This window comes from Theropithecus gelada, chromosome 13 (assembly GCF_003255815.1).
Source record: "Theropithecus gelada isolate Dixy chromosome 13, Tgel_1.0, whole genome shotgun sequence".
NCBI lineage: Eukaryota > Metazoa > Chordata > Mammalia > Primates > Cercopithecidae > Theropithecus > Theropithecus gelada.
This window is the reverse complement of record NC_037681.1, coordinates 6,075,493-6,147,581: the sequence shown is the minus strand read 5'-3', so window position 1 is coordinate 6,147,581 and position 72,089 is coordinate 6,075,493. Positions and strand designations below refer to the sequence as shown.

Sequence of the window (72,089 nt, the reverse complement as noted above, 5' to 3'; positions counted from 1 at the left end):
TGCTCTGTCGCCCAGGCTGGAGTGCAGTGGCCGGATCTCAGCTCACTGCAAGCTCCGCCTCCCGGGTTGACGCCATTCTTCTGCCTCAGCCTCCCGAGTAGCTGGGACTACAGGTGCCCGCCACCTCGTCCGGCTAGTTTTTTGTATTTTTTAGTAGAGACGGGGTTTCACCGTGCTAGCCACGATGGTCTCGATCTCCTGACCTTGTGATCCGCCCTTCTCGGCCTCCCAATCTAATTATGTTTTCTTTATTCCAGTTTTTAAATATATAAAAATGTCACTAGAATGCTTTTTTCTCTGGACCTCTTTGCTTCACATTGGGCTCTTCTGGTAAGTCCAGTAGTTCATTCAAGTCCTAGATGATGGTTTCTTTGTGTTCTCCATGCCAGCAGCCCTGACGGAGAGTGCAGAGGCTCCGAGAATCCACTCTTGCGTAAAACGTTGTCCTCTCCCGCCCCACGCTTGACTTGCTGCCTGGCAGCCCTTTCTCAGCTGGGCCATGTCCCAGTGGAGGGACGGGGCAGAAGAGGCCAGACAGCAGGCTGTGCCCTCGCTCCCTGCTAGCAGACGCGGCCTTGGCCTACTCTGAGCTCAGCAGTTCTGTTTCTCCTGGTTGCTGGACGCGGGCCATGGCATTTGCTGTGCACTCTGTTATCTGGAACTCTCGGCTCCCTTGGCTCACCCGTCTCCCGCCCTGCAGCATTCTACATGGCCTGCATTTGCCAGGCCCACCCCCTCATTGCCTGGGGAAACTGCCCACATGGCATTCAATACTCATAATACTCTTGGTGCGGGGAATGGAGGACAGGGGAGGGTACATAGTGACACAGAGCAGACATTACGAAGGAAACTTTGATATATAAGTAAGTGGACAAGGGAGTGTGCAAATATGATCATACACATGTGAGCCATATTTATGTAATCCCATATGCACATACATAAGCACGTATGCACACTCACAAGGTGGATGGATTACTCTGATTACTCTGTTTTGGGAAAACCTCTCAAATCATGTTTTTCCTCTGCTCTCACACCGCAACAGCAATCATCAACAGAAGAAGACTTCTGTGACCAAATGTGTGGGGTTTTCCCCACACATCAAACAATGGACACCAGCTGGGTGTCCTCCGATTCCGTTCTGTCACTGCCTACCAGGAGATAGCATCAGATCTCACGACTTAAGAACTCAGTCCCACAAGACTGCCCCCCACTTTCCACCAGTCTCAAGTCCAGGTTTTTGGAACTTCTGACTGACCCACTTCAAGTTGGGGTTCCCAAGACTCCCTCATTGGGTTCCATTTGCTAGAGTGGCTCACAGAACTTGGGAAAACTCTTAACATTTACAGGTTTGTTAGGAAAGATATTTTAAAGGAGATAAATAAACAGCCAGATGAAGAGATACACAGGGCAAGGTCTGGAAGAGTCCCGTCCCCATGGAGCTGGAGCAGCCACCTACTCGGCACATGGATGACTTCAACTTCCTGTCAGTCTCCACGTGCTCAGCTCTCTGAACACTGTCCTCTTGGGTTTTCTCTCTTTCCTTCCCTTCCTTCCTTCCTTCCTTCCTTCCTTCCTTCCTTCCTTCCTTCCTTCCTNNNTCCCCTTCCTTCCTTCCTTCCTTCCTTCCTTCCTTCCTTCCTTCCTTCCTTCCTTCCTCTTTCCTTCTTTTCCCTTCCTTTCCTTTCCTTTTTTCTTTTCCTGTCTTTTTCTTTCTTTATTTTTCTTTCCTTCCTTCCCTTCTTCCTCCTTTCCTTTCCTGTCCTATCCTTTCTTTCTTTTTCTTTTCTTTTCCTTTTCTTTCTCTTTCTCTTTGTCTTTCTCTTTCTCTCCCTTCCTTCCTTCTTTCCTTCCTTCCTTCTTTCATTCCTTCCTTCCTTCCTTCCTTCCTCTTTCCTTTTTCTTTCCTTCTTTTCCCTTCCTTTCCTTTTCTTTTTTCTTTTCTTGTCTCTTTCTTTCTTTATTTTTCTTTCCTTCCTTCCCATCTTTCTCCTTTCCTTTCCTGTCCTATCCTTTCTTTCTTTTTCTTTTCTTTTCCTTTTCTTTCTCTTTCTCTTTGTCTTTCTCTTTCTCTCTCTCTCTCTCTTTCTTTCTTTCTTTCTTCCTTCCTTTTTCTTGCTCTGTCACTCAGGCTGGAGTGCAGTGGCACGATCTCAGCTCACTGCAACCCCCACCTCTCAGGCTCAAGCGATCCTCCTGAGCAGCTGGGACCACAGGCACAAGCCATCATGCCCAGCTAATTTTTGTATTTCTTTTGGTAGAGATGGGGTTTTGCCATGTTGCCCAGGTTGGTCTTGAACTCCTGGGCTCAAGTGATCCACCCACCTTGGCCTCCCGAAGTGTCGGGATTACTGGTGTGAGCCAACACACCTGGCCCCTTTTGGGCTTTTATGGAGGTTTCATTACATGGCATGACTGACAACCATGTAGAAATGTGATTGGAAAAAAAGAAAATAATCTAAACCCAGCAAGACCTGTCTGTTCAGACTTTTCCTAGCCTCTCTGTGCAGTATTTCTTCCTTTAGGGCATGGGACAGAACCTACTCTGAAAGGAGGGTCTTTTGGTCCACAATCAGATTAGAGTCCTGCCTTGGGCAGGAGAAAGGAGAACAGGAAAAAGTCAGAGACAGGGATGTTGTCTCCTGAGGCCTAACGCTCCCAACATTATAACAAGGACTATGGGAGTGATGAGCCAGGAACCACGAATGAAAACCTATGCATATGTATCATAACACCACAGGCACATAAGCAGAGAGGAAAATGTCTAGAAAGATATTGAAAATATATCCAACAAGGTATAAATGTAAATAGCCGTGGTTAGATTATGAGTGACTTCAATTTTCCCTTCCAATTTAGCTGTATTTTCTAGTTTTTCTGAAATGAATATGTATCATGCAATAAAAAATAATACAAAAAGAAAAAAGTTATTTTCTACAGTATCTCGTAGAAATCAGAGCACTGCTCTCGTGAGCATAATTTTATCAGTGAACCCAAGGGGGTGGCATGAGAGTGTGAAGTGGGGTCTGCAGCAGGCAGCATGACCACTTGCTGGCCGGTCTCCACCAGGCCCTCATCTCTCCTGGCAGCTGGTCTGGAGTCTAACCTAGGCCCTGCATCAAACTCTCTGGCCCTCAGTCTCCTCAATGTAAAAGGAGAGGATTCAGCTAACATCCCAGGGATGGCAAATTGGAGATGGTATGTGAGCTGAAACTTCTCACTGATTCCTTGGGAAAGATCCAGGTTCCTCACGAAAGACGGCCGTAATTGATTATGATATCTGCTATGGCAAACCAGGGCAAGGGGTGCCACCAACCCTCCCAGCTCAGCAGGCAGCAGCAGCTCCGCCCTCCTGGGCTCCCCGACCTTCCTGCAGTGCCTCAATTATAGCTGTCATTGTGTTTAGCAATTATACAGTGGGAGCTCTGTTGTGTTTATTTTTAAGTTGCCAATACCAGAGTCTGGCTGGCATAGGAATAAATGAATGATGATGGATTACTCAGAAAACAATTACTAAACGTGAATGCAATTGCTAAACAAAGGTGTGCAGTTTTCCAAGGTACTGGAGGTCTTTGTTTGGATGCATAAATTCTGCTTTATTACTCTACCATCTAAAGCGTGCCAGGTTGTAAAAGTAACATTCACTGGAGATAAGAGACTATCAAACGCCGGTATCGTGTGTGGGTTTTAGCTAATAGAGGAGGAGGGTGGGGATGGTGCTGTCATGGAGACAGCACTGGTTGCCAGTCTGCCATCCATCTTTACCATGTTTGGACTCTCCTTTCATGGTGTAGTGGATAGAGCACCATCAAGTGTGTGGATCCAGGCTGTGTCCCCTTTTGGCTGGGTTATTTTGAGCACATCACTTTAACTTCCTCAGGCCTCAGGCTTTCGTGTTTATCAAGGTCCCTTCTGGCTTCAGAAACTCCATGCCCTTGAGTTGGCTCTCAGCCTCTGCAGAACTCAGACTGGGGCTATTTTGATGGGAGGTCATTTGCACCTGAAAATTTGAGCAGACTTTGGAGACCCTCACGTCCTTCTCTTCCTCCCACATCTTGCCCTCCTCCTTTCTGAGGAGACTTGTGCCATGCCAGATCTGGAGGTGTCCTCCTCCCTTCTCCTCCCCTCCCTTCCCTCTCACTCTCCCCAGTATCTGCCCTTTTCTCCTCTTTCCTTTTATCTATGGCCCTATTCCACCCTGCCAAGGGCCCCCATGTGCCTTCCTCTCCTCCAGTCCCAATGGGGAGTTATTCTTGTCCTTCTACCTGTTCCAGCGGGGTCCTCCAGAATCCTATCCCCATACCACCTCATCTCCTCAGGCCCCCCCAACAAAGGTGCTCTGAGCTGGCTCCTTATCATGGTAGCCGGTGGTGGCACCTCTCCTTCTGCCTAGGGACAGGCACCTGGATACTGTCTGGTTGAGAAAAAACAGCTCTGTCCAGCAGCTCCAACTACTATCTTCCAGTGTCTGACGCACGATGGTGGGAACTGAGCCATGTGCAGCGGCCAAGGGCTTCTCATATTCACAGGCTGTACCCAAGCCATCCACCCAGGACTGCAGAGGCCTCCTCAGAGGCTGCCACCCGGCCCCCACCCCAGCTTAGCTGGCCTCATGTTTGTCAGAGGTATTTCTGCATGACAGCGGCATTCTTTCTTTTTTAAGATTTTCTTTTTTTCTGAGATGGAGTCTCGCTCTATTGCCCAGGCTGGAGTGCAATGGCGCCATCTCGGCCCATGCTCACTGCAGCCTCTGCCTCCTGGGTTCAAGCAATTCTCCTGCCTCAACCTCTTGAGTAGCTGGGATTATAGGCACGCGCCAACATGCCTGGCTAGTTTCATATTTTTAGTAGAGACGGGGTTTCACCATGTTGGCCAGGCTGATCTCGAACTCCTGATCTCAGGTGATCCACCAGTCTTGGCCTCCCATATTTCTGGGATTATAGGTGCCCAGCCTAAAATAGATTTTCAAGGCCCTCAAGGATGCTGGAGCAGGTTCAACAGCTGGGCGACCGATATCCTTTCTAGGATCCTCCTGGGAAGTGGCTAAGCCTCCAGCCTGCAGGGTGGTATTAGTAAATGGGAGCTGGCAGGTGGGCACAGGGCTCCCAATCCCCCTAAATCCTGAGCAGGAGGGGATCCCAGAGACAGAGGGAACACAACGAGCACCCACCTGGCCTGGGACACAGAAGCTTCTAGAAGAGCAGAAAACATGGGCCAGCACATGGCATTGTTTGAAGGCAATGAGAAAGCCCTGTCATGTGCCCACCTCCACCTACTGTCTTGGGCCTTCCTGAGACATGGAGACTGGAAAGGCTTGTGGGCACGGTATGGATTTTTAAGTGGCTTGAGTGGGCAGGAGGCCCAGGGTTGTGGGGGAGGCCTCTTCCCCATTGGCGTTGGGCCCTTCCTCAGCGATTCTGCTCCCCAGCAGAAAGTGACCAGGGGCTCCCTCCCCACACTGGTGGCATGTGTGGCTGTGCTGCAGACAAGTTGAAGGAGCCACCCCCTGCATCCCTGCCGCAGGTCCTCCCAGCCTTGCTCTGAACTTGTTCAACACTCAAACCTGCATTACTCGTAGGCTGTGCCATCCCCTCTGCCTGGGACAGGAAGCAGAGCCTCCCTGCCATCGTCAGCTGATTGCCAAGCTCCAGACCTGAGCCTGACCCATGTGTTGCCATGACACTGGGGCTGTGGTTGTGCCCTTGTCGCAGAGGGAGAAGATGAGGCCTTGAGAGGCAGGTGATGGGTCCAAGGCCACACCAGTGGTGGGTTGCAGGGCGAGGCTGGAACCCAGGTATGGCTGATTCAGATCAGAAGTTAACGCCTACACTGACCAGAGTCAAACACAGAGCTGGTGTGTCTCATAGAAAAGGCACAGATTCCTTGTCATTACAAACACTCTGGTTAATGCTCAGATTTTTGATATATCCTGCATGAACCATTTCAGCTCAAGGCACCGTGAGTCCAGTGTTAAAAATTATGCAGGAATAAGAGTGACAGATTCTAGACTGAAGACCTGGATTTTAGTTGACTGATTTGCCTTTAGGTGTGGGCCAATGGGGGTGTCTCATGTTGGGACTAGAAACACGGGCTTTGGAGTCTGCCCAGACTCTCCTAGGCTTCTGTCTTCTTCTGGGAGAGAGGAAAAAGTAGCATCAGTGCTCTCACGGGGTGAGGAGTAAATGAGCGAATGTTTGTGAGATGCTCAGGCCTGCCCAGGGTGAACTATGGCTGTTAATATTATTAGTAGTATTAAATGCAATGGCCTGAGGCCAATCACTTAACCTCTGTAAGCTTCCATTTCCTCATCTGCAAAATAGGGAAAGAAAAATTGCCGCTGCACGTGATTGCTGCGAGGTTCAAAAGGAAAACCTCTGTATGCTGTAAATAATTACACCTGCCCTTGCAACCAATTAAAATGTTCTCCCTGCTTTAAATGGCTTGATGAGACACTCACTGTTTTCCAAGGCTGAGCATTACTGGGCATTGGCATGTAGTTTTTAAAGGAAGTGTCTGGACAATTGTGTCTGAGAATGCAGTCTCCTCTTGCTCTCAGCTCCCCTGAGTTGGTCTTATTCTCATGGGCTGCATAGCGCATTGTGACCAATGGAGAAGACACACCTTCGGAAGAATTTGCGGGCAGGGCCATTTTCAGCCTGTATGATGTCTTTGTGCAAATACAGAAGGGACCTCCTTCCCTGGGACATACAGAGAAAACGGGCATGCATGCAAGCTGAATTTCAGCACCCTCCTCCCCAACTGACCATCTCCCTCCTGTGAATGGCAGCCCTGTGTGCACATAATCTGCATCTAGGTTGCAAACTTCAGTGTCCTTGGGGCCAGGCAGAGGGTGTCAGTGGATGTGAGTGGAGCGGCCTGGGTGTGAGGCAGTAGGAAGCGTGGGGACCACAGCCAACTGAAGCGCCCAGTCCAGGAGTTGCGGGAGCAGCTGCGACCAGCTCCAGGTGGCACTGCCAGGCGCAGGTCCAGGAAGGTCAGGGCTTTCCACTTATCTAGAGAAATCTGGATATCTATATAAAGTTTTCCTGCTTTTGAAAATTACTGTGCACGTCAGAAAAACACATCTTCAGGCGAAATATCATGTGCGGGTTGCACCTGCTCTATGCAAAGCCCAGTCACAATCAGAACCCTGACACCAGTGAGAAGGGAGGTGTCTCCCTCTTCCCTTCCTTTCTCCTTGTCTTCTCTCCTTCCTTTCCCTCCTTGACCACCTCTCCTGACCCAACCCCAGGGCCTGACACATGGGCTTCCCTCTCCCTGCCTCAGTTCTCTCTGCTCATGGCCTCCCCTCGGACAATCACACCACCCACTGAAAAACTCCTCATTGCCCACATCCTCCCTCTTTCCCCCAGATGCTGTCAACTCCCACCCAGCATCTGATCGCTCCCTCCTGACTGCCAGCTTCTTGAAGCCAAGAGACCTCACCTGACATGGAATCTGTTCGTTTAAGATATTTCTCTATGAGCAAATCCAAACTCCTCAGCCTGCTGTCTGTGACCCACCTCCCACTGTCTCCCAGGACCCTGGCTCGCCCGCTCATTTCTCTCATTTTAGTTATTCTCTGAGCAAAGCCTGACCGTCCTGCTCCTGTGCCTTCGTTTTAGTTGTGCTCATTACCTATGATTCCCTTCTTCTCTTGTCGACCAGCCCTGCAAAACTTAAAATTTAATTGCCTTAATTCTTCCATTGAATTTCCATGAACAACCTAGATTCCCTTTCCCAGAATCTTGCTGTTGAGAGAAGAATTCAGGATTGGACCCCAGGAATTTCTTGCAGTGGCAGTTATTACCTCTCCAGGGACATAGCCTTTCACCAACTGGAAGTTGTTGGGCGCAGCAGACGGATTTGCATTCTTTGTAGTACTTTCTAGTCATATTTGTACTGCATACAGCCAGTGGTCACCAAGAACTTAATTCTCAGCTACTGCTTTCCATCATTTTTTCTTTCAAGTATCTGGAGGGCCCGAAGTAGCAGCTGTGTTCCCCAAATTCAGGAAGCAGCCCTCCTCTCTGTTGTCTCCTATCCCATATCCTCCGGTACTCTGTTTCCACAGGATCTTTCCTGGGTGTGCAGGAGGAGCTACGGACCTACCCTCGGGGGTGAGTGTGGCCTTGTGTTTTGCTGTTGTTTTTGAGGATGCAAGTTCCTGTTCAAGAAAAGACCTTTCCAAAACAACCAAGTGTGCCAAGACCATGCTGGACACACCAGCTGGCTTGCACACCCATCAGGCCAGTGCTGCAGCTACTGCCCTGGGGATACCTGGGCAACCAATACTGACTGCCCAAAAGAGGCCAGCAGGCAAGTGGATCCCCCACTCCCCAGTATGTCCATAGCCAGGGCCATGTTTTGGGACCCCAGAGAGAGTCTATTCCCTGGTCTTACCCTTCATGTCTCCACTCTAGGTTTTCATCTTTCATAATCAACTGAGGGAGCGACGAAATTGGCTCCCAGTCCCTCATCTTTCTGCACAAGACAGGCCTCTTCCCAAGTGGCTGTTCTGCAGAAAATTCACATCTTAAGATTGTAAAAAGCGTTACTGGAATAAAAGGATTCTGCGATCAAATAAGTTTCGAAAGCAGTAACTTAAACAAAAACTCATCAGGTTTCTTTACTGCAGGACTTCTCAGAGCTTTAATGCACTGTGGTTCCCCAAGGGGGTGCCAGGTCACAGAGCATTTTTCAGCCCTTTGCGACTGTGAAATTCATTTGTTCGAGGGGCATCTGGAGTGGATGGTGATGAATGCACTCTGGGAGGTGTGGCTGTGCAGGACACACAGCCAGCACCCAGACCTGGGCCTGCTCACGGCGCTGGTTCCTCATGTGGCCGGGCCCTCTGCCCCTCACCAAGCCTTGCCGGCTTTGCTGTAATTGTATTCCCATATGTGTCCCGTCTGGCTTGATACAACTGTGGCCACTGACTTCCGGAATATTCCAAGGCCTAGCCCAGGCCTGTGTGTCCTGAGATTACCTCTCGTTGCTGGCAGCCATCTCTATGAATTCAGGAATGAAAATCACAAAGCCAGTGGCAGAGCTGGCAGGGCCAGCAAGTCGGTAGGGACCATGCTTCACCCTTTGTCTCCCCATGCGCCTGGCTTGGCCAGGAGGCTTCAGGGATCTAGGAATCCAGTCTCTCTGGGTTCACACACACCAGAACAAAACATAGTTTCACAATGACTTTGAGAAGTCTGACATGGGTGGACCTTAAATTGCCACCCCTTGATTTTAACTACTATTTTCTTTGATTCTAAGATGTCATCAATTGTACGACACACCATTGTTTTAAGAACAGTTCGTAGGGGGTGAACAAAAATGAAAGAAAAAAGTCAGTACACATATAGTGTACCGACTAATTGTAAGACACATCCTGATTTCACAATAATTAAAATTTGAACAATTGTGTGCCTTGGAATTGAGGAAATACACTATTTCTACAGGTCGGGGTTGGCTTCCTTTTTCATTGCTGCTGAGGAAGCTGAGATGCAGGCTCCAAGCAAGAAGGCAGGAGACTGGGGTGCTGGGCAGGTGTTTGATCTCAAAAAGAAGTCATTGAAGTAGCATGTGGTCAAGCCTGTGCCAGGTTAGGAGGTGCTGGGGTGAAGCTTGCCCTGCCTTTACCCTCTAGTGTGTGGCTGTTTATCCTGTCGAGAGGTAACGTGTCTCCTACAGCTTCCCAGAAGGCAAGATGGTGCGTGCACCTGTGTTTTGTAGCTGTCAGAAATAGCTGGACCATTCAAGTGTGTGTGAAACCAGTTCTGAAAGCTGTGAAACGGAGCATCATTCTTTTTTTTTTCCTGCAATGGCGTAAACATCACCACTAATTCATAAAGATACAATCAAAACAGAAATGTATTAGGAGTATTTTGGAATGACTCTGAGCTGACAACCACCATTCACTGGCTCACATCACAGGGGGACTCACCTCTTCATCCAAAGAATCTCACCTCCTGCTTCCTTGCCCAAACAGGGCACGGAAACAACAAATAGATGTTGTCACACTATACGGATGATAGACAGGTCCTTGAGTGCATCCCAGGGGCCCAGGGCAGTGAGGATTACAATGGAGGAATGTTCCCAGGGTGTGAGAAGGACTGGGTGGAGTTTCCTGGGTGAACCCCAGGAGGAGGGACTCTCCATAGAGGTGGCGATGGTTGAGCTGGTTCTTAGAAAACAGGGACAATGATGGGGCAGGAGGGTATTCAGCAGAGGAACTGGGGCTGGAGAGAAATTGAGGAGCAGTGAGAAGTTTGCTGTGAGGGACATGAACTGGGAGGCGGGGGGTGAAGCCCGAGGAGGACTGGAGTTAGGCTGGTGGTCTATATCACCTTCTCACTGAGCAATTTTTACATCTTGTTTCCAACCAATCAGCAAAGACACTTTAAATGCTGTCATGAGCTGGCTGCAAGCGTTCAAGCGGTGCCACCAACGCTCTTGGTTGTGCCTGGATCGCGTGTTCCAGAGCAGAGCTCCTGTGCCGCCTGTTGCCATGCCCCATGTCCCCCACCTCAGGAGGCTGGGCTCGCTGTTCCTCCTGCTGGCACTGCTTTCCCCAGGCACAAGCATGGCTCATTTCACTCAGGTCTGGGCCGGCTTCCTTCCCAAACCTCTTACTATTAAACATGCTCTCCTGATTCTGTCTCCCCTACTGTGCTTGTTACCCCATGTGACACTTGTCACTCATTTGTTTCATTTTTCCAATGTGAACTCTGTGGTGGCTTCGCTCACTCCTGTCTCTGCTGTGCTCAGAATGTGGCCTGACACTTAGCAGAGGCTCCGTGTTGATTGTTGTTATGGAACGACACTGTTTCCTGAGTTCTTCCACATTTATTACTTTGTTCGATTCTCATTCCTTTTCTGATTTGTGGATGTAAAAATTATCTAAAAGAGGATAAGTTACTGCACCAGGAGGGAGAGGGGCCTGCCACCCCACACTCTCCCCGCTACAGCGTTAACCTTCAGGATGACGCCACCCTCAACACTCACTTCACGATGGCCTGCACGTCTGACCTTGTGCGGGAGCCCGCAGCATGGGATTGAGCAGCCTCCTGCTCCAGCCAGCCGACTGCCCCTCAGAGGGGACTGAGGTGACACAACAGGACCCCACCATTTGGTAAACAGGACTCAAGCATGAAGTCTGAGGGGTCGGGGGAAGTGGAGGGTGGGTAGCAAATGGCTGTGAAAAGCAAGAGACTTTCCATGGATGAAGTTACGTGTAGATGAACCCAGATTAGCGACTTTTCCTTAAAAGGTTTTTCCAGCCAGGAGCAAGGGACTGGGTGAATCGTTCCTGAGATGGGTGACAGGAGGCAGGAATAAAGCATGAATAAGCATCAGGAAGGGACTAGGATTTGAAACTGGCGCTTGAATGCTTCTACACTGCTGGTGAGAATGTAAGTTAGTTCAGCCACTGTGGAAAGCTGTCTGGAGAATTCTCAAATAACTTAAACTAGAACTACCATTTGACCTAGCAATCCCATATACTGGGTATATGCCCAAAAGAATACAAAATGTGATACCGTAAAGACACACACATGCATATATTCATCACAGCACTGTTCACAATAGCTAAGACATGGAGTCAACCTAGATGCCCGTCAATGGTGGACTGGATAAAGACAACGTGGTACATACACACCATGGAATACTGTGCGGCCATAGAAAGGAATGAAACCATGTCCATTACAGCAACATGGATAGAGCTGGAGATCATTATCCTAAAAAAATTGATGCAGGAACAGAAAACCAAATACTGCATGTTCTCACTTATAAGTGGGAGCTCAACATTGAGCAGACATGGACATAAAGATGGGAGCAGAGGACACTGGGGACTGCTGCTGAGGGAAAGATGGGAGGAGGGTGAGGACTGAAAAACTACCTATTGGGTATTATTCTGATTACCTAGGTGACGAAATTATTTATATACCAAAACCCTGTGATATGCAATGTACCCACGTAACAAACCTGCACACATACCCCTTGAACCTAAAATAAAAGTTGGAAAGAAAAAAAAAATTGGCCCCTCTATTTAGGCTCCTTTCCCTTCTTAGGTCCTAGGAGAGTTGGCCAATGAGGCCCTGAATCCAGACATGCCCCACTTTGGCCCAGTATCCACCTGCACCTGCACCTGCTCACTTTCCCACATGCCACCGTTCCTTGATACAGCTCACTCTCTAGACCAGTGGTTCCCAGCCACTGGGGTGCATGACAGTCTCCTGAGGAGCCGGGGTACATGTGTGCTCAAGTCAGCATCCAGACCCACTGGGTCTGTCTCCAGGCTGGCCCAGTTTGAGAGGTGGGTTTAGAGGGTTTCTCTGCAATAGCACTGGGAATACCCACTGCTGATGGAGCACCTAGATGGATGTTCAGACTCAGAGGTGACTCAGAGGGCTTCACAGACACAATCATAAAGATCCTTTGAACATTGAGGCTCATGACGGCCAAGTCACTCTCCCAAAGTCACTCAGCTGAGAATAGCACTAGGATGAGAACCCCTTACTTTATTATTTTATTGTGTTTTATTTTTTGAGACGGAATCTCACTCTGTCATCCAGGCTGGAGTGCAGTGGCACGATCGGCTCACTGCAACCTCCACCTCCTGAGTTCAAGCAATTCTTCTGTCTCAGCCCCCCGAGTAGCTGGGATTACAGGCATGTGCCAGCATGCCCAGCTACTTTTTGTATTTTTAGTAGAGACGGGGCTTCGCCATGTTGGCCAGGCTGGTCTCGAACTCCTGACCTCATGATCCACCCATCTTGGCCTCCCAAAGTGCTGGAATTACAGGTGTGTGCCACCATGCCTGGCTACTTTTTTGTATTTTTAGTAGCGACAGGGTTTCACCATGTTGGCCAGGCTGGTCTCGAACTCCTGACCTCATGATCCTCTGACCTCAGCCTCCCAAAGTGCAAGGATTACAGGCATGAGCCACCATGCCAGGCGAGAACCCCTTATTGACCTCTTCGACCTTCTCTCAACCATCACACCAGCTTGCCATAGAGCCCAGGCCCAATTTACCTTGGTATCCCAGTGCCCCCAAGCCCAGAGAAGCATGGGGCTTGGTCTATGTTGGGTGTTTGCTATAGACCAAATGTTTGTGATCCCCGTCAAGTTCATATGTTGAAGCCTAATCCCCAGTGTACCTGGAGGTGGGACCTTTGGGAGGTGCTTGGGTCATGACAGTGGCGCCCTCACACATAAGATTAGTACCATCGTAAAAGAGACACTAAAGAGCTGCCTTGCCCCTTCCTTCAGGTGAGGACACAGCGAGGAGCGGCTGTCTGTGAACCAGGAAGTGGGCCCTCACCAGACGCAGAATCTGCCGGCACCTCAAGTTGGACTTCCCAGACTCCAGAACTGCAAGAAATTGATTTATATTGCTCACAAGCCACCCAGTCTATGGCATTCTGTTACGGCAGCTGGAGCAAACTGAGACAGTACTTGACAGTGTTTTTCGTGAAGGTTCTCCCTGCTCATTTTTAAGCCCACTGGTTCAGACAGAAGCCTCTGGGAGAGCCCTCCAGGGTCCACCCTGAAGGCTTCATTCCCTCTACCCAGAGCACCTCTGTGGAGAGGAAGGAAAAGCATCAGCCAAATGAGGTGCCCCAGAGGTTCTGGGGAGCAATTCCTCTCTTCACATGACCATTTGGGAAACCCCCAGTGAGATGGAGTGCACTTTTTAAGCCATGAAAAGCACGCACATCAGCCCTACCACGGAGGTAAGCAGAAATGTAGAATATGGTGTCTCTCTCTCTTCCTTTTACTTTCAGAGAAATAATTACGGATTCTGTGGAAAGCAGCCTTTAAGATGGGCCCCGATGACCCCCCACCCTCCCTGTATCCTCACCCTCATGTCATCCTTTCCCTGTGAGTGTGGACCAGTCTTAGTAACTTGCTTCTGTGACTAGAATAGGGCAGAAGTATTGAGATGTTACATCTTCACAGGTTATAAAAAGCACTGTGGCTTCCATTTTGGGTGCTCTGTCTTACTCTCTCTAGAGTCACAAGACCCCGGGGTAACCAGCCACATGTCAGAAGGCAGGCTGTGGAGATGCCCAGGTGGGGAAGGACAGAACCACATGAGTGAGCTTTGAAACAGACGCCCCCATGCCAGTAAACCTTCAGATAGGACCAAAGCCCCAGGCGACAGCTTGACTGCAGCCTCATGAGCAGTCTTGAGTTACAAGCACTCAGCTAAGCCGTGTCCGTATTCCTGACTCACAGAAAGTGTGAGATAACACACATCTGTTGTTTTAAGCTGCCATGTTTTAGGATGACATGTTACACAGCAATAGATAACTAATATAGCTTCTTAGCCTGGCAAGAAGCAGGAAGAGTTAAGGAGTTAAGACAAGGTGATTCTGGTGAAGATGAGAAAGGTGCAGATATCATGGGTGAGGATGTAACACCTGAGAAATTCAGAAAAGGATTTCTAGGACAATCCAGAGTTACAGCAGAGAAACTGAAGGCCAGGCCAGGCATGGTGTCTCATGCCTGTATTCCCATGCTTTAGGAGGCTGAGGCAGGAGGATCATTTTAGGCCAGGAGTTCGAGGTTACAGTGAGCTATGATCACACCACTGTACTTTAGTCTGGACAGCAGAGCGGAACTGTCTCAAAGGAAATTTTAAAAAAACAAGAAAGAAACTGGGCCGGGTGCGGTGGCTGACGCCTATAATCCCATCACTTTGGGAGGTTGAGGCAGACGGATCCCTTGAGTTCAGGAGTTCAAGACCAGCCTGGACAACATGGCAAAACCCCGCCTCTACAAAAAATACAAAAATTAACTGGGCATAGTAATGGGTACCGATAGTCCCAGCTACTCAGAAGGCTGAGGTGGGCGGTTCACTTGAGCCCAGGAGTTCAAGACCAGCCTGGGAAACATGGCAAAACCCCATCTCTACTAAAAATACAAAAATTAGCTGGGCATCGTGGCATGCACTGGTAGTCCTTGGGAGGTAGAGGCTGCAGTGAGCCATGATCATGCCACTGCACTTCAGCCTGGGGGACAGAATAAGACCCTGTCTCAAATAGGAAAGAAGGGAAAAAGGGAGGGAGAGCCAAATGGAGTTATATGTTTGGAGCAGGGGCATGGGGCTACCCCAGTGCTGAGCCACTCAGCTTGCTCTAGCCTCCCGGTCCAGCTTTAGTTAGCAACGGGCTCCACCCAGCAGCACCATAGCATCACCCAGGAAACTTCCAAATCTATTGCTGTCCACCCGAATAAGATCAGAATCTCAGGCAGTGGTATTTGGGCATTTGTGGATTATTTTATTTGTTTGTTTTTCTTGTCCAAATACTATTATTATTATTATTATTATTATTATATTTTTAAGTATCCTGGAGGGCCACCAGAGGGGAAGGGAATGAGCACAGCTGTAATGGTTGTGAGCTGGCTGGCAGGCCCTTGTGCAGCAGTATGTGGCCACAGTGCATGGGGCCTCAGAAACCCCAGGAACCCTTCTGCACAGGTATTACTGTTGCCATTTGCAGAGGAGGAAACAGAGGCTTAGGGAGGTTAGTAACAACCTCAGAGTTTCTAAGTACGAAGTGATGAAACCATGATTTGAATCAGTTCTTTCTGGCTTTAAAACCATAGATTTTCTTGAATAACCTTACAGTTTTGATTGTGTGCATTTCTTCCACACCTTTCTGTAGTCTTTCATTCCTCTTGACCAAAACCAGGGAAAGGGCAGGAGACACCACAGCCTCTGTTATTGTCCTACTGAAGTATCAAAGAATTCAGCGGTGTCTATGCATTCACACAGCCAAAATCTAGTGACACAGAAAGGACGCGAGACTAGGGCTGGGGGTGAGCCATTTTTGATGTCTCAAGATGTTGAAGAACAATGAGCTGAATAACCCTCAGATGACATGAAAATAACTTGTAAATAAGTTCCCAAAGTAGAAAGCAGATTGAGGATTCTCTGAGCACAGCCTAATAAAGCTTGGATCAGTTAGAGAGAGGAAGGCCAAATAAATCAAAACAAAATGTGACATGGTTCCTGGCCAAACGAAGAGTACTTGCAAAGCTGTCGGGCCTTGGTGACTAGAGGACAAATTTAGAGTCTCAGGTGAAAGAGAGGGGCCACTCCCTGAACTCTGTTCCCTTAAAACTCTTATCAGAGCCAAGACAGGGACCTCTTTGCCCCTCTACTGGGGACTGTACCAAATATCCACTTGCTCATTTTCCTAAGTTATTTTTCTAGTGATGCATTTTCAAGGCGTATAAAAGTGTAGGAAACACAATTTCTATTTTCATGCAAATGCATGATTCAGTTTAAATACTTAGATGTAACCTCAGTATTTTCACACTCAAAGTGGATATTCCCTTCTATTGCTATACAGTACAGTACAGTACAGTACAGTACAGTACAGCTTTGGATAAAATTTGGCTTTGCTCTTACTTTGCTGTGTGATTTGGATTAAAAGTTGCCACCTGTCTGAGCCTCAGTTTCCTCATCTGTAAAAATGGTGGTAAATTACCTAGGTAAGAGGCCATTCCATGAGATAACATATGCCGGAGCCCATAGCCCCATGCCTGGCCCAAGACAGACTTTTGATGCAGAGCAGATGTGGTTGTTACAGAGGTCTTCTGATTAAAATATGTTTGATATCTCATTCTAAAACAATTTCAATCTACAGATTGAACTAATGGCACATGGAGGTATTACCGTTGAAAGTCCCAGATCCCCCTGACTTCTAGGGACTGGTAGCCTCTAGATATTGGTGAAATTGAGGCCAGGACCAAAGCAAGAGGGAACGTAGGTGGGGAGAGAGAAGCTCCCTCTGTCTACTCCCACTTCGGTGGAAGGCTCTGGAACCTGAGGGGAAGCGCTGGGGAATTCCCATCTGGGTTTCTGCTGGGGCATTTGAGGAGGCTATGGAGTGGCTTCTCCAAATGTGAACCGAGCTCTGGCATGCATCCTGGGTGCTTCACACATTTTTCTTACTTAGGTTCAGCATACCTCTGGACCCATGGCACATGGCAAATGTCTCATTAGCTGGCTTTCTATCACTTCTCTGGCTCACCCCGTCTGTTGGGAAAGACCTGGAGACTCTCACTTGTCCTTAACTACCAGCCAAAAGGCCACTTTCTTTGTTTCCAGACTCAAAGCAATTTATTAATACCAACTGCTTTGTCCTCTGACATTCCTGTGATTCCTGCTGAGTCACACCTCTGCATTCATGGTGTTTCAGAAATTCCCCAGAACTGACACTGGTAGAGGTGAGGGCAGAGTGAGGGCCTCATTGCTCTGGACATTGGCGGGGCTGTCCCACTCGGGTTTATCTGATGTCCACCCTTTAATCAATAATGACTAGGCTATGACAGGGACAAGGCTCAGGTCTAACGTCTGGGCTTATTGGAAGGCTCCTGTTCCTTTTGTTGTCTCTTCCTCCCTCATTCCCAGAGCTGCTCTGAACGCAGTGGGGCTCCCGCCTTACCCAGAATTGCTGCTCACAAAATGGACAGAATTCACTGCTCTTACTGTGCTTTACAATGAAAATGTTGATAAGTTGCTGTTGGGAACCCTTAAATTCACTTTGGGTGAGCAGCGGTTTCCCCGGCCCATCCCAGACTGAATGGAAATCATCCCTGCAGAGAGTAAAGCTCAGCCTCAGGGGTCAATCTGGATTTCTGCAGGGGCAGCTGAGGAGGCTGTCAGGGTCCCCAAACGTGAACTGAGTCCTGGTTCACATCTTGGGTGCTTCACATGGTCCCCTTCCCACCGGAACGGGAAAGACAGCTGGCTGTGGCTGGCTTCATGTCCTAATTCAACAAAAACAACGCACCTAAGAAAATGCATCTAAATACTTCAAAACATTTCCTCTTCCTTCAACAGAGGTTGGAGATGAGCGTAGACATTACTGATTTTCGACCCTATCAAGTGACCCTGCTTGAAGCCCCCTGCAGTACCTGCCAGTGCCTTCAGACCTGCAGCCCCCATGGAAAATTTCTGTCTTATTTCCTGCTACCACCACGATCCTTTTCTTACTTCTTAAACCATCTAATAATGATGTTGATAATATTTTGTACCATCAAATACTTTTCGTAAAAAAGCACTTTTTATAAACAAAGCACAGCTAAACTCAGGGTAAGAGATGGCAGAACTCATCACCTGATAGTCCTTCTTTTCCACCTCCTGCCTCTTCTTGCCTCTACCACGTTGCCTTTTCCATCTCTGTGGCTCATGACCACACAGGATGCCAGGCGAGGTCAAAGACAAGGTTGCTAGGAAAAATCAGACAAAGACAATTAAGCAGTGGCCAATTCTTGCCAGAAAACACTGTGATACTCCTTTGGGTTTTCATTGCTGGGGTCTTGAGGGCCACCCACACAGGTAACTCAAATCTTTCACTCTCTATTGGTCTTTTGGGAGGGAATGTAGATCCACTGGAGTGGATGTAGGCCAACCCTCTTCTAGAGAAAGGTACAGCCACACTGGATGGTCATTATCACGGTCCCCAAAGCCTTCACAGCTGGTCTCCCTGCACCCATCATGTGCTTTACACCCATCCTCCACCACCCAATGTACCACATAGGGGGGTCATTGCATCCGTCACCCCCTGTGTTTTCTCCTTCCTTGTCATCCTGGGGCTCCTGCGGTGCTGGTTGGTGCAGAATGTCACTAGCAAGCAAGAAGGGCCCCCCCACTCTCCTTCTGTCCTGGGGTCACAGCCTGGCTGGCATTTAGGACACTTAACTCTTCCAAAGAATCATTCTCCACTCCTGCACATAACTTCCTGGAATGTCTCAGGAGACAGGCTGAACTCTCAGTACACTGCTTTTGGAGAATTATTTAAACACGTGACTAAGGATAGAGAGAAATATAACAAATGTCATACGTCCACGTGGCTTTATCAGATCTTAATATTTTGCCATATTTGTTTCAAGCCTTCAGAAAAAATACATAAACATTACAGACACAGCTGAAGGCCTCCTTGATCTCATTCCCTTTCCCTACTCCTCAGAAATGCCACAACCTTAAATTTACTGTGTATTAATCTCAAGCCTGTGTTTTAGATTTTCCTACAGTATTCATTCCTAAGTAATATAAAGTATTGGTTTGTAAGTTTTCAATTTTATGGAAATCTGCCCTGTTGTATCTATCTTCCGGAAACTCATGATTGTTTTTAGATTTATCCATGCAGATACCTGTTGCTCTAACTCCTTTAACCGCTGTATAATACTCTGTCATATGAACCTTATCAGAATTAATTTGTCTATTTTCTACTGATTGTTTTTCAGTTCCTTTTCAATTTTTCACTACAGACAATGATGCAGTGAATATTTGTGCACATGTGTGATAGGTTCTCCAGTCTGGATTCATGCTCTACATCCTCACCAGCCCAGTATGAGTTTCTTATGCTTGCCTTTTGTGTCAACACTTGGTAGTGGCAGACAAACATTTTGGCCAGTCTGATGTGTTGGAGGTTCTGTAGATGATTTCTAGTGTCAGCTTGGCCGGGATGTTTCTGTGAGGGTGTTTCTGATGAAGATTTACATTGATATTGGTGGTCTTTCAGTAAAGCAGATTGCCCTCCAGAGCCTAGGTGGGCTTCTTCCAGTGAGTTAAAGGCCTGAATAGAGTAAAAGGCCGAGCTCCCTGAACAAGAAGAAATTCTCCAGCAAACTGTTCTTGGGACTTCATCTGCAACATCAGCTCTTCCTGGGGTCTTCAGCCTGATGACCTTTTGACTTGAGCTGTAGCACTGGCTTCACTCTGGGTCTCCAGCCTGCCAGCCCAGCATGCAGGTTTTGAACTTACCAGCTTCCATAATCATGGAGGAAATATTGAATCTCATTATCATGGAAGTTAATTCCTTAAAATAAATCTCTTTTTATATACATGTAAATCCTATTCATTTTATTTCACTGGAGAACCCTAATACACAGGTGGCATACTTTTTTGTTTGCTTATTTCTCTGATTACTAAGAGGTAATCTTCTAGTCAAATGCTCATTTGCCCTTTGAGCTGCCTTCATCTGTAACTTGTTCATGTCTTTTGGTCATTTTTTCCATTGTGCTATTTGTTTTTTCTCATTGACTTGCCAGTGTTCATGTATTCTGGATTCTGGCCTTTGTCAGTTATATGACTGCATTGCAAATATTGGTTTCTGGCTTGACATTTAACATTTTTTATGAACAATTAAAAAACTTTAAAATACAACCCTACTTACTAAACCAAATAGTCTATTAATTTTTGCATTAAGGGTCTTTTTGTATATAGTTGAAGAAAATAATTTCTTACTCTGAGTTCTTAAAGATAGTCTTCTATATCTTCTTCTAAATTATTTGAAGTTGTTGTTTTTTATACTTAGGTATTTAATCAACCAAGGATTTGTTTTTACATATGTGTTGATATAAGGATCTAATTTTATTACTCTTGTATGGATAACCTATTTTTCCTAAGTTATTTCTTGAATGAGTCCACCCCTTCTTTTTACTGATCTGTAATGACGCCTCTGTTATATATGAAATTTCCACAGATGCACAGGTGAGTTTCTGAGTTCTCTAATTTTCTATTGATCTATTCATTATCTATATATCAATATTGTACTATGTTAATTATTAAAAATGTATAATTAGTCTTGATGATTATCAGCTTGTCAAATTTCACACACACAAAAATCCCCTTCAAGATTTTGGATAGAATTGTATTGAATTTAAAGAACAATTAGGAGATGATATTGACATCTTCTTTCTTTCTTTCTTTTTTTTTTCTTGAGATGGAGTCTTGCACTGTCGCCCAGCTGGTGTGCAATGGCGCAATCTTAGCTCACTGCAACCTCCACCTCCCGGGTACAAGCAATTCTCCTGCCTCAACCTCCCGAGTAGCTGGGATTATACAGGCGCCTGCCACCATGCCCAGCTAATTTTTTGTATTTTTAGTAGAGACGGGGTTTCACTATGTTGGCCAGGCTGGTCTTGAACTCCTGGTCTCGTGATCCACCCTCCTCGGCCTCCCAAAGTGCTGGGATTACAGGCGTAAGCCACAGCGCCAGGCCTGACATCTTTCTTAAATGAACACTAGCTTTTCCATTTAAGAACATGGTGAATCACTCCACTCACTCATATTTTCTTTTATGACCCTCAGCTGTATTTCCAAGTTTCCTCTAAAACCAACCAAATGAATGAAGAAAAATCAAAACCAAGCAATGTGCACATATTTTGTTTAATGTATGCAGAAAGATCTTATAGCTTTAGTTGAAATATAAGACTCATTCTCCTGTTATATTTCCTAATTGGTTATAATTAATACATATAAATTGTACCCAATTTTGTGTATATATATATTGTTGGACTCTATTTTCATTTGAATAGTTTATTAGAAAATTCTCTTGAATTTTCTATGTAGATTATCATATTTCCTGCAGATAAAAATATTCTTGCTTCATTCTAAATTCTTATTCTCCTATTTCTTTTGCTTGTTTCATTGCCCTCAGTATGGTTTCCAGGATACTGATGAATGGACATATTGACAATGGACATCCTTGTCTTGTTACTGATATTGATGGGCATGCTTCCAAAGTTTCATCATTAATTATAACATTTACTATACACTTTTGATAGATAACCTTTATCACATCAAGGAAGTTCCTTACAATCGCTATTTTGAGCACTCAGCTCGCTTAAACCTCTCATGATTTTGAAATAAATTCATGTCAGGCTATAAATTTACCCCTAGAGATATATATATTTTTCAACAAGGTCTCACTCTGTGACCCAGGCTGGAGTGTAATGGCATGATAATGGCTCACTGCAACCTCTACCTCCTGGGGTCAAGCAATCCTCCGAGCTCAGTCTCCCAAGTAGCTGGGACCACAGGCACTCACCACCACACCCGGCTAATTTTTTGTAGAAACAGGGTTTTGCCATGTTGCCCAGGCTGGTCTCAAACTCCTGGGCTCAAGTGATCTGCCTGCCTCTGCCTCCCAAAGTGCTGGGATTACAGGCATGAGCCACCAACTCGGCCCCTCTAGATATCCATTTCGTTGCTATTCACATCTTTGATTCATAATGCTTTATTATTCAGTCTATTTCAAATAAATTTCTGTTGTAATTTCTTCTTCAGCCTATTAGTTACTAGGGAGTGAATTTTTGAGTTCCCACATACATGAGTTTGAGACTGTATTTTAGTATTGACTTCTAATTTAATTGGGTTGTGTTTAGAGAATATGATCTGTGTTATTTTGATGATTCTAGATATTTGTTGTGTTCTTTGCGACCTAGTATGTGGTCAAAATTTTAAATAATCTATATATCACCATCTGTTTTTAAATGATCTATGATGACCATTTATCTTTGGCCGCAAAGTTTTATACACGCACACACCCATTAGATAATGCTTGTTACTTTTGTTTTTCAAATCTTTTATAACCTAGTACTTTTTAAATTGCCTGATTTATCAACTTTTGATAAAGGTAAATGGGTTGAAATCTTAGACTTGCAGTTCTGCCAATTTGCTTACTATATTTTGAGGTGTGTGTGTGTTAGACACATATGCATTTAGGCCTGTGACAGCTTCTGAGTGGGTTGGTGCCTTGATTATTATGTAGTCTCTCCCCTATTATAATCTGTCTGCTATTGCTAGCATTTAAATAGTGTATATCTTTCTGTTCCTTTATTTTCAGCCTTTCTGTGTGATTTCATCTTAGATGGTATCTTGGAAGCAAGACGTAGCCGGACTTTTTAGAAATCTAATCTGATCATTTTCTGTCTTGGAGTAGGTAAGTTTCCATTGGCTGTCATTACAGACATACTTCAGTTTGTTATTATTTTGCTACCATGTGTTTTGGGTTTTTTGGGGTATTCTTTTGGTTTTGTTTTGAGACAGAGTCTCACTCTGTCACCCAGGCTGGAGTGCAGTGGCACAATCTCAGCTCACCGCAACCTCCACCTCCTGGGTTTAAGTGATTCTTCTGCCTCAGCCTCCCTGGTAGCTGGGATTACAAGTGCTTGCCACCACGCCCAGCTAATTTTTGCATTTTTAGTAGAGACAGGGTTTCTTCACGTTGGCCAGGCTGGTCTCGAACTCCTGACCTCAGGTGACCTGCCTGCCTCGGCCTCCAAAGTGCTGGGATTACGGGTGTGAGCCACCACACCTGGCTGTGTTTTGTTTTTAAATTCTCTTTTTTTCATCTTTCCTGCCTTTTTCTATTACTCTGTGACCTAATGAGTAATGGAGTGAGCCCCGTGAAGAGTGGAGTCTGCCATCAGGAGTGGACTATGCCTGGCATCCCAGAGCAGGCTGCTGTCTTGAAGCAGTCAGTGCTCCTAGGGCTGAGCCACTGGCCCTGAACAACCATTCCTTGGATAAAGAGTGAGGCTAACTCAAGACCCATCCTAGTTCCATAACATAACTCTGTTTCCAAAGTCTTTTTTTGTTTGTTTGCCTGACATTGCAGGGCACCTACTCTGTGCTCACTGCTAGTATCACACAGGGGAATGACCAAAGCTCCTTGGCCTCAGACACCCCCACTTAGTGAGAAGGTTACCTGTGGAGACAGCTCCCTTGCCAGGTGATAAGAGCTATGATGGAAGCACCCACAGAATGTTTGAAAAGACTTGGCAAAATTGGGGCCATGGTGTTGCCTTTGTCAACAGCTGGATGAAGCTGATCAGCAGCCATCCCTTTGGGCAGGTCCATGCTCCATTTCTCCACTGTCTTCACCAAGGCCAGACTAGGTTAGGCAAACAAGGCCCAAGGAGCCAACTTTAAGGAGGCACTCACCTCCCAGTGTTAGCCTTGTACTTGCAAAGCCCCAAGAGTGAGTGCTTCCTTAAAACATGCATCCTGGGCACCTTCCTAGCCTTGCCCTAGCCCTAGTCCTGTCCCTGGTCTCCACCACTCCCTACTGCCTCTCCCAACAGTGAGGCCTGTATAAATGGTCACATCCTGCTTGCTCTGTTGTTTGTCTACTGCTAGAGTTAAGAGAAATGTGAATTTTCTGGTATGCTTGTCTCCATCAAAACTGAGTAAACAAAATATAGACCAAAAAGAGTACTGGACTTCACCTGCCTGATTCACCTGTTACATTCCCCATGGTCTTGAGTTTGAGAACCTGAGGTTCTCAGCCTGACTACAAGGTCCATGAGTGCCAAGGGCAAGTGTCCCATAGTAGGAACTTTAGTCAGAGGAACAATGGGAACAAATGTCTTTTAGAAAAATAACTGGCTTTGGCGGTCTAAGAGATGATGTGGACTGAGAAATTAAGAGGCTCCTGAAAAGGTGAGGGCATAAAGAAGGGAAGGTGAGGGCAGCTGTGCTCACTGCAGGAGTCCAGACAAGGTTGGATGAGGTAGGACTTAAGAATTACTAGATGGTTCTATCAAGACTTCCTGGTCAGTGGTGAGGCCTTAAACAAGAAGGGAATATGGAAGAAAGTGGACATTTGCTTTGGGTAAGCTGAGTTTGAAGTCAGGACATCAGAGTATGCCGGAATCACAAGGACCATTGCTGAGAAGACTCCCCCCACCACACAGACCCCTCCCTCCACTCTGGGCTCTCTCCAGGGCAGGAGTCCCACATGGCTTCTCAAATATGCCTCTGCATAAAATATCCCCCAGCCGGACAGCCAGGTTAACTTATTGTTAGCAGGCTGAAAAGAAGGCTGTTATTTCACAGCAGAGATAAAAGTTAATCACAGATTAGGACTGCCCAGAAAATATCGATGACTTCATCCACCTGAGTACTAGCCTGGGGGAAGTGTTCACCACTCCTTAGTTGTCAGACCAGTCCAGCCAGTTCCCCGACTCCCTCTTTAAAATGCAGGCCCAGACTTTAACAAAAGCCTGGACCCATGAATAGACAGCATTCATAGGCTGGTTCTGAGTCATTCTGCAGACCTACTGCGTGCCCTGACTTCAAGACTTCTGATTGGAGAAGGTCTCTGCTTACCTTCCGCCCTGCCTTGTCACCGGACTCTCCCTCCCACTCTCCCTCTCTCATTACAACTTTTATCTGGTGGCACCATCACCCCGGGAGACTCCAAAACAGAAAAGCAGACAGACAGTGGTTACAAAATAAAAGGCCTGTGTTTGGAGGTAAGGGGATTTCTCCATTCTGATCATCCAGATTGAGGACTAGAGAATCTATCCCTTTGGGTAAGATGAAAATGGATGAAATTCAAGCTGTGTTTGAAATAAAGATTTCATAAGTTATTATTGTTGGTTCCAAAGTATTAGGCAAATACTACAGGGGTCCATGGGGAACCCACAGAGTGGGACACAGAAAGCAGAAAGCTCTCGTAGGATGGTACAGGCAGGGGCACCAACTCTGTCCTCCTGAACCGGCGGATCACCATCACACATTAAAGTTGTGAGCTCAGCGGGGTAAAATGCACACTACACAGATACCCCTGAAGCATGTGACATTCCCCGACACCCTCGGCTTTGGCTATAACAGAACTAGCGTGGATGCCAAAACAAGATGTCCCAAATGGTTAAAGAACCTGCGGACTCTTTTTGTAGCGGAATAGTTGACTATGCCATTGTTATTCCCAAAGACGGAAGATGGAATCATCAGAAATTACAGTGACAGGTGTTCCTGTTTGGTAGTATGCCCAAGTGGTAAGGTCCAAACCCTCAGTCTCACTTTCAAGGCCCTCCATGATCCGCAACTCCCCTCCTCCTCCTCCTTTTCTTTTCTAAGCTTTTTCTTACTATTGCCCTTCCCAGGGCCTGCACCCACCAACTGTTCCAAATATCACTGGTTAGTGATACCACAAACGATGAACCATGGGGCTGGCCTTCTCTCCAGCTCAGAATACACCTGCTTTAGCTCAAACCTGTCCAACCCACGGCCTGCAGGCTGCATGTGGCCCAGGACAGCTTTGAATGTGGCCCAACATAAATTCGTAAACTTTCTTAAAGCATTATGAGACTTTTTGTGATGATTTTTGTTGTTCATCAGCTATCATTAGTGTTAGCGCATTCTATGTGTGGCTCAAGACACCACTTCTTCCAGTGTGGCCCAGTGAAACCAAAAGATTGGATCCCCCCCCCCCCGCAGTCTTCATGCTCATCGAAATGTCCACTTCCTTCAGGCCCCAATGTGTCCCAGCTCCTCTGAGAAGCCTTCCTTGGGTTCCCACTCTCTTGGAAATTTTCTCCTCTGACCCCTCCCCTAGCATACATTGACCTCCTACTCAGTCATCCTCTGGGCCAGCCATTTGGCACACAGTGGTGCAAGAATGGTATAAGCAGTACACGTTGTTGTGTTTCTACAGAAGCCATGTGGGGAGAGAATGAGTTGGGGGGCCAGGATCTGGAAGCTTCCAGTGGATGAAGAGGATGATGTCAGTGCTACTATCAGGTGGGAAGGCTCCGGATTATTAAGAACCAAACAGGTGGTGTTCCAGGGGTCCAGGAGAGACAGCCCAGAGTGTGCAGGCCACTCAGAATATGCAGGGGAAGAGCAGGATTTGATTCAGGAGCTGGAGGGACCCCAGGAGAAGACAGGGAGACTAAACTGACACTCTCCACCACAGGGAGTAGAAAGGCACAAGTGCGGACAAGAGGATCAATCAAAGCTCCATTCTGTTCCCAATCCATCCAGTCCCGATGCTCCAGAGAGAAGAGGAGGCACCTGTACACAGGTACTGGGCGTGATTGAGGAGACAGTGCCCAGGAGCCCAACTTCCTCGAAGCGAGAGAAAGGACAGAGAGAGTAAGATCTGTGCACTTCCACATTTTAGAGAATTTGGGAGACCCATGTTGGATTTGGACCGTGGTTCTTATTTGTATTATTTTCTAAGTGGTAGATGTGCTTAATCCCAGCACCTGGTAAACCGATGACAACAGCGGCTTTCCGACCGGAAGGACCTTGCCACTTGATGGCACACGCTGTACCTCGCTTGCATGTCCCTGCTTCCAAGCTTTGGGGATTTCTAGGACTGTTTTCTCCTGGTTTCCTTGTGTTGTGTGGGCTCCTTTATACAATATCTCCATATAATAGTGCACGACATGCTCTATTACAAAACACAAACGTGTCTCTCCAAGACAGCCTGGGGGCAGCGAGCTGGGGCGTGGCAAGGAGACCAACTGGAACGACAGGGGAGCCCTAGCGGACGCACAGAGCACCGCTCTTACACCACAAGCCTGCTGCCCCAGCGTGATTTAACCCGTGACGAAAGCAGAGCGTTTAATATGTTCTACGAAAGCAGAGCGTTTAATATGTTCTACAAATTTTAAAAAAAGAACAATAGTGCTTGTCCCAAGTGTGGGATGGAGGCACACACTCTTCTGAGATGTGGAGCAAATTTCATATCTCAAAAGAGAAAAAGGATGACAGTTCCTGCTCAGTCACCAAGTCTGATCCTCAGCCCTGGAACTCCTCCGCCTGCCCGAGCCCAGAAGTGAGGCTCCTTGTGAACACCACGGAAATGCAATGACTGTTTTGATTTTCCATAAGGGACAGCACACTGTTCCAGGAGGCATATCCAATCTAAATGAACTAGCATCTGTAAAACTTCCTAGCACAGTCCCAGCACACCGCAGAAGCTCAACTAATGTTCTTTTCCCTTCCCAAGAAACCCTGAAGCCTTTGAAGGAACCATGATTGGGAAGGCATCAGGATTTGCTTTTTGCCGGCATAAATTTGAACCACCGGTCTCCCCGCGGTGGCCCCTGCCAGCGGCCGTGGGCTGCTAGGGAAGCACATCACACACACCCACCCGCCCCCCGCAAGGAAGACCCCATTGCCCACCGATGTCCTCTTTCCGGTGTCCCTCACGTTCCTGGCTGAGACCCTCCCTTCGGTCACGCCATGAGGTCAGGGCCTGGGTTGCCGTTGTCTCCTGGAAGCCAGTGCAGCACTTGGAGCTCAGAAGATGCACACAACTCTTCGTTAAAGAACAAAGAAATAGGGGAAATTTTTAAAAAGAAAATAAACAAAAAGAGGATGAGATGAAGACTGTGGTTGAGGCTTTGTTTCCAGGCTGAAAACAGGACACTCAGCCCATTCTCAATGAAACTTCAGCATCGATAATTCAAATGTCTTAGAAATTGTACATTGGAAGGGGAAATAAAATGTTTTTTTTCAGCTCTTTTAGGCTTACAGATATCTAAATGAAGCACGGATTGTAGAATGTTGCTCAGAAGGGAATTAAATTTGGATTTCATCCTTCCCAGGGACTTGGGGCTCTGCTTGTCACTTTGACTCAAATGGAGAGTCCCTGCCACCTTCATCTGACCACACTGTGCTAAGCATGCAGCCCCAGGGTATAGCTAAGCCCTACACCAGCTGCAGTGAGCCGCTTGGCTGGGTGCCCTCCTAGATCCTCCCTGCCCTGTCCCCTGGCTCTCTGTCCCCTGCCATCCTCTTCTCTAGGACTGTTGAAACTTCTCCTCATCTGCTCAGCTTCACACAAAAGGGCTCATATTTTACAGGCTCAGAGCTCCCTTCCCGTGTGTTGGCAAATTAACACATCACATTGCTTGCGTTTAATCTTCAGGTACTTTTTCTCTTTTTTTACTTATAAAATTAATGTAAGTGTATGCTCTCGTAATCAACACAATTTAGATAAAATCCCTTTTTGCAGAGGAAATACACTGCAGAAAACCATTTAGATAAAGCAAGAGTTCCTCTGGGCCCTCCCACTCCCATTTGCATTATCTTTTCTGTGAACTAGCTGGTCATCTTCTTTATCGATTTGTCGATGAGGTTGTTGATCTTGGTCTTTTTTCTTATTAATAGATAGGAGGTCTTCATAGAGCCTAGATAACAATCCAGAATTCATGTGTATACATACGCATTTATCTATATGTATATGTATAAGCACATTACACACATACATATACATATGCACACATACAAATATCTTAGAAATATCTTCTCCAACTCTGTTGCTTGTCTTTTATCTCAGCTTATAGAGGTTTCTGATTTTGAATCAGAAGTCTCACATTTTGTTGAAGGTAGACATCACTCTTTCTCTATTTGCTTTTGTGATTTGTGTCTTGCTCAAGGTCTTCCCTTTCCTACCTCCATGTCATAAGCATGTTCGCCACTATTTTCTTTCAGTCCTTAATCTTTCTTCCACAGGTAGCCAATGTCCAGCGCGTGTGGTAATGACACCTCCTCGGTGAAGTGCAAGGCCACCTTGACCCCAGCTCCCATGGGTCTGTATTCAGGGGAATTTTGAGGTTGTTTTTGCTGCAGGGCATCAGGAACTCCTTCCTCTCTGATTCTTGGAAAAATGTACTGTTTGCTACTGGCTTTCTGGTCTCTCCTCCCTGCGCAGGTGCGGTGTGGAGGGTAATCAGAGTCAGTCCAGAGGTTGCTCAAAGTTTCAGTTTATCTCCAGCCACTATTTGCTAACTCATTTGAGAATTCTGCCAAGGTAAACATCAGACAGACCCTCCTATGGTTCACTCAGTCTGCTCCCGGGAAAACTAGGACATGTGTCTGCCCGGCTCTCCTGGCATCCCTGAGAGTGACTGATCTCTGAGTGACCTTTCATTGGCCAGGCTCCCCCAAGGGAAATGTTCACCAGCAGAAAAAATAGGAAAAAAAAATCCCTTTTTGCAGAGGAAATGCACTGCAGAAAACAAACCTTGTCTAACCCTGCCTTTTAAAACATAGCTTTTAGACTGAAAGAGTTCACCCTTCCTCCCTCCCCCCGGTCACTCTTGAGATGACAATTTCAAATCCCACATAACATTCACAGTGTGTTATTCCCATGCAATTACCTTGTTAGGTTTCATACATTTAGAACACTGAGGCGGACAGCGGATGCTGCTCCTCAGTCTCCTGGTTATCGGGACCCTCCTACGCTCAGACGGGTCCACAATGCACCCTTCTCCCACTCTTCATGCCTTTTCTGGCCAACCCTCTTGCTCTCCCAGAGGATTTTAAAAATCTGTCTTGCTCCAAAAAGCAAAGAATGACAGTTGCTTCAGAAAAATACCTAACTGGAAGATCCACTCCCTGACCATGGAGAGCCCACTACGGGCCTAGAAACGCGAGGCAGGGACTTGAAGATGCTGCACACATCCTGTGTGGGAGTGGGAGGAAAGCTGCTGCTTCCTTAGCATTGAAACAGAGAGGGTCATTTCAGCCTTGCAGGGGATGACCAGCCGCCACTGGAATTACATGATGGCATCACATTTGCTCCTCATGTCAACATTCCAGTGTGGGAACGACTGCTCCCTGAAGACACTCGTGGCGCGATAAACACCAGTCAGTGGAATCAAGGCAAGGGTGAGGCCCTCTTCCTTCTGCCTCCTTCTCACCATGGCACCTTGAGAGAGGCCCTTTGTCCCTCGGGCTCTTCCATTTTCTCATTTGCAAAATGAAGAGGATCCCATCTTCACCACCGTGTTTAGAAATGACACAAGCTCACCAAAAACCTCTGCCGCCTCGAAGATACGGAATCGCTGTTGAGGCTCCTTGTCTGAGAGTCGGGGCTCTGCTCCCCTCGGGGCCAAGTCTACCAATTGTTCTTTGGAAAACAAAAGTTGGCGGCATTAAAACTGGGCTGTTCCAAGTGTTCTTTATGTTTTATACATTTTATAAAGTGAAAGCCAATATTTAGATGATTGTTTAGAAATGTCTCTTGGGGGCTTTATGGTTTTCTAACATGGACATGTCAGGGGACATGTTACCTCGGCAGGAGCATGTGGGCCAGGGCTGAGAGGAGGAAACGATGTCAGGGAGGCCGGTGCCTGGGGAGGGAAGGTCTCCTCCTGTGAAGGGCCTGGCCCTCATGGATTCCCCACTTCCAGGCGACTTTGTGACCTCAGAGAAGCTAATCTGATGTGCAGGCTACTGACATTGCCCATGCCGTTCCTGCCTGACCGATGGAACCCCCTGTCTGGAGTCTGTGGATGGCAGACCCCCTGATAGTGTGGAGCGTGGGTTTTTTGAAGTAGGTCTGTCATTGTCATCCAGGCTGGAGTGCAGTGGCACACACCACCACACCAGGATAAATCTTTTATTTTTTGTAGAGACACGGTCTCACTATGTTGCCCAGGCTGGTCTTGAACTCCTGGGCTCAGGAGGTCCTCCTGCTTCGACCTCCCAAAGTGCTGGGATTACAGGCATGAGCCACTGTGCCCAGCCTTGGAACATGATTTTTAAAGGGACCTCTGAGGTGAATTTGAAAACCAGTTCAGGAAGTTGGAAAGGAGAAATTCCTAGAATCCTGTGTGACTGCTGGGTTCCCTTAGTATTTCCAGTGCCAAGAGGGAGCTGAAGTCGAGAGGAGCAGATGACACGGGAGTCTTGCCAAATAGGGAGACAGGGCCAGGGTGCAGGGGAGGTAAGGCTCTGTGCCCAGCTGTGGGGGAGGGAGGAATCTTCTGGAAGTCCTCTGGGATGGTGGTGCCCATTTCTTTTGCTAAAGCCAGTGTTAACAAGGGTTTCAGTCCCAACCATGCCCCATACCCTGGCTCCCCGATCCTGCCCCAGCTCAAGCTTCCCTGTACTGGATTTTCACCCCATTTCTCCTCTTGCACTTGCCTCTCCCCTGTTACCCCGTCAATGATACCGTCAAAGAAATTGGACCTGGACTGGTGACTGCAGTAATGACTGCATGCAGTATGTGACGAATTTCACTCCACCAGCCCGGAAAGGTCATCTCTTGTAGTTGCCTCAGCTCCAAAGTAGGGTTAATAAGACCAGCCTGGCAGACTGTGTGATTACACTTAGTAAGAGGACTCAGGTTAAGAACATTCCTAAGGTGCTCTCCAAAGAATTCCAGGGACTGTGAATAAAATGTTAAAATAACCTTTCTCCCTTCCTTGTCCCTGCATCTCATTTATCCTTGAGAGAAGGTCCATGAGGTGTTTCCCTGAGGCCAACTTCCAGGTAACACAAACTTCAGGGGGTACCTCTAAGCACTTAAATAAAGCACATTATTCTTCTAGCATTTTATGTGACCGTAATTCTAGAACTGTACACATTTTCTGCCTTTAGAAGCAATGCACAGGGAATTGGAGTGAAGGGTTTTCTTCAGGACTCAGGAGGGCAAGTGACAGGACTCTCCCTGGTGTTGCATTATGCAAATGAGCCCCTGCCCATCAGTCCTGGGCCCTTCACCATGCAGACCAAGACTGGGCGTCATTTTGTGTCAATTATCTCTCTCTCTCTCTCTTTCTTTTCTTTTTCTTTTTCTTTTTTTTTTAGTTTACATGAAGGCAATTTATTAACAGAAAACATTTTGAGGAGTCCTGCTCACAGATGGCAACCATGGCAACCCCCGTTCCTGCAGGTGCTGTTGGAGGGGATGGGAATGACATCCTTAATGCACCTGATCTTCATACCTAAGCGGGCCCCAGGTCCAGGAATCTCAGTCCTATTTCCTTCTGTGGCCTGGAGTTTGATGTAGGGCAGTGATGCCTGGCTCCTTGCACCTCTAGACCACATAGACCACATCCTGGGTGGCCAGCATGGCAGCATGTGGAGAGGATTCATCTGACCAGCCTTTACCTTCATCCCACCAGTCACACAGCACATTTTTTTTTTTTTTTGCCAGAAAGGTCAGTGACATGGACAAATGTGTCACTGAAGGATGTAAAGATATGATAGATGTCAAATACATTCTCTCCTTCAGCCTCCTGAGGTCCAGGGCTGATGACCTGTTCTTCCTTCTTTTTCTTCCCCTTTCAAGGTGTCATTTCTGTGCATCATCTCCAGACTCTGCACCAAAAAGCCCTGTGAATTCTTAGATCTGTATTTGAAGTCCCTTTTCTTTCTGTGTCCTGTTGCCAGCTGCCATCTCTGGCTCTCCCTGCCTCCTCTTGGCTCTCCACCCTACCTTAGCTCTCAACTGCTCTCCGAGGAAAACTCAACACCAAGGGTGGTCAGAATGGCCTTTACTAGGGAGGTGTTGATGAGTTTGTGGCAGCTCAGAGGCTCTCCGTGTCTGAGCTGTGCATTCTTAGCCCTGAGAAAACACAGGCTGTTGCTGTGGGTCTAGCTGCCAGATCCAGGGGCCCTGGTTGCATTTGTATAATACACCTCCCACTTTGTGGCTGGGTGTGTCCTCGGATTTATTTTAGAATAGTTATTTTCTATGTCCATGGGGAATTGTGCTACTAGCACGGCACTTTATTGGAAGGATCCAATAAAGAAAGCAGTGGGTGGTCTCTTGAACTTGTGTTATAATATAATCGTATTACAATAGGAGGCAGCATGGTTTAGTGGCTCAAAGTTTAAGCTGCTTGGTTGTGCCATTACTAGCTCTATGCAGTTTCTGGCTTCATTAAATTACTATATGCAAAGAGATCAGCAGAGCAGAGGCCTGCATCTCTGCTGAATCCTGTCAAGTCCTCATATGAGGGCCTGGCACAGATTATGGGACTGAGAGGATGCCCACCCCTCCCTGGAAAGCAGGGTGATAGGGGCAGGGAAGGGGTGGGAAGCTGTCAGGATGGGGGGCCTAGCTTGATGGTGTCTTTGTCACATCCCATATTTAGCCTAAGATGGAGCTATTTTGGAGCTGATTCAGTTCCTGGGGATTTTTTTTTCTTTTTATAAGATTCAGAACCACTCTGAGCTAAAACCAAACTTTATCTGTAAAACAGAAATAATACTAGCTGCCTAACAGGGCTATTGTGGAAGTTAAATGGAGAAATGTACCTCAAAGGCTAAGAACAGGGCCCAGGCAGGACAAGTACTCAACAACAGCTAGCACTCAACAACAAGCACTCAACAACAGCTAGCACTCAACAACAAGCACTCAACAACAGCTAGCACTCAGCAGCTAGCACTCAACAACAGTTAGCACTCAGCAACAAGCACTCAACAACAAGCACTCAACAACAGCTAGCACTCAGCAGCTAGCACTCAACAACAGTTAGCACTCAGCAACAAGCACTCAACAACAGCTAGCACTCAACAACAGCTAGCATTCAACAACAGCTAGCACTCAACAACAGCTAGCACTCAACAGCACTACAGTGTTGTATGTTATTGAGTGCTTATCCTGTCCTGGGCCCTGTTCTTTGAGGGCTCTGTTCTTTGTTCTTTGCTATCTTTGACAGCATTTCTTAAATCATTTTTGAAAATTATTTTTCCCTTTCTTTTTTTGTGAAATAATGTCCCTATAGCCACCAGGCACAGAGCAATGGGGTAAGGGTCTTTTTTTTTCTGTTTTTAACAGCACAGCCTTCTTAGCAAACCTTTCCTGGCCTTCTTTAGAGTGGCCTCAGACGGACACTGTGTTGCATTCGAGGATTGTATATCAGGCAGGCCTTTAATACTGGTTGACACTTTTTGGGGTTTCATGGCACTAGAGAGACCACTTTCTGTTCCTCCTGAGGAGTAGACTGAGTCAGGCTGTTGGGTGGGGGTGACACTTCTCTGTCATCCCCTATAAGACCCCAAGAACCCATGAATTGTTCCCCCACAGAGGTCTTCACATTGCGATGAGAGGAGGCAAACTCTTGTGAGACCTTGGAAGAAGTATCGATAGTGTTCAACAATCCCAATCCCAAGTCAAGGTGAGAATTCTTTTTAATTTCATGGGAACCCTGAGTTGAAGGAAGCCCTGCTCATCCTGTTAACATGGCGGTGGCTGCTGGGACCAGAGTCAAACAGCATGCTGAATAGGCTCTGGCTCTCTTCTGACTCAAAAATCCCAGAGTAGTCTTGGACCAGGTCTGAAGAAGATGCTTTATATGCTGCAGCACACGATGTTTTGGGCTTTGGGGTCTTTTCATTAAGAATGTGTAACTATTACCTCCCTGTTGGGTGAACCTGTGGAACTAAAACTTGAGGCGGGATGCATTCTTCTCTTAGGACAAACCTCTCCAGACAGTCTCCCTGGAAGTGAGCCATGGGGCACGGTATTGTAGTTGGAGAGCCAGCCATGCTGTGAGGGAAGAGAGCGCTGCCATGGTCTGAACATTTGTGTCCCCCCAGACTTCATATGGAGAAACCTAGCCCCCAGTGAGGGCATTAGGAGGTGGGGGCTCTGGAAGGTGATTAGGTCATAAAGGCAGAGCTGTCATTAATGGGATCAGTGCCCTTATAAAAGTGGCCCCAGAGAGTCTGTCTGCCTCTTCCACCACGTAACAATACAGCAAGAAGGCACCATCTATAAACCAGGAAATAGGTTCTCATTAGACACCAAATTTGCCAGTACCTTGGTCTTAGACTTTCCAGCCTCCAGAACTGGGAGAAATAATTTCTCTTGTTGATAAGTCACCCAGCTTATAGTATTTTGTTACAGGAGCTCAAATGCCTTAAGACAGTGGCACTTAGAATCAGAGGCTTGGGGCCACACTCCTTGAAGTTAAACTTGGCTTGTGACTCACTTTGGCCAATGAAATGTGAGTTGCGGTAATGATGTCTCTTCTGGGAATAGACCTTCAAGCCCAAGGCTTGATACACCATGCCCCCTTTCCCCTGCCATAGAGACTGACGGCACTACTGTGGGGGATTCTTCCATCCAACCCTCCTAAGTAAAGTGACAGAGAATAGAACCTTGCTGAGTCAAGATGGCCGTATAGCATGCACAAGAGATAAATGTGTGCTGGGTGCAGACACTGAGTCTGAGTTTATTTTTTACCAGAGCATAACCAGCCTGTCCTGGTGAATATAGTTAACAGCCAACAGTATTCCCTAATTGCCACATTTTACACATGGCCAGTGGAGCCTTATAAATTTGAGAGCTAGGAATCTTCCCATTTTACAGATGAGAAAACTGAGACCCTGAGCAGTAACAACTCATACTTGATGCTGAAACTCAACCTTAACCACCTACCACCACCTACCAAGCCTGATCTGCAGTAGGCAACCGGCACATTCACATTGAATCTCTCAGACATTCGCTCTGGGCTGAGCAGACATTGGCAGAAACTGACCCCTTCCTTTGTTTCTGAGACAAGAGGAGGCATTTCTCATGGGAAAAGGGGTGAGGACAGGAAAGACGGCTCCTAGGAAACACACCTATCCATCTAAGTCCCCAGGAGGCCAAGTCAAAGGTGTAGGGTCGCTCTATACCCATCGCTTAGCCCTACTGTGCCTGGAATCCCCCCATGAAGCCACCAGAAACAAAAACTTCTGGGAAAAGAGATGGTGGGGCTTTCCTCAGACAGTAATGAGTTATTCTGGATCAAATGCCCACTGGGCCAAGAAGGTGAGTGGCCTAGTCAGTTTGGACTGCCATAGTGGAATACCATTGATGGGATGACTTGTAAACAACTGAAAATTACTTCTCACAGTTCTCAAAGTCCAAGATCAGGTCCCAGCATGGCCAGGTTCTGGCAGGGACCCTCTTCCAGGTTGAAGACTTCAACGTCTCATTTTCTTGCATGGTGGAAAGAGAGTGAGAGAGCTCTCTGGGGTCTCTTTCATAAGGGTGCTAATCCCAGTCATGAGGGCCCCACCCTTGTGACCTCATCACCTCCCAAAGGCCTCATCTCCTAATATGATCACCTTGGGGGTTAGGATTTCTACATATGAATTTGGCAGGACACAAGCAATCAGTCCATAACTGTGACACACAGGAGGAAACTGCAGGCCAGACGAGGAGAGTGGTAAGGAAGGGAACAGGTGCTTCCTCTCCACAGGGCAGCTGCCATTCTGCTGAGCATCTGCAGGTGGGAAGATGTCCAAGTGCTGCCAGAGCATCCCATTTTCCAAGACTAGTTGGAAAATATAGATTTTCTTTTTAACATGAAAGGTCAGCTCCTGATCTTTACATCTTGATAGTTCATTAAACAACTTAAAATGCATGTGTGCCAAGCAAAACACATTCCAGACTGTAGCCCCCAAGCCTTCAGTCTGTGACCTCTGGAAAGATCTAGCATCATTTTGCTACTTGAAGGAATGTTAGTGGGGGCAGAATCTCCTCATCTAAACAAGGAATATGTCTGGAAATGCAGTCACCCGCCTGACATGTGGGTGGAGTTGGCTGCCATCTGGATTCGGGTGTTTCAGAACCACCACCTGCTGCAAGGTGTCTGACATTCCATAACTAGGGACTCAGTTCTTGTTTGGGGGCATTGTCTCCTGGTTAAAAATAAATGAACCTTGACTGCCTTCTCCATAACTTTTCCCTTAGAAAAAAGCAGTAAGTATGAAGACAAGACCCTGAAGTTTGGCCAGTGGGTGGGCTGGTGCAAAGAGGGCTCCCTGGGATAGGGCAGAAGAGGGAGGAAAAAGAAGCTGGGTGTGTGTGTACCAGGAGGACTTGCCTCAGTTCATGGCTTCCACTCAGGATACCCAATGTTGGCCTCCAACACACAATCCTGAATTCCCAGCAATGGCTGAGAAAGGTGCATGTGCCTTCAGGGAGAGAGACTTCAGCTGGGCCGAGGAAGCTGTTGAGGTCTACCTCTCAAACTTTCTTTCAAAGGCATGCAGAATTTCCATCTGAGGCTATTTGTACAAATGATGATGTTCCCTCCGCATACTTGTCTGGTCAAACTCTTATTAATTTTAAGCAGGCTGGGAGAAGACAGCCTGTACACAATGAGAGAGTCAACATACAGACAGACAATGTCAAGACCATGTAGAAAGACAGAACTCTGACCCACAGTCTGTAGGAATCAGCCCAGAAGCCAAACAACAGCTCCTATAGCAATCAGACCCAAAATTCTAGGACTCGATTAATAACTGATTGATTCCCTAGGTATTTTTGTTTTGTTTTGTTTTTGTTTTGAGATGGAGTCTCGCTCTGTCCCCCAGGCTGGAGTGCAGTGGCTCAATCTCAGCTCACTGCAACCTCTGCCTCCCAGGTTCGAGCGACTCTGCCACCTCAGTCTCCCGAGTAGGTGGGATTACAAGTGCGCACCACCATGCCTGGTTAATTTTTTGTATATTTAGTAGAGACGGGGTTTCACCATGTTGGCCAGGCTGGTCTCAAACTCCTGACCTCAAGTGATCTGCCCACCTTAGCCCCTCAAAGTGCTGGGATTACAGGCGTGAGCCACCACGCCTGGCCTGATTCCCTAGGTTTTTGTCACCACTTCCAATATAGGACTAATGGAAGAAAGCCAAACATGCTCCCTAACCAATAACACGGGAGGTCCCATTTCTTGTAGCCACCTTCATTTTCCCCAGGCCAACACCCTCCACTCAGGGCACACCCGAAGCCTTCCTTTCTTTCCTCTTTGAGGCTTTCCCACTCCCCTGCTTCCCTCTGAGTTTCTGCCAAAACACAAGGGATGGTGGCCAACTCCGTCACTAGGACAAGTTCTGAATCAATAGGCTTTGCTCCTCACTTGGCTGGCGTGTGTTCATTTCCCCAGCTCACAGTTTAGTTGGGGGTTGGGCTCACTCCAGGTAGGTAGCATTGGCCAACATGGTTGATTAAAATGCACCCCCATGCACTAACTCTACAGAATGCACTTGGAGGAGGCAGGTTTGAAGGGATTGATGTACTTGTCTGTTCCAGATGGAGGGCAGAGAGGCTCAAGAGATGTTTGAAATCATTGTTTTGACCAGAAATTTCATTAGCCTGAAGACAATGGGGCAATTGTCCTGGGGCAGACAAAGCTGGGTGCTGGGGACTTGGATAAGCTGCCACCTGAGCTGTCTGGGCACAGATTTCCACAGGCTGATGCCCGGCGGTGAAGAAGGCAGTTCCCTTCCTGTGAAATGCAGCCATTGAAGGTGGTGACCACTCAGCCCCACTGGAGGGGACCAACGTGGACAAGTGGCCCTGTCACCTCCTTGCTGGGGCAAGTCACCAATGTTTTTAGCAGGCAAGAGGCATCTCAAATTAAACCCAACTAAAAGAGATGTGCCTTGGGAAGGGAATGGCATTGTCTAGTATACGAACAAAACGTCATGGATGGAGAGCTTTAAAGACATGATACCTTTATTTTGCAGGGAGAAGCAGTTGGAAATGAAAGAAGTTGAAATTTACAATGCTAATTAAAAAGAAGAATTGGGATAGCTCTGAAATGTATTCCTGGCCCCCTCTCTCACAAGTTTCTGATATTTTGAAAACTTCAGGGGATGAATTCGAGTTTTTCTCCAGATATGGTTCTACAAAGAACCACAACTTAGAGGCACTGCTTGGAGCTTGGCCAATTAGGAAGAAGGGTGAGGGAGACTCCACACCAGAGCCCTCCTGGTCCTGGCACAAGCCCCATAAATAGGAAGAGAAGGTGCTAAAATACCTTTGTTCTTTTTAAAAGAATGGCTGCCAATTACTTCAACCAAGGTCCTGATTCCATTCCTGCTAATTAGGCTGACATCACAGAATTTACCAGAAGAAAAGTGGCCTGGAAAGCCGCTCTCCCCGTCTCTAGGCTTCTGTGTGATCATGTGACACAGCAGTTACTATGGCGATTATCAGTCTTGAGTGGATTGTCCACAAGTTGAACTTACATCTGACAAGTCAAATTTGTCAGTTTGGAGAAAAAGTAAAGTGGGTTACTTTTTTTATTTTTTCTTGAAGAGATTTTCTTGGCTCCTGGAGATAGCTTCTCCACCTTTCTAGCTGGCAGGTTTTTTCCACATTGTAGTTTTGAGATTATTTTATTCTCTCTTGTGGTCTATATTGTGCACAAGAAATAGACATAGCCAGCAGCCATGGCCCTCCATCATAATGTGGGGATAAAATAAAACACATCCTGTGATTCAGTGAGGCACCAATCATAGGCTCTGCCTCTCCTGTGATGGGAATAGTATGCCAGCGGCTGGGTTTTCTCTCCAACAAGTGTTTTCCATTTCCTTCATGGGCATGAACTGCACTCCTGCCAACATACCATGATCCTGCGTGTGGGCATGTGTGCACATGTGTGTGATGGGATTCCTAGGCTATAATGTTATTTTCCTGAATGCTGCCAGACACATGTCTCTGGAAACCCAGTGCTCTAACTCTTTTATGCCTTCTTGTGCATACAAATGCAGACCAGGAGCCAGAGCCAGAAAACACATACATAAAACCAGAAACCTCTCATGCTGATGCCGCGGAAAAATAGCAGATACGGGCCTCATGGAGGAGCAGGCTCTCCATAAACCAGCCAGAACCCACCTACCCCAACCCCAGATGCATAGAGACTGGTGCAGGTGGCCCAGCTGGGGCTGCAGGAAGAGTGTGCAGAAGCTGCAGGAAGAGTGCAGAAGCTCACTGCCTTCTCTTTTTTGTGTTACATTGCACTCCCCATGCCAGGGGCTGTGGGAGGTAGAGAATCCTCATGAAATGAGTGGGGACAGTTGACCATCGTCCACTCCTTCCAGTGTACCCCCAGAACCTCTCTCTATGCAGGTTTGCCTGGCTCTTGATTTGAGGACCTGTCTCTGCAGAGGCCCATTGGTGATAAAGTCAGGGTCACGAGTCAGTCCTTACAGGGATGTTCACTCTCCAAGACCCACACCCACTGGCTGCCCTTCCAGACGTGCTGGGTGCCACACAAGGGCACACTGCAACCAGGGCTTCCAGAAACTGGGAAACCTGGAAGCATTCAGGCAAGAAGCCAATAGCTCCAGGGACCCTGTGGCTCTAGAATGTAGGTGGCCTCCATTCACCAAGTTCATGCCGATAGCTGTGTGGATGCCGCACTCCATCCTCTGAACAAGATGGCCACTTTCCTTACTGGCAGATGATGAATAAGAATCCTTTTAGCACCGTCTAAGCAAGAGGCTGGCCTGCCTACTTGCCAGAACTTTCCGTGAACTTGCCAGAACTTGCCAGGACACTCCTGGCCTCAAGCGAGCCTCCCACCTCAGCCTCCCAAGTTGCACAATCTCATGATGCAAAAGGTATCCCTGCGGCCTGCACCCTGCCAGGAGCTGACAGGCGTCCAGGATAAGCCAAGACAGGTTTATCGTGAAGCTCCCAGAGTGAGAGGGTAGTCCCAGCATAATGGCGCCAGGTAGGAAGGTACCCGAGGAGTTAGGGCTAATGAGAGCCATCATTTATCATGAGGTGCCCACAAAGTGAGCAGGGACACCTGGCCTTTTCCAGTTGCTTCTGCAACCTGGCAGGGCCTCACATTCCCACCAGAAGATGTTTGCTTCCTCCCAGGATCCAGACAAGGTTCTGGATGAAGACAGACAGGAGTGATGGGGACAATGACTAGGATCCCTGCTGGTACTGCAGGAGAGCCCTCAGCGGATTGCGGCCAGACCCATCTGCTGAGAATCTGCTCACGCCGGGCACCATGATAGGAACATTCTCAGTCTACCTTTGTTCTCATCCTTCAGAGAAAGCCTCCAATTTAGACCCTGTGATTCCATTTTACAGAAGAGAAATCTGGGGTCCAGCATTTCAACAATGCCTGTGTGTCCCAGTGCCAGTAGGGAAAGCAGAATTTGGACCCAGGATTACAGACCCTGAATCAATGCTGTGTCTTCCATTCCAGTGTTTCCCAAATTTCAGCAACTCATGTGTCACCATGCACCCCATTGACTTCGTATTTTTCTTTCGATCAACTTGAAATCACTCATTTTTAAACTTCAGCTTGTCTTAAGCAATAATATTCACAAAATAATGGATTTAATGTGCAAGTAACACTTTTTCCAGATCTCATTAAAAGTTTCCTGGCCACAGAGCCCCTCTTGAGGGAGGTGAGGGAGCTCTGGAAGGAAGAAATATGTAGATGAAAAGGAGAAGAGTTAGCAGAAAGCACCAGTAAAATATAAGTAGGCTGTGTATGAGTGAGTGGACGGCTCATTGGTTTCCCAGGACTGCAGTAACAAATGCCCACCAACTGAGTGGCTAACAACAACAGACATTTACTCTGTCTCAGCTATGGAGGCTCCAAGTGCAAGATCAAGGTAGCGGCAGGGTCACAGTCCCTCTGAAACCTGCAGGGGCGGGTCCTTCCTTGCCTCCTCCTGAATCTGGTGGTTGCCTGCAATCCTTGGCACTCTGCCTCTGTCTCCACACCACATCCCCTCGTGTGTGTGTGTGTGTGTGTGTGTGTGTGAGAGAGAGAGAGACAGAGAGAGAGAGAAGAGAAGAGACAGACCCTAGCTCTCTTTTTAAAACATTTATTTATTTATTTATAGAGACACGGTCTTGCTCTGCGGCCCAGGCTGAAGGGCAGCGGTGTGATCATGACTCACTGCAGCTCCAGTTGGCCTCCAGCAATCCTCCTGCTTCAGCCTCCCCAGTAGCTGGGATTATACGCATGTGCCACCAGCCAATTTTTTAATTTTTAAAATTGTTTTAGAGATGGTGTCTTGCTATGTTGCCCAGACTGGTCTTGCATGCCTGGCCTTAAGCAAGCCTCCCACCTCAGCCTCCTAAGTTGCTGGGATTGCAGGCCTGAGCTACCTGGCCCTGCTGTTTTCTCCTTTCCTAAGAACACTAGGCATTGATGTACTATGACCATCCAGTATGAAGAATATGACCTTGTCTTAATGAGTTACACCTGCAAAGACCCTATTTCCAAGTAGGGTCACTCTCTGAGGTTCTGGATGGATATAGATACAGGATCACTCTTCGACCCCGCACACACGGAGCGAGTTGTGGGTGTGAGTGTGTGATGCACAGCAGCCCTGGGAAGGGACATGTGGTTCAGCTGTGCAGTTAGTGAGAGGCAGCCCATGGGAGAGAAATACCCTGGTAAGAAGGGTCAGGCCTTCTCACTGCTGGCCCTGCCTGGGCCTCTCTGGAACTTTCTACCTCTATCAAGGGAGAAGTGCAGACATGGCCGGAGTGAGAGATGAAATGTATTACAACTTAAAAAGATAACTACCATATGATCCAGCAACCCCATTTCTGGGTATTTATCCAAAACAGTCAGCATCCTTATGCTCCTAGAAGCCTATTTACAATAGTCAAGAAGTGCAAGCAACCTGAATGTCCACCGACAGATGACTGGATAAAGAAAATGTGCTGTATCCATGCAATGGAATATTATTCAGCCTCAAAAAGGAAGGAAACTCTGACACATGCCACAACATTGATCAACCTGGAGGACATGGTGCTAAGTGAAGAAGCCAGACACAAAATACTGTTTGATTCCACTAACTTGCTGTAAATAAAATGGTGAAACTCGTAGAAACAGACAGGAGAACGGTCCTGCCAGGGGCTGGGGGAGGGGACTGAGGAGCTGCTGCTCAAAGGGGCTCAAGTTTCAGCGCAGTGAGATGAATAAGCCCTGGGGACTGGCCATGAAGCATGGCACCTGCCTACGGTTAACAAGACTGTATTGTGCCCCTAGAAATCTGCTAAGAGGGGACATCGCATGGTAAGTGTTCTTAGCACAATAAAATCGAATTTTTGAAAAAGAAGCAGAGAGAAATAAACCTTTATCTGGAAACAAACACACTTATTTCATCCCTGGCCTTGAAAGTGGCGAGGGGCCGAGGGGCTCCCTGAGGACTGGGAGGGGTCCTGGCTGTTCCTGCTTTGGTCTTTTCCTGCCTCACTCTTGTGTCTTATTTCCCCGCTAGCTCAGAGGTGGATGGGAGAAGGTGTCATTGATTGGGGCCCCTCATACCTGGGCCACCAGGGCCATCTCCACTTACAGAGAAGGAGGCTGATTCTAAGGCAGGAGCACACGGTGGAGAGCCCATGGTCAAATGGTGGAGACTGTGCCCAGCACAGTGGCTCCAAGCACACAGCTCAGTCTAGAAACTTCCCTGAAGGAGGGGCTCTGTCCGCATCACAAAGTCTCCCCAGACTGCCTCAGGCTGGCATTCAAGAGCTTATGAGGGTGACCCCTCAGCCATGGGGTGGCTGATGGACAGGGCCTGGGGTCCAAAGTCTCCTTCCCACTTGCTCCCCTCGCACACATGACCCCACCAGGGGTAAAGGCAAATCCTAGCATTTTCTGAGCTGGCCTTGGGATGGGCTATCATCACATGTCTGGGATGCAGCCCCTTCCCATGACCGCTGGTCAGAGGGGCTCAGGGCCCTGCTGCGTGGTGTGCCGCTCCTGGAGTGAAATGGCCGCTGTAGGCCTCTTTGGGTGTCTGCCCCCCTCATGATGTTCCCTTGTCTGGGAACTGCCTCTCCCATCCACAGAGGTGAGCCTCGTGGAGTCACCTGTGTTCTGTGGGACCTTGGATTAGTCAGGGTCCCCCAGAGAAATGGAGCTGAGAGAAGAGTAGGATGTGCGTTAATTGGCTCATGTGATTACAGAGGCTGACAAGTTCCAAGACCTACAGCCAGCGAGCTGGAGACCCAGGAGAACTGATCAGTTCTCGACATCAGTTCTCACACAGGCTTTTGTTTGAGTCCGAAGTCCTGAGCCCAGAAGAGCCAATGGTGTAGCTCCTGTTCTAAGGCCAGCAGGCTCCTAACCCAGGAAGAACCAGCGTCCCTGTTCAAAGGCAGTCAGGCGGAGGGGAGTTCCCTCTCGCCCTCAGGAAGTTCAGCCTTTTTGCTGTACGCAAGCCTCTACTGATCAGATGAGGCCTGCCACAGTAGCAATCTGCTTGACCCAGACCATTACCATTCAAATGGTAATCTCATCCAGAAAACCTTTATTTATTTATTTATTTATTTATTTACTTATTTATTTATTGAGACAGAGTCTTGCTCTGTCACCCAGGCTGGAGTGCAGTGGCACAATCTCGGCTCACTGCAATCTCTGCCTCCTGGGTTCACGCCATTCTCCTGCCTCAGCCTCCCGAGTAGCTGGGACTACAGGCATCCGCCACCACGCCCAGCTAATTTTTGTATTTTTAGTAGAGACGGGTTTTCACCGTGTTGGCCAGGCTGGTCTTGAACTCTTGACCTTGTGATCTGCCCATCTCGGCCTCCCAAAGTCCTGAGATGACAGGCGTGAGCAACTGTACCGGCCTCCTGTTTAGAATAATGTTTAACCAAATATCTGGGGACTTTATGGCCCAGTTAAGTTGACACATAAAATTAATCACAGATCTCAAGCCAATCCGATTCCCTCTCCAGAGGAATTTTCTACTGGGACAGAGAGACCAGCTGGTCTCTGCCTTGGTAGGACCTGGGGACCTGATGGGCAGACACCTTTGCTCCTGGTCTCCTCAGGCCCTTGAGAACTGTAGGACACCACCCCTCCCTGCCCCTGTATCTTGCTCAGATGCATACCTTCCACCTTAGATGAGCTTGGGCTGAGTTTCTTGCCTGCATCCCCACCGGGACCTCTGTGAAGGCTGGCTCCCCTCAGTCAGGCTCTCCCTCCTCTATGGGGTCTTCACAGATCCCTCCCATGTGCTCTTACAGCAGGGCTGGGTCCTACTTAGAGAACTGACTAAATACAGAGTCTCACATCCTCAGTGATTATTATAATAATCAGAGTGAACACTGAAGACTGGATTTTATGGGAGTGTGTGTGTGTGTGTGTGTGTGTGTGTGTGTTTCTAACACCAGCCACTTGCTTCCAGAGACACATTTCCATCTGGGTGGTCACTAACCTGCAAAGTTGTGGCACTTCTTGGAGCCTCCTTCAGGGCAAGTCTGAAATATTTTAATAGACAAGTTAAACGTCCTTTAGGGAGAGGTTTCCAGAAATGCCAGTGGAGTTGAATATATGGTTTAATAACAATTCTAGTTACTGAGGCTTCTCCTCCCATCCTTGGTTTGGGTACATGCAGTACAGTTAAAACTAAACTGTCAAAGGGGAATGATTTAAAGCAAAGTTCTGGCCATGAGTGGGCCTTGGGAAACCCGCTCTGAGGTGCTTTGTTTTGTTTCTGGAAGAGAGCTGGGGAGGACAGTCAATACTGTGTCAGTGTGGCTGCGTGTTTGCAGCATGGAAGTCGGTGGGATTATTTTATTATCACGCCAACTGGACTATCACCCTGGTCACAGGCTGCAGCAAGGAAGACTGAATGTTTGCACCTGTAGGTGATGAAGATGCTGCAGAGATGGCCTAATTAATCTTCTCATCTGTTAGCTGGGGACACAGGGAGCCCGACTTGCTCCAAATCTCCCAGCCAGGCAGTAGGAGAGCTGGACTTCACAGAATCAGACACAAATTCCAGATGGCTCAAGGACCTAAGTGGAAAAGTGAAACTTTCCAGTCATGAGAGAACACCTTTATGATCACATGGTGAGAAGGAGGGACTTCGTGGGGAAGACTCAAAAAACACAAACCAAGGGACAAAAGGCTGACACACGTGACCACATTACAATTAAGAATTTCTCTCTACCTTAAAACAAGAAGAAAAGCCAGTGTGTAAAGTCTAGCTTTCCCAGGTTGTGAATATTCCCACTGGAAGCATAGGATGGTGTTCATGGGAAGAGTGTAGGATGGTGTGCATAGGAAGAGCATAGGATGGTGTGCATGGGAAGAATATAGGATGGTGTGTGGGGGAAGAGCATAGGATGGTGTTCATGGGAAGAATATAGGATGGTGTGCATGGGAAGAGTATAGGATGGTGTGCATGGGAAGAATATAGGATGGTGTGCATGGGAAGAGTATAGGATGGTGTGCATGGGAAGAGTATAGGATGGTGTGCATGGGAAGAATATAGGATGGTGTGCATGGGAAGAGCGTAGGATGGTGTGCATGGGAAGAGCGTAGGATGGTGTGCATGGGAAGAGCATAGGATGGTGTGCATGGGAAGAGCGTAGGATGGTGTGCATGGGAAGAGCATAGGATGGTGTGCATGGGAAGAGCATAGGATAGTGTGCATGGGAAGAGCATAGGATGGAATACATGGGAAGAATATAGGATGGTGTGCGTGGGAAGAGTATAGGATGGTGTGCGTGGGAAGAGCATAGGATGGTGTGCGTGGGAAGAGCATAGGATGGTGTGCGTGGGAAGAGCATAGGATGGTGTGCGTGGGAAGAGCATAGGATGGTGTGCGTGGGAAGAGCATAGGATGGTGTGCGTGGGAAGAGCATAGGATGGTGTGCGTGGGAAGAGCATAGGATGGTGTGCGTGGGAAGAGCATAGGATGGTGTGCGTGGGAAGAGCATAGGATGGTGTGCGTGGGAAGAGCATAGGATGGTGTGCGTGGGAAGAGCATAGGATGGTGTGCGTGGGAAGAGCATAGGATGGTGTGCGTGGGAAGAGCATAGGATGGTGTGCGTGGGAAGAGCATAGGATGGTGTGCATGGGAAGAGCATAGGATGGTGTGCATGGGAAGAGCATAGGATGATGTGCGTGGGAAGAGCATAGGATGGTGTACATGGGAAGAATATAGGAAGGTGTGCATGGGAAGAGTATAGGATGGTGTGCATGGGAAGAGCATAGGATGGTGTGTGTGGGAAGAGTATAGGAAGGTGTGCATGGGAAGAGTATAGGATGGTGTGCATAGGAAGAGCAAAGGATGGTGTGTGTGGGAAGAGCATAGGATGGTGTGCGTGGGAAGAGCATAGGATGGTGTGCATGGGAAGAACATAGGATGGTGTGCGTGGGAAGAGTGGCAGTGTTGGTTCCCTCCCAGCACCAGCCCCTTGCAAGAATATACACCCCACAACAGTGCTGTGAAGCATGTGTCCCCAAGTCACATGGAGGAAGCTGAGGCTGGGGAGGCCAGTTGTTTGCCACAGTCACTGATCTGGTGAGTGACAGGGCACCACAAGCCACTATCCCCTACAGTCATCACCCATGGACCCACCCATGCCCCTCTTCTCCCCTCCCACCTTTGCAGGAGCCAAAGTGTCCTTTAAAAAATGAAAATCAGACTGTGATATCCTCACCATCAGGTCCTTCTCCTGCTCACCTCTTACCACACTTCCCTTCCCCCAGCTCCTGCAGTGCAGGCCTCCCCAGGGCCTTTGCACAAGCTGCTCCCTCCCTCGCCTGAGACCCTCTTCTCACTTCTCCACGTGGCCAGTGCTACTCATCCTGAAATGCCACCACCTGGGAGAACCCTGCCCTGGCCTGGATGCCATTCCTCTTAGCACTGTACATAATTTGGCTTCTATGTGTTTGTTTAACATCTGTCTGGAGTACACTGAATGCTCTTTTGTTCCTGACTGTACTCTTAGCTCCTAACACAGTGGCAGGCACATAATACATGCTTAACCAAAATCTATTGACTGAATGGTGAATCCCCACTGAAATGTTTCAAGCACTGTCCCTAATGAGCCACGTGACCTTGACTATGAAAGCCCACAGTGCCTCCCAGCTCTGACTTACACTCAGCCAGCTACTCAGAGACAATAACCCTACTGTGTGCCAGGCACAGTGCCAGGCACCAGGGATGCAGTGCCCCAAGCAGCCCAGGGTCAGGCAGCATCTACCAAGAGTCTAAAGTCACACGATTCTCTGGGTCCCCAACTTTCCTGGAGATGGCTGGCCTCCCCAGATGGAGGCTTGCGTTGCCTGGGTGGCCCCCTGGCTGTGAAGGTGATGTCGGGGGATGAGTTCCAGTCTCCAGGAAGGATGTGCCTGAGCCAAAAGGCCACAGTAGTGCAGGAGCTGGGGCCAGGAGCCAGTCAGAGGAGGGCGGAGGCTTCGAGACAGCAGCACCTCTCTGATGTCAATGGGACAGCCGCAGCCCCGCCCACCCTGAGCAAGCTCCCTTCAGGCTGTAATTCCTGTCTATTATTCAAAAAGGAACCTTTTTCCTCCTCTCAGGCTTTGTACAAAACCATGACCAAATAATTAAGTCGTTGACTCTTTCTTCCTGGCGCAGAAAACACAGCCCCATAGACGATCACATTTCACCTGTGTGCTGCCCATCTGTGCTCCAAGCTCAGGGGTCTGCAAAAGGAGCCCTCCACCAGCCCTGCAGCTGGGTCCCTGTGCTTCCTTACCATCGGGGCTCTCTCCTCGGGCTTCTCTGCACAGAGCAGCACTTTTTTTAAACCAAAGTTCTAAAATTTACCTTGCTTCTTCAGAAGCACCTAGGAAGCCTTCGTTGCTTCAGTGAGTTTCTCATGGTAAACAACCAGAAACAAATTGTAATCATACGGGGAAGGGTTGCGCTGGCAGGGTCGTGTGGAAGAAAGGGCCAGCTACGTGGATTCCATCTCTGCTGGGATAGGACTTCTGAGGACGGGGGAGTTCCCTGAGAGGCCACTGGGTGAGGGGCCAGTGGGGGTCTTGGGAATGAGGGGGACACTGGACAATCTTGGCTGCTTTCTGAGAGGTGAAGCTGCTTTACAGGGGTAAGCGGGGAGAGAAAGGCAGAGGGGAGGAGAAAGGAGCCACGCCTACTGAGTGCTCACAAAGTGCCCTGTGCTGTGCCCACGGGTTACCTCAATTTTCTCATTTAAGCTCCTTGCTTACCCTGAGAAACAGAGATTGCCATCCTCATTTGACGCTTCAAGAAACTGAGGCTCAGACAGGCTGAGCAACTTCCCCTAGATCACACAGTGAGAAAGCGGCAAGGGCAGGATTTGCACCCAGGCCCATCTGAAGCATTCATACCATGCTGCCTTGCATGGAAGAAGGGAATGGGGTGGCCTGGGAAAGCTTGACCAATAGCCCCTGTCCTCTCCTACCTGAGCTGAGATCCTCACGAGACATCTGCAGACATGCAGGGGAGCGATTCCAGCCAGAAGGCCCTCAAGCATTTGCCAAACCAAGCATTTGCTGCAACCAACAAATGAATCTGTGCACCCCTTCCAATAGCCCACACCCATTGGTTTGGTTCAATGTGTCTACGTTTGAGACAAGCACTTCCAAAGAGAAAGCACGTGTCTGGCCAGTGGGACCCATAGCAGGTTCAGGGTCCAAAGGGCCATGAGGTATCCTTGGCACCCACTGCCCCAGCCAGTTGTGTAAGGTTGGAGGTGGTAGGTGGGACGTGCATTCACCAAGACTTTTCCTTGGCATTAATCTGCTTACAAGAAGACTGCGTAGACTCTTGTGAAAAGTTCACCAAGGTTACAGGCAGGGGGAAAGGCAAGGCCAAGGTAGGACTGAACGGGGACCTCCATGGGGCGGATGACCTGAGAAAGCTGCAGAAAGAAGGTGGTGGAAAGATGACTTGAAGGTTGGGGCACAAGGGGAAGCTAAGCCTAGTCAGGGAAAGCAGGGAGGGAAGAACCTTCCACACCGCCCATAGGGGATAGAGCTGAGCAGGCCCAGGCTCTGTGATTTCAAAGCTCAGGCTCTTTCTAGGCCATTACGCAGCCCTCTGTGTGCTAAAGTGATAAGCGCCCTACATCAGAAAGCACTCCTGCCTTTCCGAACAGACTCACAATGGAGATGGATTTCCTCTGGAAGCAGGGATCTCTGCAACTCATGTTTTTTTTTGTTTGTTTGTTTTTTCAGTTTCCATATTGTGCTGAACAAGTGGGGAGGGTTGAAGGCAGTGGGATGTTCAGAATGTTGGCAAGTGATAGTGGCCACAGGCAATGGAAAGCAGGACAGGATGTGACCTGAGCATGTCGTGGAGGGCAGGAGAGACAGTGCCAGGGGCAGATTCGGGTCCTCCCCATGCTCCGCCAGGCTGGCCGGCCCCGGGGAAACGGCAAACTAGAGTTAGCCATGGCAAAAGAGCTTCTTAAAAGTGATTTTGATTGTGAAATATACCACTCATATTATAAAATGCATCACACATACAGAAGACTGTATAAAATGTAGCTGAACAATTTAAAGAATAATCATAAGAAGAACATTTGAGTATCCACATCCAATGCTAAACAAAACAAAATAAAACAAAAAACCAGCATCTTACAAAAGGGTCCTGTGCTTCTCCCACATGGTGTCTTCCTCCCTTCCTCACCAGGGCTAGCAACCATCCTGATTTTTATGTCGGCCATCCACTTGTTTTTCTTTATAATTTCCCACTTATGTGTGATCGCTAAACAATGGATTGCTCAGCTTAAAAAACAATTAGTAGCAAGCACAAAGCCAGCTGTGCAAAGAAAGGGCAATGTGGCCCCATTAGACAGAGGCCCCAAGAGCGAGTAAGATGCCGCAGAATATCAGAGGCTGGCCTCCGCTGCCCTGATGATGACCTAATTACTTGGTATTCCAGGAACTGGGCCAAGGGACAGTCCAGTCCGCCAGAACATCGACTTCAGCAGGGAGAACAGGGGCCATGAGGCCCAAGGAGGCAGAGCAACACAGCTCATGTCCTGAGAAGCCTGCCACCTCATTCCCACAATGGCCATGTCTCCATCCTCCCATCTCCTGGGACAAGGGGTATTAGGAAAGGGGTGATCCCGCACAGAGATCCCCCACCATCATCCCCACAGCTTTTGGGGGTGGAAGACTGAGATGCACTGAAGGCATCCACTGCTGTGGGCAGGGCTGGAAGTTCCCTGAGCCGGGGGGATTAACGGAGGCGTCATGAGAGTGGACCCGGGCCACTCTGTGTTGCTCCCTCGGGGAGGGAGGGCGATGATACAAGATCAGTCATCCGGGGGAAGATCCTCAGGGATCGGGCGGGGGCTGAAGACTTCCAAGAACAAAGACGCCAGACTCTAAATCTCAGTGTGAAGTCCTGCGACTAACTCCCCCCATATTTATTCACTTAATACCAGGTACCCCCTTACCCACCATTCACCCACCATTCGGTAAAGTCTGTTCCATCCACACACAAAAAATCTGAAACTGAGTTTTTATGAGGTTATCAGTGAGGGGCTAGAGTTCATCTCTAGGTTTGATGTCACCCAAGATAGAGAGCCCAGCTAATGCAGAGGACCATGTATCCGTGGCACTAATCCAGTGAGAGCAGAAGCTTGGAACTGGGCTGTAGAGAGCTATGGAGCCCCACAGCAATTTGAGGTGATCTTAACCAGATGTGTAAGAGACTACTTAACCCGTGCACTAGCGTCCAGGCTCCTCTGATGTGCTCCCGTCTCTGTCCTACCCATCTCTCTGGACTAGTGACCTTCCCGTGTGATCGCTGGCAACTCCAGTGCAGCGACTGGCTGGCATTTCTTTGTCCCTCCAGCACCACCTCCTGCCTAGTGCAATTTATGGTCACAGTTGATGGTTCAGAAAGAACTTTTTGAAAGAATAGCCCACGCCAAATTTTATCATGATGTAGCTTTTCTTCAAATGGATGTTAGTGTCGAATCAGTCTTCTCAGTTCTTTAGAGGAAGCAGGACATTCAAGAAGGTAGACAAAAAATAGTGGACACCTTTATTATAGGGAAAAAATCATTAGGGTGTGTATTCTTCCAGTTGTGCAGTCATTAATTTAACTATCACAATGCAAATATTAAAAAAGGAAGAAAATTAACATTTAGTGAGAGCCTACTGCATATTTTATATCTTTGATTCTTCCTGGATTTACTAAAACTATCTCTGAAGTCTTGTAGTGTGTCCACTGAGTTTCTCTAGTTTCGCTGAGCCTCCGGAGAGAAGAGCTCTGGGCAGTACGGCAGTCACCTTCTGCTCCCTGTCCTGGCCGTTCCTGTCGGGAGAGAAGGCTGGGGCACCATGGGGAGCTGTCTAGCAGGTCTGTGCCGGAGTTTCCCAATGACGCTGGCTCTAAGTAATGAGCATGGTCTGCCAGGCCTTCCATGCAAAGTTGACTCAGAACCAGCACCCTCTCCCTGCCCTCACCGGTGTGGCTCCTATGGGGAAACTGAGTCAGGGCTGAATGGAGGAAAACCCCTCAGATAGAGCAGAAAATGAAGTTCACCTCGCCAGCCCAGACACCCAACAAACAAACCAAAACCAAAACAAAAACAAATAAACAATAAATAAATGCCAAGCACCATGTGAAACCTTTGCATCTGCTGCTTCACAAACCTATGAGTGCAAAGCATAGTATATGAGCAATTCTCACGTCTCCCTTCAGACAACAGAATTTACCAAACTGCAAGAAAAAATGACCTCCAGATTAATACATGTTATCACCACCTGATGCATACTGAATGAGCTCAAAACAAGCTTGAGTTTGGAATCCTCCTTCTCAAATGGATGGACAAAGTGACACAGGTGGAGGCATTTCTGTGGGTGTGGAGGGTGCTGAGAGCCAGATGTGGCTTCTTGCAGGGACACAGACCCACCTCAAAGACAAAGTACACATTTGGTGGCCCCAGAGGCCTCTTCTCAGGAAGAGTTAATAATATTAACAACTCCAACACTTTGTAAATTACTTAGGTAATTAGCAAATAAAGATTACACCTCTAATTTCTTCTTTAAATTCTGATTTGGGGCCCTGGACTCAAAAAAAAAAAAAAAATTGAGGCATTCATAAGTTGAAGTTTTACCACTATGAGAGTTTCCTAGCATTCCCTAGCATTTCCTAGTGTGGAGAAAAAAATCAGATAAAGAAATCTCACTAGAAAGTGAAATTGGATTTTTAAAAAAATCAATGAAGTAACCAGGCTATTAAAATGGAAAATAAGTCTGATGTCATTCTGAAAAATAAGGGAGTGAGTCACCTGCAGAGCCACTTAATTAAGCACAGGAAGTAACAGGAGAGCTTGAGTAATTTTCCCCGTTAATGTCAGTATTTCAAAATGAGTGAGGCGTTAGGCCACTGTCTTCTAATCTGAGAGCTAAATCAGCTCTTTTGCCCTCAGGACATCTTGAGACATTTGAAGTTGATGAAGAGCAAAAAAGGAATGTATTAAAAATCATCCCAACTGCACCCAAACAGGGAGAAAACTAAGCTTTTCTACTTTAGGTCCCTGGGGCGTGGAATGATGGGGGCAGGGGAGCAGGCGCTGGGAGCCTGGGGCTGGAACGCTCTTCATACGGGGTAGGGGAGGCAGCCCAAGGGGGCACCGTCACAGTGGTCAAAGGGAATGTCAGCAGAGGTCTTCCCAGGCCCCTGGGGATTGCAGTAATTTTCATTTCTGGCCTGTAGCGGCTGAGAGGGGTGGTTCCTGTGTTTGGGTTTTCACAGAAGTGATGTGGGGCATTTGAGCACCTTGAAAGAAAGAGTCCGTTCTCCATCCCATCAATGCGGGGTCATTCGGGGCCTGGCTGGCCTCCTCTCCTGCCTCCACCAGCCAGAGTGCCCTGGCTTCATCCACCCCAGCCAGGGCACTAGATCTGGGATGCTCTCCCAAACAGCAGTATAGAAATGCCCCAGATCCACCACAGGGAAGAGTGGGGACCGTCCCAAGGTGTGCTTGGGGGCTCTGAGTCTCGGTCATCTCCCCCAAAGTGAAGGAGGCTCCTGAGGTTCCTGCTGGATCCCAAACTAGAGCAGGCTCTGACAGGAGGACCTAGGTTGCTCTCTGAGGCCTTGTGTTTAGAGCATTCCATTGTCCTCCATCCATCAGGGCCATCATCAAAGGCCTGTTCCTCTCCACTGCTGGGATTAGCACAGTTCACACCTACGTCTTTTGGTGTGGGTTGGTTGTTTTATGTCTATTATTATTATTTAACTTTGCTGAAATTCGGGATCTTTAATCCCTACATCTGGTCTGGTTTCCGTAAGGGCTTGTTTGGAGAACCAACCCCACGGGGGTGTGAGTGCCTGAGAAACACAGAATGAAGCTGAGACCCAGGACTGAAGACTCAAGACTACTCTGGGCGTGTGGAGTTTGCATCCCTGATGAGTTAGTCAGTCTGTTCTGAATGATCCAAGCTTAATTCGTGGTTAAAAACAAAAACTGGCCACAACCAGGCAGCTCTAGGTTTCAGACAGCACTCTAAACCCCAAGGACCACCAGACACTTTCCCAATATTAACCACTGAGAGTTAAAAATGCATAATGCTTAGTTTGTAATGTTAACCTCATCAGAAATGATTCTCCCTCCCAGGACAGTTGTTTATTACTTCATCTTGAAATTGGCAATGTAGCACTGGGTTTTTATTTTAACTTTTAAAATGTTTCTCCTTCTCCCCCACCCCAGATAGAATCAATTGATAAAAACAAAGCAAATTAATATTTGGTGTTCACATTTTTAACCAATCAGTCAACTGAGAACCAGGTGGGCTCATCCTAATCCCTTCTTGAGGATTGTCCTGAAGGCCAGAGGCCAGGTGTGGCTTCCAGCCTCAGGCACCTACAGACAGTCAAGAGGCCCATTCCTGAGGTCCTCTCTCCCTACTTGAACAAATTCTCCTCCCGCATGATGACACATCTGATAGTCACCCTCCTGCTTGATGTATGCAGGTCAAGCTGTGAACTGGCTTTGAGTTCCAATCACCATTAGAAGGTAAATTCACTGACTTGAATGCTTACTGATATCATGGAGTCATAATCAAAGATCTCTTTGAAGTGGAAGTTGGTCAGTCATTGCAGGAGAAGGTAAGAAGGGGTGAGATAAAAACTCAGGCAGCTGAAACCATTCCCCCTGGGGTAGCAATCCCCACCCTCAATTCTTCATTCTCAGTAAGGCCTCTCCCCAGTGCAAGCAAGCCCACCCTTCCTTAGCATCCTAACCCATCCCCATTCATATCCTCATCTGGTTCTGCCTCACCAAGGGGGACTGCTGTTCAAAACTCCTGTTCAAATCCTGGCTCAGCTGCTCACTGGCCTTATGTCCCTGCCTTGGGGAAGGCCAATGCTTGGCTGCTTGTTCATCTACTAAACAAGAACCCTCTGAGTGTTGGTGCATTTCCTTCAGTGAAGGGTTTGGCTTGGAGTCAGCCTCTTCTCTCCCTCTCCTGATTGCGAGCCTGGCCGGACCCTTGCCTGGGTAAATACGCATGTTCCACCGTCACCTGCCTCCCACATACCACCTACCTGCCCTTCTCTGCCCCCCAGGCCTGCCCCATCCCTTGGCTTCCTGCCCTGCCTTTGACCTGGCACCAGCACAATGTGCAGGTTGCTGAGACCAGGAACAGGTTCATGCCAGGAGAGTCGTTTCCTGACCCAGTGATTAGCTGCATGAGAAGGGGTGACATCACTGAACTTCCGAGGTCACTCTGCCCCAGAGCCTCTCCATGCGTCTGCCCTGGGGAAGCACAGCCCCCAACAACTGATATGCCCCAGCAGTCTCCCGGCCTCAGGAGGACCTGCAGCCAAAGCTGCCAAAACCATGAGAGTAACACAGCAGAGCTGCCTCGATTTGTGGGAATGCAGAGAGAGCCTGGGCTGCTCTGCCAAAGCCAAAACCGCACTGACTTTCTACTAGGCACCAGCTATTCCAGACGCACAAACAGACCCTCCGCTTCCTAGATGGGAGACATCGATGAAGCCTGTGTGGGCCCTGCCCGTTGATGCCCAGGGCAGTGGGATTTGGTCCAGGAGGGGCATGGATGTAAATCATAGCTGATGGGGTCGGTGGCTGTGAGTTGGTTTTTGGGGTGCCCCACATCCAACCCTGCCTATTGGCCCCCAGTTTCCTTTTGGGGATGACTTTTCCCCCACTGTGTTTGGTGTCGGTGGCAGAATAATCTTAGGTGCCTGGCCTCCACCGTGGAAGTCTAGGAAGTGAAATCCTGTCTATCCTTGCCTGTGGTCACACAGGGTAGGGTAGGTGACCTAACCCTGGCTCACAGGCCCCCACCCAAGGGGCGGCATCTTCAATGAGTGAGACAGGGACAGAGGGTCAGCAGGTCCAGCTGGGATCCTGGACTGATGGCCTCTGCCATGAAACAGGATTGTGCTTCCTGCCGTCCCAGAACAAATTCCCTGAGCCCCTCATTACCTTCCAGTTTGCTCCATTGAGCGAGCTGACGCTTCTTTCTCATGATGATAAAATCCTAACTGGAACTGCCAAGGGATACTGTCTAGCCTTCAGTAAGCCACTATAAGCGCCCCAGGGTCCCTGGCAGTGGCCTGGGTATAGTGTCATGGGGGACAACAAAGAGAAGCACTGGCCTTCAAGCAGGTGAAATGGTGTGTTTCTTTTTTCTTTTCATTTTTTCATTCTTTTTTTTTTTTTTTTTTAAAGAGGTGGGGTCTTGCTTTGTTGCCCTGGCTGGAGCGTAATGGTAGGATCATAGCTCACTGCAGCCTCCATCTCCTGGGCTCAAGAGATCCTCCTGGTTAGCCTCTGGAATATCTGGGACTACAGGTGTGTGCCACCACACTGAGCTATTTTTTGTTTTTTTTTCATTTTTTGTAGAGACGGAGTGTGCCATGTTGCCCAGGCTGGTCTCAAACTTCTGGTCTGAAGCCATCCTACCACCTGGCCTCCCAGAGTGCTGGGATTACAGGTGTGAGGGCTGGTCCCGGCCAGTATGTTTCTTCTGGAGAGGACAGTCATTTGCTAATATCTGTATCTGCTGCCTCTCTCTTTTGGCAGAGCCTCTGTCTGTGTATGCATGACAGAGTTTTTCCTCTCTTACCAGGGAATTAGCAGAATATAGTTTCCTTTGCTGTTATCATTCCTCTAAATGGGTGAGTATTTTATATCTGGGGGACCTTCCCTGCCTGGGAGACAACTGATCCTCCAAGGAGTTCTGGGTGTGCTGCAAATGCACGTGCCTGTTCCATTTGTACAAGGAGGATCTGCAATCACTGCATCTACTGGCCTGCCCAGGACAGAGCCCTGTGGAACCTGGGTGCTCACCCTCACCCTGCTCACAGGGATCCCCTGGATGCCCTGGTGGCTCAGGCAAGGGCCCTGTAGTCTAGAATCCTGTCATTCATCCTGGTGAGGAATGAAGCTCTGGGGTAGTTGGGGTCTACAAAAGCAGTGGCTTCTCCTCCCACCATGTTCTTAGTGACCTACAATGAAAGGAAAATCCATAAATGCCCCTAACCCATTTATTTTAAGTATACAATGCAGTGGCATTAAGTACATTCACAATGTTGTACAACCAGCACCACTATTTCCAAAATGTTTTTCATCACCTCAAACTGAAACTCTGTACCCGTTAACCAATAACTCCCCCCATCCTCCCTTCTCCCCAGCCCCTGGCAACCTCGATTCTAGTTTCTGTCTCAACCAATTTGACTAATCTAGGTACCTTATATAAGTGTTTTTATACAATATTTGTCCTTTTGTACCTGGCTTATTTCACTTAGCATGTTTTCAAGGTTCATCCACGTTGTAGCATATATAAGAACTTGATTCCTTTTTATGGCTGAATAGTATTCCATTGTGTGTACCTACCACACTTTGTTTATCTACCAACAGACACTTGAGTTGTTTACACTTTTTTAGCTATCGTGTGTGAATAATGCTGCAATAAATATTGGCATACTAGTCTCTGTTGGAGTCCTTGCTTTCAATTCTTTGGGGTCTAAACATTAAAATGGAATTGCTGGGTCATATGCTAATTCTCTGTTCAACTTTTTAAGGAAACATTAAACTGTTTTCCAAAACAGCTGTACCATTTTCCATTCTCAACGGCAATGTCTGAAGTTTCCAATTTTTCCACATCCTCATCCACACTAATTATCTTCTGTTTTGTTTGTTTTGTATTGCTGCTATCCTAATGGGAGTCAAGCAGAGTCTCACTGTGGTTTTGATTTGCCTGTCCCTAATGACCAATGACGTTGAGCATCTTTACACACGCTTATTAGCCAGCTGTTTATCTCTAACTGCTCCTGATACTTCTGTGTGTGTATTCAAAGATAAGCTGTGCCTGAATGTCCTTTCTCACACTCAACTTGCAACTGCAACAAAGCTCAAACTCCTGCTGCTCGCAGCCCTGCTTTGAGATGCTTTGAGATGCACCTAGGATGACTTAACCCTTTGGCTGCTTTCAAAGTGGGTGAAAGAAATCCAAGCAGAGCAGGGTTATGGGAAGTCCTGAGAACAGGCACTAACATTCGGTTAGTTTCTTGGCAGACACTTCCCTTTTTGCACAATCACAAATAATGAGGGTGCTTGTGGCAGAAGGCGCTTCAGACTCATGCCTGGTGCCACGCAGCACCCGCATGGAGAAGGGTCTCCTGGGGGCAGAGGAAAGCCCCAAACAGGGCACAGGTGCTGGCCAGTGGCTCAAGAGGGTGCAGCTGCCTAGGCCTTTTCCAGACCAGCCTTGACCCCTGCCTGCTCAAAGAAACAACTGTTTCCATTTTGACCAACTTGCTTGGAGACACCTGACCAGCAGCCTACCACCAAAATCACAAAATAACCACGGCATCATGTTTCTCGTGGACAGATGCCGAGACGCAGCGAGCCACCCTTTGATTTTTAGTGCTCTTCCCTGATAGCATCTGTTGGCCTGCTGAGTCACATTGCAGGTGAAGTGCACTCATCCCTCTGTATGAACTCTGGCCATTTGCTGCCTGTGGTTCCCCCATGAGTCAGTCGCATTAGGCCTCACTCTGAGCAGATGTAATGGAGGGACATGGAGGTCACAGGGCATGCGCTGAGAGGAGAGTTTGCAATTCTTGAAGGGTTTATTTTGAATAACCTGAGTCATGATTACTTCAAGGACTATGCTCAGCTGTAGACACCAACTGCAAAACCAAAGCCTGGGACATTTTGTCTGGTGAAACCCTGAAAGGTTCCGTAAGATGTTATTTTGAATAGAACTAGATAACTTTTTTCCTGATGAAACTTGCAGTTTTCTACGAACCTTTAAAAAATCAAAATGTAAGAAAATTAATACCTTACACATTCCAAAGTAACAAAGAGTGTCTCATAGATTTAAACGTTCAAATCCACTTCCAAATTCAGTCTGCTATAAATTCAGTAAAGAAATGGGGAGGATACAGAAGAATGAGGAAGGGCCAGGGAGAGGGAATTCACAATTCGCTCAAAATGTGATCAAGGTGGCTGTTCTTTTAAACATTTACCACAGCTTTGACACTTCTTCTTTGGTTTTTGGATAGAGCGTCTTCTTGAAATCTCTGAGTCAACGTTGATATCTTTTAAGATGCTCTTCTGTTCCTCAAAGTGTCTTTGCTTTTTCAGGGATAGGGTGGTGGTTCGTCTTGGGTGGCCTCGGTCATGCTGAGTCCTCCCGGGACCTGGGAGGCTGGGTTGTCCTGTCCTGGTAGAAGTGAAGGACCGTGGTTGGGTGAAGGCTTGGTGGAGGCAGCTGCCTAGCTCTCCTCGTCTCTCCCCTGGTGGAGCGGGGAGACTTGCTGCTCTGGAGACTTGAGATTGGGGAGGAATAAGGGCTGAGCTCCCTCCACAGCCACCCAATGTCTGAGCAGGACAGCCCCATTTGGGGATGCCAAGACCCTCCCGGTGGGTTTCCCCCTAGCACAGCAAGGGGGAGCTGCACCAGCAGATGGAGAAGTTGGGGAAAAGAAAAGCAGCAGCCTCTCAGCCAGGTGGGCATCTCAGCATGGGAGCTTCAAGCAGCCTTGAGGGCAGTGGCTAAGAGGCAGGACCTCCTTCCCTCACTGTCCACAGCAAGGCCCTCCACCCTCTGTCTCCCTTGGTCTATTGATATCTCTCTTTTCTCCTCCCTGCAAGCTTTTATGACTGTGTTACAAGTGTGATGAGTTTGTTGGAAGGACAAGGGAAGGTGCAGGAGTTAGAATCATCTGTGGTACCCACCAGTCTCACTTCCACCCAGGTCTATCTTCCCAACAAAACCCTACATGGTCCCCAGTATGGACAACTTCCCCAACACTCTCTCACCTTCCTGCACTCTGCCAATCTATCATCTTAACTTTGAACAGCCCTAGAAGGCCATCATCATGAAAGTCAGCTCCCAAGGCTTGCAACTTGAACAGCTTTCCACATCTCCCCGCAGGGTCCTCTAAGATAAAAACCAATAGCCCTGGGGGGTACCATTTTTTATTTTACAGGGCCCCATGCAATGGCATGAAGCCAGACAGCAGAAAAAATCGGAACTCCTCCTTACAGCCTTGGCCGTGCCTCCTTTACCTTCTGCCTTTCCCTCTGTCCTCTCAGCTTTCCATGTCTTTCTCCCTCCGTTTCCTCTTCCTCCTTCCCTTCCTTCCTCCCTGTCCATTCTCCCTTCCCATCTTTCTTTCTTTCCTCTGTGCACCACTTTTCCAGCCTTGTTCTACCCTAGGACCCTGAGCCTGAAGAGGCCGGAGCTGCAGTCCTGATGCTTCTTCCTCCCAGAGCCCCAGGGATGTGTTCCTACCTTTGGTGGACCCCTCACCACCTATGCCAACCATTAAAATCTCCCTCCTTCAGCCAGTCTAGGCCAGAGAGCATGCCTGAATCTTCCTGCCTCCCCTCTTCATGTATGTCCCTAAGGATGGGCTTGTGCCCTATCTCTGGGGCAGGACATAGTCGACAATGAACTGACCGTGCTAGTCACCAGCCTCCACTTGTAATCCCTGGGGGGCATATCCCCAACTCGCCCCATCATTCTCCCATCATATTGCCCCAGAGGACGCGCAACATCCTCTGGCCAAGGATACAGCTCATTCTCCCTGGAGCCCCTCGGACCAGCACAGCTGCCTGGGCCCCTCCCCTGCATCATCGGAATGCCTGAGGCCGCCAGACGAGGTGACCTCCTTCCCAACACAAGGATGTTCCCCTGGGGTGTTCTGTCGCATAAATTCTTCCAAGAATTTATTTCCAGAAAAAATAAATTCCCCAAATAATTGGTATATTTTATTTTATTAGACAATAAGAGCTGCACACCACGGTGTTTGCCTTTTCTTTCTGCTTTTCTTTCCAGGGCTGCGTTAGTGCTGATTATGGATATGTTCACCAACTCTCTTTTTTGTTCTTTCTCTTTCTGCTGCCATTTGTCCAGCTTATTCTTGGTGTGTGCACATGTGTACTTATGGAGAGCTCAGTTCAAGTAACTGTGTGGGAAGGCCGGCCGGGCCCGCTTCTGTGGTCTTGACGCACCGCCCTTGTCTTTCCTCCTGTCTCTCCTGGTTTTCACACCTGCTTCAGAGTCCCCTCCACACACTTAATTTGGGGTCCTGTAACCCCACTCCGGCCCATGGGATCACCAAGTAGTCCAGAGCAGTCCTTGGACCTGTTCACCCCATGAAATAGGAGCTTTCCAAAAAGAAAGAAATCACCTTACGTGATAGATCAGGCCTGAAGGCCTGCAGAGCCTCCTGGCTAAAGGACCAAGTTTCTACCTCCTTCCCATCAGCTCCCGTCTCTCAAGGGACTGAGTTTCTCCTCTGCTTTCCCTCAGTTCCCATCTTTCCCCACTCTGTCACACAGGAGGGAAGAGAAGAAGATGGAATTTGGCGTTCACGGGTGAAGGAAGGGGATCTTGGTAATGAGGGAGGTTGGAAATGATCAAATTAGCGTCCATGAGCACAGCCACCCCAGAGGAAGTTCTTGGTCCATCCCTGGACAGGTCTCCAGCCCAGTGGGTGCAGATGGAGTTTGCAATGAATGATGACAGATTCCCCTCGCCAGACCCTGGAACCAAGGGTTTGGAGGTCCTTCTCAACAGGCCCTCCATAAACAAGACAGAAACTTGCAGTTAGCAGGGAGTTATTTGTTTGAGTGGCAGCTCAGCTTTTTGCAAAGTCCCACCACAGATCGAAGGGCTCTTTTTGCCTTGGGGAGAAAAGCTGCCTTCTGTAAGCTTTTAATATTCAGCAGGACTTCACAGAGTGACAATCAAAGCTGCATCGTAAATGACAACTTGTATCTGGACATCAAAATTACCCCATCTTGACTGGGTGCCGTGGCTCACGCTTATAATCACAGCACTTTGGGAGGCTGAGGTGGGCAGATCACCTGAGGTCAGGAGTTCGGGACCAGCCTGGCCAACATGGTGGAATCCCATCTCTATTAAAAATGCAAAAATTAGCCAGGTGTGGTGGCATGTCCCTGTAATCCCAGCTACTTGGGAGGCTGAGGTGGGAGAATTGCTTGAACCCGGGAGGCAGAGGGTGTAGTGAGCTGAGATCGTGCCACTGCACTCCAGCCTAGGTGACAGAGCGAGACCTCATCTCAAAAAAAAAAAAAAAACAAAAGACAAACAAACAAAAAAAACCCAAAACACCCCATCTTTTTTTATCTGTATGCATACTTCAAGGAAAATAGAGATGTATAAGCCATTTTGAAGTAAGCTTAAGTATGGTGTTGGAGCTACCAACAGAGCCACAAACGTGTTTCAAATAAAGTACAAAGTTTATGATGTGAGCCTGTGACCTCCACTTCCTTACTCAAATGCAAGAGTGGACAGATACCAAGTACGGGGCCTCCAGACCTCAAGTTGTTCTCATTGGATTGTTGGGTAAGAGTGTCAGTTGGGTGAAGAGTCATCCTTGAATTCTAGACTTGGCACCGACTCCACTCATGGGATTAAAGCCTGCATTGTCTACAGCCCTGAGCGCCTGCCATGCACCTGCCAACTAGCCCACTATTGGCTACATGGAAGGACAAGGATTGGTGTCATCAACTGGGCCAGCTTTTGGAATGGCCTTACAAACATAGGTGTGAGGTTTGTGCACAACCCCTGAGCACAGTCTCCCTTTGCCAGGCTCCAGTAGTGTACCCCCCTCAGTGACAGGAGAGGTTTGAAAGGTGGGAAGGGAAGTTCATTCAAGCATGGGTCCCTGTATGGCATCACCCAACCCAAGAGAGGACTTGAAGCACAAGGGGTATGGTGAGAATTGGCTCATGCTCCTTCCTTTGTTGACCTGTCTTTCCAGGGATACATCCACCCCAAATCGTGAACACAGTTTAGGATGAGGCTCACCTCTTCTGGCACAGCCTCTGCCCTGCCACCCTTACCCCTTGGCCCCTGCCCTGAGGTTCTTTCAGATCCTTGCAGAGACCAGGCTCTCTCTTGCTCCAGCCCTTTGCTCAAACTGGGACTCACTTCCCTCTACCTTGGCCTGTCTGCTCCTTTCATCCTTCCCATCCCAGCCTGGGAGACTTCTGTCATCCCTTTAAGAGTGGGTTAGGGCCTCCAAGCCTCCCCTACCATCCATGCCATCCCTGCATTGGGTACTGGTCGTGTGGGTCTTCCCCTGTGCAGGAACCAAGTCAGCCTGAACTACTGATACATCCTGAGTGCCCCTCACAGAATTGGGCAAATAGCAGACTCTTAAAAATGCTCAAAGCATGAAAAACTCCTGGACTCACTGAATGTGAGTGTCCAACTGAATAGAATCAGTAGGAGCTCACTTCAGAGCAGCTAGCAGGAAGAGCGCTGCACCAGGTGCACTGTGGTTCCTCTAAACCCAGCAAGCTGGTCAGTGCTAACCCTTGGGACACTTTTGGCAGCTGCAGGGAGATCTGATTCTGTGGAGCAGCTGAGGTTTCAGGTAAACTATAAACACATGAATAGAATGTGATGGGCTCATTCATTTTTCAGGGTTAGAGTTGCCTAGGCCAGAATATCCCGGCGCCTACTGTCTCTGCACTATGTATAATGCAAGAAAATCTGGGTAGCCCTACTCTGGAATCTCCACAAAGACAGAGACCCATAGGATTTACTCCCACTGGTTCCCAGCCCCCAGTACAGTGCCTGACCTACAGGAGTTGCTCAGCAATTGTTGGTTGAATGATTGAAGGAAGAAAAGAATGAGTTACAGAGTTTGGATTTGCATCCCCAACAAATCTCTTGTCAAATTGTAGTCCCTAGTGTTGGAGGTGGGGCCTGATGGGAGGTGGTTGGATCATGGGGGTGGATTTCTCATGAATAGTTTAGCACTACCCTCTTGGTATTGTTCTCATGATAGTGAGTTCTCTCGAGATCTGGTTGTTGAAAAGTGTGAAGCTACCTCCCCTCTCGCTCTCTCTTGCTCCTGCTCCCGCTCCTGCTATGTAAGACACCTGTCCTCCTTTGCTTTCTGCCATGATTGGAAGCTTCCTGAGGCCTCCCCGGAAGCAGAAGTCACTATGCTTGCTGTACAGCCTGCAGAACCATGAGCCGAGTAAACCTCTTTCCTTTGTAAATGACCCAGTCTCAGGTATTTCTCTATAGCAATGCAAGAATGGACTAACACAATGAGTTTATGGACAGAAAAATTCTTTCTTAGAGAAACAGATTATGTAGCTCCAGCTGAGTCTGGAGACTTTCCCAATTAAATTGGACTGTCTCTAATATATTTAAAGGTGATGTCCCACTTTCAGGACTTTGTCTCCCACACAACCACGTGGAAATCCTGGAGAGGAGCTTCACTTATATGCCCGTGATGATGAGAAAGCGTCCATGAGATGGATACCACCCAGCAATAAGAACAAGCCATGTCCACAGGTAGCAACAGGATAGGGCTCGATAAAGTGGAGAGAAGAAAGCAGATTACAGAACTACTCCTTATACATCAGCATATAAAACCCACCACACAATACCCTATATTGCTTTTAGATAAATGCATAGAATTCTAAACACTGGACAGGAAGTTCTATACCTGCCTCAGGGTGGTGAGATGAGGCTGAGGACCCCAGACAGGTGGGGATGAGAGAGGATGGGGGCTACAGGAATCAAGCTGCAGCCAAAACAAGATCTGAAGCCAATAGAGTAAAATGTTTTCTATTAAGTGTTAAATGTTGTCCCTATTAAGTGCATTTGTCTATTACTCTCTAGAGTTGTTTGTATATTTGAAAGTTCTGCAATTTTTTCAAAGAAATAATTTTCTCAGATTATCAGTAATAATTTAGAAACCAGCGGTTATCTTACTTAGCATTTGCTATAGAACCTACCAGAGTTAATTTATTTAAATAGTATAAGAATTAACCTTGTGAACAAGAATTCTTCTTTGAATTGAATTCCCCCAGTTTCCTAACTCTTCAATTCAACCTCTTTTGCACCAGTCTGCCCATTAACCAATGCAAATCCTTAAGGGACCATCTCAGGCTCCCCTGCCATGAATACTCCGTTGCTCCCTCCCCTTTCCTCAGCTCACCTCATCCTCCTGCTCAGCCTTCCTCGGATATCTGGGAGGCCCCCATGCCCCTCTCCAAAGAGGTCAAGTGATCTTTCAGTGATAGCAAGCAAAATATCTATGCACTAGAAGCAGTGGTGCTCAAACTTCAACATGCATCAGTCATCTGGGGCTTGTTAAAACAGATTTCTGGACCCCACCCCCAGCATTTCTGATTCAGTTGGTCTGGGATGGAGCCTGAGAATTTGTATTTCTAACAAGTCTCAGGTGATGCTGATACTACCAGTCCAGGGGACACACTGAGAAACAGTGGGTTGGAGAAGGTTGGAACGTCATGCCTCTGCCTAGTCTGCTGCATATGCCATGGATGAATGGCACGTTTCTGTGAACCAGGCCTGTCCTTCCTGGTACCCTCTGCCCTAATATTTCATCGTCACGACAATATCTGGCATTGATATTTCTTTTATTTAGTCCATCTCCGCAGAGTACAGATTTAATCACATATATTTCCATTTGGTCTGGATCAAGTCAACTTTTGGCCAGAAGAGAACATCCAAAATTAAATAAACATTGTGTGAAGAATGAAGAGGGAGATGAACAAAAAGACAAAGGGTCCAAGAAATTAGAAATGGAAGCAGAAAGAAAGATGCAAGGCAAGAGGGAAAATGGAGAAATAAGAAAGTTGATACTTTGCATGCCCACTGATGCAAGAGACACCCTGGACCAGGAGACGAAGAACAGAGGGACTGTCTGTCATTCCTGTGTGCGAATAATCATCTCTAGCCTGAAAACAAACAAACAAAATCAGTGTCTGAGAAGGATAACTGACAGGCAGGAGTTCTCTGTCTTGGAAACTCTTTAACACAGAGTTTTGCTGTCATCATCTCTTGTGGGGGCTTTGGATGTCCTCAAGTCCTGTCCACACAACTCTGGAGGCCCGCAGTCCCTACAGGAGGGGACTTTCCTGGCAGAGTCTGTGTCCAGACACATGTGGGAGCTGGTACAGAAGGGAAATAGACAGCTTCCCATTTTCAGTGATTTGGGGCTTAAACACACTTGTTCTTGAGTCAGGAGAGAAATCAGCAGCGAGCGAGACAAGGATGGGAAGGGGAGGTGGTGGTGGTAGAGAGAGTGCTTTGGCTTTCATAGATGGAATTTAAGGCAGAAACCATCTGCCTGAATTTCCAACCCTTCCAGTGCTTGGGAATCACCTGGGCCCCACTCCCACGGATTGTGATGTATTGGTCTGAACTGCAGCCTGCTCAGCAACTGTTCCCGAGTGATGCCACAGGGCAGGTGTGAGTCTCATTGATCTAGAATAGAGTCCAGCCCATCGTCCTGCAGCTACAAGAGAGGAAACTGAGTCTCAGAGGGATTAAGCAACTTACCTAAGGTCACATACAAGGGAAGAGCAGAAGAAAGGTGAGAACTCGGGATCTCCTGACAACTATCTCAAGTGGGGAGAAAATAAGTTTGGGATGAGTTTGAGGTTAGAACTAGTTGGCCCTTCTCCCCACATCAGCATCCGGAGGGAGAATTTCCCCTGATGAGCATCCAGTGAAAGGAACCTCAAGACAAGACAGGAACAGATTCCAGGTCTCATGCATGCATTTCTCAGTGGGGTTCTGTCCACACACTGCTGAAATGAGTCTGAAATGGTCCTGTCCTGCCTGTGAGCTCCTGGGAGGCCTGATGCCCGCAGGCTGTCCCTGAAGTGACACCTGTGTCTGGCCTGTGTGGCTGTCCCCACGACATGGGCTTCCTCCCTCCTGGGTGTCTACTCCTAGGAAAGAACTTGCCCCCTCAGAGGGTGGCACAGCAAGTTTGGAATATGGTGTCCACAGATGAGGAAATGAATCAGCAACAGGAAAATATTTCAGGGCAACTGCAGCTTACTAAGTGTTCACTCTGCCAGGCACTGAGCCTCTGGCGTAAGATCCCAGGACATGTCATGAAAACTCCCAGGTAGGTGGCAGCCCATCTGACAGATGTAAGAACGAGTCAGTTCCTGCACTGCGTGGGAAGGGAATGCAGCAGAGCAGGGAGACAGGAGTTAGCAGGCCAGGCCTCTCTTGCATCTGATATGTTAAGAAAATGAAGCCAGAACTGGACCAGAGCAGCCTGGGATAACACACAGGATGTCCGGGACGAGGCAGAAGTTCCAGGGCAGAAGGCCCCAGGACCTCCATTTTGTGGGATAACCTCACCCTCCAGAAAAGAGAAAAATGAGATGACCTGCTACCTTGCCAAGCTGATGCCCAGTGGCACCCTACAGTCCACTGTGAGCTGCCCCCAACACTGGAAAGGAAAGGATGCTGTGATGGATGAGTGGCCAGCTGGCTCAGGCCTTAGTTTTCTCATCTATACAAGGGGCTGTTTGTTGCAAGGATTCGATGAGATAGCACATGTCAAGCTCTTGGCAGGGGACGCAGGCTTTTCTAAGTGCTGCAGAGACGTTAGCTATTACCATTGTTGCTAGCATTCTTATGAGAGTCTAAAAATTGCTTTTTCTTCTTAGTCTCTTAAAATGGAATCACACTAAGTTCTGGAAGCAAAAGCAGAAATATAACTGATGTCATCCAATTATAATCCTGAAAAGTCACTTTCATTAAAATGCAGCATTAACATCAGCCCTGGAAGAGTTTCTCCTCCACAACCAGAAAGAATTGATTTGCCCAATCCTTGCCTTTCAGGTACTTCACTGGTTCCACAAGAGGCTTCACAGAGGGCCCTCAAGATCTCTTACTAAGAAACCATCTACTCTGTTTTATCAGAACTAAGTGACCGACATCCATTAACGTGTGTCCCTCCAACACCTCCTACATGTCCGTGTGGAGAGTGACGGGAGGAGCTTTCCTGCCCATTCATTTATCTACTCATTTATTCATTGATCCACTCATCAGTTGGCTACTGAACATCCACCCCATGGCAGGCACAGTTTCAGGTTGAGACAGAGCAAGGAGTTGGCAGGGCAGAGACAGAGGCAGACTGCAGACCAGAAGCCATCAGAAGCACTCTTGACAAAAATTAGGCAGGGTGAAGGGCAAAGAGCACCTGTGTGGTCTAGGATGATCATGACCTTTGGGAATGTGGTAACTGAGACCTAAGGGCCCGAGGGTCCACACTCTCAGGATCTCTAGCCAAACACTCCAGGCAGAGACAAACGCTCTGAGGCAGGCACCTGTGCCCCTTGCTAGTTAACTCTAGGTTTAAGTGGTTAACCAGGCTTAACCTTGCCAGCCTGAATAAGACTCCTCCCCCCAGCTCTCCTGGTGGGCAGACCCTTCCTACATCCACAGGGAGCCTTTGTCTTCAGTGACCCCACCCCACCTGCGACACAAAGCAGAGGTGAGACTGGATGTGCTTGGACCAGACACCCCATCTCCCAAGGATGACTGGTCTGCATTCTGGAACCATGGGCAGGGCATGGGCACTCTGTTTCCTCATCTGCAAAATGGGCATGATCCCTGCTTTACAGGATTGCTCAGAGGTTCACAGGAGATGGCAGAAAAGTCATTGCACAAAATGTAAGGAAATATCCAAGCATGGCACATTTGAAATTGGAGTCCTCCAGGTGGCTGAGTGATTTCTGTAAATTGTGTTGTCATTGTAATTTCCTTTTACATCCACATCCTTAAGCTTTCTGCCTTCTTTAAAACCTGCTTGCATGCAGCTCCCAGAATTAGCAATCACTAAGCCTAATTAGTCTTCTCCTCCCAGAGGACTCTGCCTTTTATTTTTCCTTTTATTTTTAGTTGACACAAAATAATTGCACATATTTATGGGGTACAGAGTGATATTTCAGTACATACATATAATGATCAAATCAGGGTAATTAGAAATACATCACCTCAAAGATATATCATTTCTTCATGTTGAGAATATTCAAAATCTTCTCTTCCTGCTTTGTGAACATATGCAATAAATTCTTGTTAACTATAGGCATACCTCTGAGATATTGCCAGTTTGGTTTCACACCACTGCAATCAAGTGAATATTGCAATAAAGTGGGTCACATAAATTTTTTGGTTTCCTAGTGACTATAAAAGTTATGCTTATACCATACTGTAGCCTATAAGCGTGTAATAGCATTATGTCTAAAAAATATACACACCTAATTTAAAAACATATTATTGCTAAAAACAAAATGCTGGTGGTTTTGGTATGTTGCAGCTCTATTTTCACTTGTTTTGAGACTTTTTTCAACCTCCTTAATTTCTTCATTGACCCATTGGCCATTCAGGAGCATGTTGTTTAATTTCCATGTATTTGTACAGTTTTCAAAGTTCCTCTTGTTATCGATTTCTAGTTTTATTCTATTGTGGTCTGAGAACATATTTGATACGATTTCAATTATCAAAAATTTGTTGAGGCTTGTTTTGTGGCCTAACATATGGTCTATCTTATAGAATGTTTCATATATTGAAGAGAAAAGTATGTGATCTGCAGCTACTGGATGAAATGTTCTGTAAATGCCTATTAGCTTCATTTAGTCTCTAGTGCGGTATAAGTCTCATGTTTCCTTGTTGATTTTCTGTCTAGGTGATCTTTCCAAAGCTGAAAATTGAGTTTTGAAGTCCCAAACTATGATTGTATAAGCATCTGTCTCTCTTTAGCTCTAATTATATATTCTTTTTCTTTTTATATCTGGGTGCTCCAGTGTTGAGTATATGTATATTTATAATTGTTATATCCTCTTACTCAAATGATCCCTTTATCATTATATAATTATCTCTTTTTCTCTATGTTTTATGACTTAAAATCTATTTTGTCTGGTATAAGTATTGCTAATTCTGCACGCTTTTGGTTTCTGTTTGCATGCAATATCTTTTTTCATCCCTTCACTTTCTATGTGTGTCTTCACAGGTGAAATTAGTTTCTTGTAGGTAACATAGAATTGGGTCACTTTTAAAATCCATTCAGCCAGTCTATATCTTTTAACTGGGAAATTTAAACCATTTACCAAAGTTGTTATTGATAGGTGAGGACTTATTCCTATCATTTTAATTGTTTTCTGATTATTTTATATAATCTTTCTTTCTTTCTTTTTTCTTTCTTTCTTTCTTTTTTCTTTCTTTTTCTTTCTTTCTTGCTTTTTCTTCTTTCTTTGTTTCTTTCTTTCTTTCTTTCTTCTTTTGTTTATCTTTGCAGTTTGGTTGTTTCCTGTAGTGATAACATGTGGTTCCATTCTCTTTCTTATTTGTGTGTCTGCTTTACCAATGAGTTTTATACTTTTGTGTTTTCATGATGGTGGATATAGCCCTTTTGCTTCCAGATGTAGGACTCTCTTAAGCATTTATTGTAGGGTCAGTCTAGTGGTGATAAATTCCATCAGTTTTTGCTTATCTAGGAAAGACTTCATTTCTCCTTTATTTCTCAAGAATATCTGTGCTGGGTACAGTATTCTTGACTGACTAACAGAGGACCAATTAATAAGCCAAAGAAATGGCTCTCTAACAATGAACACTTCTGCCATCAACTGACAGATCCCAGGAAGAAATGTTTTCCAGTGAGGAGACTTCCCTGGTTTTCAGAACACCTCTGGCTGCCCCTGTCAACTCCATAGAAGGGCTGTCCCTTCAGTTCAGGTTAGCATTATCACCTAGAGCCAACAAGTCAAGGAGGTGCTGGTTTGCCTTTGACATCTCTACCCAGACCAGGCTCCACTGAGAAGACTCTCCCTTTTTCATCACTGTCCCACCTAGTTAGTTGGTCCTGCCCTGGGGTCAGAGATTCACTGAGGCTGAATAGTATAGTGTTAGCTCAGGCAACAGATGAACTCTGCCTCCATGCCCAAGTATGAAAAGCTATCTCTGCTTCTTTTTCACTCACCTAAGATTTTGGAAGAATGGCTCCTAAAGAGGGTGATCATCTGCCCTCATGACTTACAGTGCCTCAGCATCACATGTTTCACATGCTATTCATTTTGTACAGCAAAACCAAGAAGTGAATATGCCTGTTATCCCTACTTCACAAGTAGAGGACACTGAGGCCCTGAGAGGTTAAGAAGTGGAGGTAAGATTTGAACCTACAGGTTGTGCCTCCAGAACCCAAGCTCTTTACTTTTTGCTATATCCATCTGCAAGCCCAGTCAAGGACTTGAGTATTTTCAAGCTTTGCCCTTTCCACACAACTGCCTCTCTCCTCCAGTCCATCCCAAATGAGGATTTCCCGTGGCCAATTTCCTCCTGGGAGGAGGCAGAGACTGCCTCTTGCTGCCTCCTAGGGAAGCTTCTGGAATCTGACTTTGATAGCAGGAAGTAAAGAAGAGGAACCAAGGGAACAAAAAGACCTTACTTTGTTTTCAAATCCCTAGTGTGGGGTCACTGCCAGCTGTCCTGTGGGATTTGTGTTATTACTGCTCAACTTGCAAGTTATTTTCCCCTCCCTGGCCTCAATATCATCCAAACAAGGGGGTTACAGTGGGTATTCTAGAAGTCCCCACCTGACTTTAACATAATTTCGGCAACCTACTGAGAAGGAGAGATGGTGGGACTACACAGAGAAGGTTTGTAAAAAGGTACAGCTCATTGTTACCTCTCACTCTGTTCACTGATAGAACTAAGGGACTGGGAAGCCCTGGACATCTCATAATGAAATAAACTAGCCCCTTGTGTTTAAGGGCTCTTTCCTTCAGTGTATCTACCTTCCATGTTAGAGCCACTTTGTTCATTTATAAAAAAAAATGTCAGGGTTATTTTAACAAAGCAACTCAGCAAACGCTCTTTAGACATTTTCAGAACGAGAGAGAGGAAATCCTGAAATAATTCTGTCTTCAGTTCTCCACGTCAGAGTACATCAGCATGGAATTAAAATAAAACAA

The 72,089-nt window shown here is 47.5% G+C and overlaps 1 pseudogene; it reads right to left on the bottom strand.

The window, feature by feature from the left end:
• Positions 1-29,032: 29,032 nt before the first annotated feature.
• On the bottom strand, positions 29,033-32,625 carry LOC112605326 (annotated as a pseudogene).
• Between the last annotated feature and the right edge of the window lie 39,464 nt (positions 32,626-72,089).